Genomic DNA, 72,089 nt, shown 5'->3' on the forward strand with positions numbered 1-72,089 from the left:
AACTAATTTTAATTAATTGTGTGAATGTTGTTATTTAAGGGATTCTAACTTTGAAATCTGATTTTATTCTTTTTAATATTTTTTTAAAAGAATTACTTGAATAAGAAAATAAATGACTATAACAAAAATTATTAGCGTCTCACCATTAATTATAACTGCTAATAGTTAAGATACAAACATATTATAACTTTGTGTCGTGTGCAAGTCAGCCGGGTTGGCTCAAGTGGTAAAAGCGAATTGTGACTTTGGTGACCCCAAGGTCACGAGTTCAATTCCCCCCTAAGAGTTTATTCTAGTGAATTATCAAGGGTGCGTCAATGGGCAGGTGGCTCTCACCCCTTTGGGTTTGGTGTCTGTTGGCTTTTTGAGTTCAATCCTTATTTTGATGCTGACAAACCACTAGTATCTTATGTGTGCATTTAGTGTGTGAACATGTTTTCATTTCAGTAAAAGAAGAAGACATTTTTTTATTTTAGTTGTAATGCATTTAATTTTCATATATCTAGTTTGTAATAATGCATGCATCTACATGATATGGATAAAATGCTCAAAATGACCATAGACAGACTCTAAGGACCAACACACTTCACAGAAAACCTTTTCCTGAAAGACTAAAATCATACAAAAGGTTTAGAAATAATTTTGGGTCAAATTTGGGGCAAAAATAGACTTCAGTCGACCAACGTTGGTTTTTTGGGCTTAATTTAAAAGTCTAATTGACCAAATCCTTGGCAGTATAAATGTCTCGGTCGACTTAACAAGTCAGAAATCAACATGTTGACTTCGCTTGGTCAACCGAACCCTTAACCTCTGACACCCCAACGACTTGGTCGACCAAACCTTGTAGTTCAAACTGGCCACGGTCGACTGAACCATATGAGCGGTTAATCAAACCTTAACCATGGTCGACAGAACCTACGAAGGGTTCAAAATCGCCCTGAAACGGTTGACAAAATTCGTAGTTCAAAATTGACACGGTTGATTGAACCTAGTAATATGGTCAAGCGAACCTTGTATATGGTCAACCGAACCTCTCAGGTTGACAAAAATTTTACCACAGGTAAACAAGGTCAATTTTAATTAAATATCATTAATTTTTTTTCTAAAATGACCACTATATCCCCAACGATCATATTTTCTTGAAACTCTATATATACCCCTTCATTTGCTTAGATTAGCAACTTTGATTAACTCAAAATTTCTCTCTAATCATTTGTTAATCAAAATTCCCTCAAACCAATTTTTATTGCTAAAATCATTCTTTTGGAACAAATTTTTTATAAGCAAAAGTCTCTAACTCTCTTCCATTCTTTCATTTCAAAATTATTCTTAAAGAGAATATATTTATTTTTGGGCATTTATTTTTATATTCACATGCACTTACTCTCACTTAGGTTTTATCTTGAAATTCATTTTTGAGAGTAGCTTTAAGATTTCTTCCGGTTATTTTTTCTTGATAAACATTTTTGGAAGAAATCCTTTGCTGCACAAATATTTTTTCTTGAACTTAAACTTCAAATTCTCCAAACATTTTTATTAACAAAAATTTTTGTTGGAGAACATAATAATCATCTTATATTTTCATATATATATATATATATATATATATATTATTTATGCAAAAATTATTTGAAGAACAAAACCCTATGTTCTTTTATATTTTTATTGAAATATATTTTTGGAAAAAATTTCTTATTAGGGTTTAAATATATTTAAACACCCTTTCTTTCCTAAGCAAAATTTCATATCATATTAGAGTGCATATATTTGAGTTTTAAATGTATACATCATTGCTTGTATTAAGAAGCGTTTTAATATGTACAAAAATGATTTTTCATGTATCGGTTGGGGTTAACCCGTAAGTTGAATTGGGGAGCCTCAACCCCGTAAGTGAGATCGGTTCGGTTCAACTCAGTAAATTGAACTAAGGAGTCTCCACTCCGTAAGGGAGACAAGTTGGGCTCAACCTTGTAATTGAGCTGGGGTTTACCTTGCCCCGTAAGAAGAGGTTGTAACGGCTTTTGGTCTGCCCGTTTAAGTGAGTAGGGATAGTGGAATCCTTAGGGGGTATGCCCAAGGCGGGGACGTAGGCTAGTTTAGTCAAACCTCAATAACAAATATTGTGGGTCTCTCTCTCTCTCTCTCTCTCTCTCTCTCTCTCTCTCTCTCTCTCTCTCTCTCTCTCTCATTTAATTATTGTACTTTAATTTCCATATGTGTATGCTTGCTTATTCACTGTTTTAATTATTTGCATGCACACATTTAATTTAAATAAGACATGCTGCACATGTGTATAGACCCACTGATAGCTTAATCATTTTACATAAACGTTTTTAATATTGAATGAGATATAAACTGTGATGAATCAAAATGTTCTAATTAGCTAAAAAGTTTTAAAACTCAATTTACCCCCTCTCTTAGGATCACACCAAGGTCAACAGTGTCGCACCATAGTATCCAAAGTGACATGATGATGGTTAGAGTCACCGGATTATCAAAAAAAAAAAAAGACTTTGTGTCGTGTGCATCTACTATTTATTAAGTATTTCTACACATCTTTTAAGTTGAGAAAAGACTTGTAAAAAAATACTCCATATAATATTTCCAACACATCAATCACAAGATAGCATGTTAGTACGTGGATTTGTATAAGTAAGAGATATAATTAGGTGTGAATTCTAATAGTATCAGTCCCGCTTCACTTCAGTGGGTCCATATATTAATATAACATCTTATAATTGGTAGGTTCAATTCTTAGGTGAAAGAACAATTCCTTAGGAGCCTTTCTTATTAAGATTAATTTTTATTACAAATTTTAAATTTAAACTAAATTAGTATACTTGATTATATTCGTATAAATAGTTTATTATATATTAAAACTAAATGTTAGAGATATAAATATTTTAGTGAAATTATAAAATACATAAAAAATTTTGAATATCCAATTAATGTTATAAAAATTCAAATGAGAATATATTAGCACACATAATAATCACTCATTATGAATTAGATAATTCAAATAAAATTGTATCTATACAAACTTTTGCACATCATTTTAATTTACCAATCTTCACTCATATAGTGCTATTTTTTTTAAGAACATCCCAATAGCTAGAGATTGCGATTTTCGTGTTGGAGGTTTTAGGTTCAAACTTTACGAGTAGAGATAGAAGGTATATAAGATGAGGAATACAATAGCTTGATCCCATTGTGTAGTATAAGCCTAATATGACCTCCGATTGGGCCAAAGTTTTTTTAAAAGAAACACCTCACAAATCTTATTCATATAGAAAATTGTTTTGTGATCTTATTATTATCATTATCATTTTCTAAAAACATAGAAAATTTTAAAAATCAAAATTTTAATTTTAATGTAGAACATCTGAACTTAATTTAGAAAAAAATTAAATTATTTTAAAATTAAAAATTATGATTTATTATTATTATTATTATTATTATTATTATTATTATTATTACCTACATATATCAACTAAAGTCAACTTTTATTCTTTACTTAATTACATTACAAGTTAGCACGAATCTTATTTTGCGCATATGAAAAATTTTATTACAATCTTATTATCATCATCATTATTATTATTTATTTATTTTGATAACATATATCCTAAAGTCAACTTTCTCAATATAGCTTCATACAGTTACATGTAAACGTGAATCATATTTTGTGTATGTGGATATTTTAATTGCAATCTTATTATTATTATTATTGATAATATATATCAAACAAAGTCAACTTTCCTAATATAACAACTGGATTTTTATTTACTAGAAAATATGAATCTAATTAATTAATTAATCGATATGTATTTACTTATCTTATTATATTATTATTATTATTATTACTTATTTTGATAGCATCCACCAAAAAAAAAAATTCTCAATATAACACTTGACTTACGTAACTACGTGTAAGCACAAATTGCATTTTGTGTGTGTGGATATTTTAACTGCATTATTATTATTATTAGAGCAATATATATCAAAGAAAATCAACTTACCAAACATAACATTGGATCCTTTATTTAATAAAAAATCTAAATCTAATTGATCAATTAATATGCGCTTACTTATCTTATTATTAATTGTTATTATTTATAAATTGGCATTGTCGCTCTTAGTTTAAAATTAATTTATAACTTATAGTTAGTTTACATTTTAAATTACTTTTATTTTTTACATAATGATTATTGAATAATTTACAATAGGTAAAATTTTAAAATGAAAATATATGTTCATAATTTTGGCATATGAGAGCAAACCTGCTATTCTACTATTTCAACTATTTCCGAACACCTCGTACTATTTTGGAGCATCCGAGGATTGGATCATTTATGTATGATTTGATTTCTCGTACACTATCCTTCACACCATGTTTCAAAGATAAATTTTTTCTTTTCATTGATTCATAAATTAACTTAAGTAAATGCACAAACTCAATTTGATTATTCCTTACCATTCTTATTCTTAATAACTTTTTGAACTATGAATCCTTTTATGACTCATCAATTAGATAGATGAATTCCTTAATTTATAATTTTTATTTCATTATTTTTAATTAATATTAATGTTTAAAGGCATAATTTAACTAAGAATAAATTAATGTAATTTTTTTTTATTGACAGCTAGAATTGTCTTATGCTCACATCATCATCTGTGTAATTTGAAATGATTAATTTATCTTATTGCATTTTCATATAAATTCCTTTGAGACTTTTTGTTTTCCAAAATAGCTAAAAACATGCATGCCCCCTAATTGTTTTCTTTTTTTTTTTTTTTGGTAATTTTAGAATTTTAAAATAATTTAAAAATAAGTAGCCCAATACTAAAGGTTTATATTATATTTTGGTTTAATAAAAATAGTGTTTGAAATATAAGAAAAATGTCACTAAAGTGTTGAGATTTATGTCTAATTATATGGTTAAATTTGTAATTCAACATAGAAAATTGAAACCTAACACAGATTTTTACTAACATATATATATATATATATATATATATATATATATATATATATATGCGCGCGCGCACACATATACATCTCTATTATTAGAAGAGGGATTTCCCTTTTTTGATCTAAGTTTTAATACTGATTATTTTTATTACTTTTTTTTGTACATTTAGGAGAATATAGTGTCTGGCTTTTAATAATGATGGTGATATTTTTTATTCTCCAAACATGGGAGCATCATAAAGGCACTCCAATCTCAAATCTTCAAATGTAATCTTATAGGAAAAAATAAAAACCTTAGACTTTCATATAATCATAATTTCAAATTAAAAAAAGTATTTGCAATATCTTGGCAATTTTTTTTTTTTTCTAAATTTAAAGATAGTCTACATTTAAAAAAATATATTAGAATTTTCTTTAATTAATTAGACAGACAGATAGTGCGAAAAATCTTATTATAAGGACATAAAATACATCAAGTGGCTACAAAATATAGTCATTAAATAAAATTTTTTGATGAAAATTTAAAATTACTAAATTGGGGCATAAATTAGTTCTTCTTTTATAATTCTACAAACCCTTTTTAATTGAGGGGGCAGGAGAGAATTGGCCCCTCAACCACTCGAAGGATACATAGTTATTGTATGTTAACGAAAGGCCAATCACTATGAGCTAGATTGGGAGGATCCAAATTCATGGACTTGAAAATTTTGATGGTAACCTTTTCATATTCAAAGTGTCAATTCCATATCCTAATAAATTTGAAATTTGAAATTTGAAATGGTCTTCATCTTTTCTCTAACATGCTTGATATTTTTATTTTTATTTTTTAATTTTAAATTAAATTTAATAGAATATCATCTGTAATAAAAGTTTGAAGTCAAAGTCTTTAATTTCATAAATGCTGCTTTTGTAAGCATAGATTTCGAATTTTAATTTAAATTTGAGTTAATTTAAAAAAATTTTAATACAATTTTATATTATATTTATTCAAAGTCAATGCAAGTCCAAATCCAAAACTTCTGTCATGGGTTTATATAAATGGTGAATAACGTTTTATATAAAATTGAGCTGAATTTTGTCCAAATAATTTATACTCTCAAACACAACCTTACCTGGTGTTTGGAACTTTAAAATATAAACACTAAATTAAGATTGATATGAATTTCAATAAGGGGTTGTATAGAGATTTTATTAAACTTGAAATTCATGTTACTAAACACAATATCGACAAATTTCAAGTGAAATGATTTAGTCCTTAAATTTGAGTTAAAAAAAAAAAAACTTGATACAAAATTTTGTAGGAGAATGAATTCCACGATTTGAACTTGAATTTTGGACAATTCAAATTCATTTAAATATGATATAAAAGCATAATCTTAAACATTATTTAAATAAATTTAATTTTGAATTAAAAAATCAAAGGTCCCAAATAAATAAATAAAAGATGGGAAAAGCAATGCTAAATTTTGTTTATTTTATGAATAATTAATTTGGCCGAATTATACAGAAAGGCCACCTGATTCCCACAAGAAGCATCATGGCCGCCAATATAGAAACAAATGGTCAAACTTTCAGACTCAAAACTGAGGTAAAGTCAGAAGGCACCCACCCGACAACCTCCCTTAACAAATCCCATAAACCCTTTCATTAAAAATGCACCCTCCCAATTGCCTCACTTCTTGTTTTGTCTTTTTTAAGCTGACGCAGTATGTGAGGTTGCAAACTATCACAGCCAACCCCGGCCGACAGCGTAGGTGGTGCCTTCACTTTCTATAAGTAAATTTTGGTAATACAAAAATTATAATGATTGACAAAACAAAAACAATAGTTTTAGTGGCAAAAGCCAATGATGTGCGCCCTCAACTTCCACTGTCGGCCATCACTATATGCTTAAAAAAAATTGCCCATTTAATTTGAGTGTAAGCAAACTCAATATTCATTTGCTTCTTGTGATTGGGTTGTTTATCTTCTTGATTGTGATGAAATGTTTATCCAAGTCTTTCATTGCTCTACGCATAAAGTCATAGATAAAGTTTGCAATTCGATCTATTATGGCCTAAATGAAAAATAAGAATTGATCTATATGATAACAAGATTAAAAGAGGCGTGAACAACGAAAAATGAAACTGAATATGATTCATATAGGAATTTGAAAAGAAAAACTAAAGTGCTATACAATAAACCTATAATTTTTGGTGCGAGAATGTTTGCAGACTAGAAATAGTATTTAAAATTATCAAATAGTTAGTCCAAATTTTGTTTGTGCAACAAAGAAATTTTTGCAAGTCTAAGCAAAATGGTCTCATATACCCATGTATGCGTGGTTAGGGCAATTTTTCCCGTAAATTGTTCGCACAAATGTGAAAAATATGATACTGAATTTTGGGTTAGTTTTAGAAAATAACTTTTTTTTTTAAAGTGTAAAGTTTGATTTTATGTTTCTATTGATTATGTATTTTATAATAAGTTCAATGGTTTTGTTTTAATTATGTGATTTATTTTACAAACTTTTACGACTGTAAATTGTATTTATTTTTTATTTTATGATTGATTAACATATATTTTATTTATTAATTTGAATAATTTTAATATAGTAGTTGTTACTCTCACAACACCTACATAAATGTTTTTTAGCTGTGAAAAATATAGAGATAATATTAGTTTTCTTATTTAATTTCGTTATTCTAATTAAAATTGAGTTTAGTTCATAAGCTTAGTATACAGTTTGCAAGAAATTACAAGTTATTCAATCCTAAAAATTGGACGTTGAGTATAAATTGTACCAAAGCGACGATAAATTATATTATACTTTAATCTACAAATTTTACTAGTCGAAATTATATTATCTAATTTTTATTTACAATTTTATTTTATTTATGATTATACTTGTACTTTAATGTGCTCAAATAAAAATATTTCCCCTATAAAATCTTCCGAACATAATCCCATCAATCGAATTGGAGCCTATGTGGAATCATAGAACATTATTAACATATCTGATATGTCCATAATAAATCACGCTAATAAGGGCAGGTCAACGCCTGTCTCATACTTTCTCCAAGTCTGACTTTCTGACGAGTGATTAGCTCCGACCCAATAAAGAGAAGGAGAGATTCACGCCGACGCCCTTAAAAACAGAGTAACAGGCGCACGCACTTATGGCTGAAGAGCGATTCACGCCCCCACGCAATAAATCTGAGCCAACCAATGGTCAACTCAAGCCCCTATAAGTAGGGGCTGGGGATGCAAGCAAAGGTAAGTGATAAAACACAATTATACTGTTGCATTCAGCCTTTCTAAAAGTATTTCCTTTACTTAGGCATCAGAGTGGCTCCCCGGAGTACACCCCGGGTCCTCCAAGCCTTTACTTTCTTCTTTCAGGTCAACGAGAGTCGAAGGAGCACCCCAACCATATTTTTACCCCGCAACAGTTGGCGCCGTCTGTGGGAAGTCACTTTTAGGAAGCAATATTATCTTGCTCTTGACTTTCAAACATTCAAGCAATGCCGACCTCACGCAATTCCACCTCCTTCCCTGATAACAAAGAACCATCCGAATCCATCCAATGGACCTCTGATTCATCTGGTGTCAGTAGGGAGGAGTTCCTTGCCTTCCAGAAGGAAATGAAGGACATGCTCAACCAACTCTTACAACAGAAGAGTCAAGAGGGGCACGTCCTTCCCCAACCGCAAAAGAAACCCAGCGCAGATCAACAAGCTGACGAACTAAGGGAGAAAGAAGAGAAAACTCAACCCAGCAAGAAGGTAGAAGATGCAAACAGCGTGGACGTCAACCAACAAAGATCCACCGAGCTCGAGAAAAGAATAAAGAAGATAGATTACATAGAGAAGATGATGAAAGAGGGCAGAACCAGGCCCTACCATGGGGAAACATCCCTAAAATGCGCGGAATCTCCGTTCAGCAAAGAGATCATGGAAGCTCCATTGCCCAGCAGATTCAAGATGCCCACCTTTGAAAGATACGAAGGTTTGTCTGACCCCATTGATCACCTGGAAAATTTCAAAATGTTAATGCAGCTGCAAGGGGCTCCGGACGCCATCATGTGCCGAGCGTTTGCTACCACCCTTAAGGGTACCGCCAGAGACTGGTATCGAACTCTTCGACCAGGATCTGTTGGTTCCTTCCAAGGGATGGAGCAAATGTTCATCGGCCACTTCCTTAGTAGCCGGAGAGTTGCCAAAACAACAGGCCATCTAATGAGTATGGTGCAAGGGGACCGGGAGACTTTAAAGAACTTTATGCACCGTTTCAACACAGCGACCTTAGAAATCCGCAACTTGGACATGGGGGTAGCCTTGGCCGCCCTGACAACGGCTCTCCAACCCGGAAGTTTCTTATACTCCCTTGGGAAAAAACCTCCTGTGGACATGGGGGAGCTAATGATTCGAGCAGAGAAATACATTAACCTGGAGGAGATGATGGATACGAGAGGAAATCGTCTGGAGCGGAAAAGGAGAAACAATGGCAGAGAATCCGGAGACGCGTATAGACCTACAAAAAGGCATGAAACTAGTGCGCTGCAAACAGGTCAAAAGAGTAGAGGACAACATAACAAGTTCTCCACCTACACACCTCTAAATGTACCGCGCTCAGAGTTGCTGATGCAGATCAAAAAGAAGGACTACGTCTCATGGCCTGAACCTATGCGAACGCCTCTACATAAGCGGAACATGTCCAAGTTCTGCGCATTCCATAGGGATCACGGCCATGACACAGAAGAATGCATTCAGCTGAAGAAAGAAATCGAAGTCCTAATAAGAAGGGGACATCTATCAAGATTTGTCAAGAAAGAAAATTCACAAAGAGAACCAATCGAGCAGAGGAGGCACGGCGCAAAAGAGAAGGAAGAGCAAGCTATTGGGGAAATTGCGGTGATCTTCGGAGGATCCGCCAGTGGAGGAGATAGTGGAAGTGCACGCAAAAGATATGCTAAACAGGTGCTAACTATAGAAAAGGGGGAAACCAGTAGCAAACGAAATAAAAAAGGTGACGCCATAACCTTTGACAGCGGAGATGAAGAGGGAGTACAGCAACCGCATGATGACGCACTAGTGCTCTCCCTACTCGTAGCCAATTACCTGGTGAGACGTATACTGGTAGACAACGGGAGCTCGGCCAACATCATGTTCTGGTCGGTCTTGGTAGGGATGAAGATTGGCAAGGAGCGATTAAAGCCCGTCTCGACCCCTTTGGTAGGATTTGGGGGAGACACTGTTCACCCCTTGGGAACCATCACTTTACCAGTGACAATAGGAACGACCCCGCAGCAGGTAACAACGTTGACAGAGTTCCTGGTGGTTGACCGACCTTCGGTATACAATGTCATCTTGGGTCGTCCATTCCTTAACACAGTTCGAGCAGTAACATCAACATACCACCTCAAAGTTAAGTTCCCTACACCACAAGGAATAGGATATGCCAAAGGAGATCAGGCCGCTGCTCGGAGTTGCTACGTAATGGCCTTAAAAGGGAAGATGGAGGCCAAAGAAGCTCTTACGGTGGAAGACCTGGAGGTCAGAGGAGAGTATCCCCAGATCAGTACATTACACGAAGATATCAAACACATACCACTGCAAGGCCACCACGAAAGAAGTGTACAGATAGGGAATCACTTGCCCGATACTTTGAAAGCAGAGTTGACTGAACTCTTAAACGAATTCTCTGATTTGTTCGCATGGTCGGCAGCAGATATGCCCGACATCGACCCTGCTGTGATAGAGCACAGGTTGCAGGTCAACCCTAACCACCGACCTGTAAAACAGAAAAAAAGGAGCTTCGCGATGGAACGGATCAAAATAATTGACGAAGAGGTGACGAAACTGTTGCAGGCCAACTTCGTTCGAGAAGTGGACTACCCCGAATGGCTGAGCAATGTGGTCCTGGTCAGAAAGCCCAATGGAAAATGGCGCACCTGCATAGACTTCACGGACTTGAATAAAGCGTGCCCAAAGGACAGTTTTCCTCTCCCTCGAATTGATCAGCTAGTAGATTCGACCTCGGGTCACGAGCTCCTCAGCTTCATGGACGCTTACTCAGGGTACAACCAAATCCCTATGAGTCCCGCCGATGAGGAAAAAACTTCTTTCGTCACCGAAAGGGGTTTATATTGTTACCGGGTGATGCCCTTCGGCCTAAAAAATGCGGGGGCTACATACCAAAGGCTAGTGAACAAGATTTTTAAAGAACAGCTCGGAAAAACAATGGAAGCTTATGTGGACGATATGTTGGTGAAGAGCATGGAAGCAGGGCAACATTGTAAAAACCTGAGGGAAACGTTCGAGCTCCTCCGTCGATACCACATGAGGTTGAATCCCTCGAAGTGCGTGTTCGGCGTTTCTGCAGGTAAATTCCTGGGCTTTATGGTAACTCACAGAGGTATAGAAGCAAATCCAGATAAAATACAGGCGCTGCTGGAGATGGAAGCTCCAAGGACTAAAAAGGAGATACAAGTTCTGACCGGAAGGATAGCCTCCCTCAGTAGATTTATCTCCTGCTCAGGAGATAAAGGCTTACCTTTCTTTAGAGCACTGCGGAAGAAGGGAGGATTCGAATGGGGGGAAGATCAGGAGGTAGCCTTCGAGCAACTCAAGCAATACCTCGGATCCCCTCCTCTCCTGACAAAAGCAAAGAATGGAGAAGACCTCTATCTGTATATAGCTTCCACAGAGAATGCCGTCAGCTCGGTCTTGGTTCGGCAAGAGGGTAGAAAGCACCAGCCTATATACTACACAAGTAAGGTGTTAAGTGGCGCCGAAAAGAACTATTGTATGGTGGAAAAAGCCGCCTTCTCCATCATCTGTGCGGTGCGCAAGTTAAGACCCTATTTTCAAGCCCATAGGGTTGTCGTGTTAACAAACCTGCCCATGAGACAAATTCTACAGCGACCGGAGAGTTCGGGGAGAATGACGAGGTGGTCGGTAGAATTAAGTGAATTCGACATACAGTATCAAACGAGGCCCGCGGTCAAGGCTCAGGTACTCGCGGATTTTACAGCAGAAAGGCTCCACGAGTCATCCACAAAGTCGAAGGAGTGGACACTGCACGTTGATGGGTCCTCTAATGCTGCTGGGGGAGGAGCTGGTTTCATCCTTTCTGACTTGGAGGGCAACGAAACTCTCTTTGCCCTAAAATTGGAATTCACAGCAACCAACAACGAAGCGGAGTACGAAGCCCTGTTAGCCGGCATGCGATTGGTGGAGGCATTAGGGGTGGCACAGATCAAAGTATTGAGTGATTCCCAGCTGGTGGTAGAGCAACTCAAAGGAGAATTCGAAGCTAGGGATCCAAGAATGAAGAAGTATCTCTCCAAGGCAAGAGAATACATAGAGGCATTCGTCCAGTTCGACATAGAACACGTACCGAGAGTAGAGAATAAAAAGGCGGACGCACTAGCGAAATTAGCCTCAGCAACCGGTTCGGAATGGAAAGACACTATCTATCTTGAACGCATAGGAAAACCCTCATACGAGGAGGACAGAATTAACTCAGTGGCGTCCGAATTCAGCAAGGACGATTGGAGGGCATCCTTATTCCTGTACCTCCAGGACGGATCCTTACCAAGAGATAATAAGGAGGCTTAAAAGGTGAGGAGGAAAGCGGCAAGATATACGTTGATGGGCCGGGAGCTCTACAGGAGATCCCTGACACTGCCCTACCTCCGATGTCTAGGCAAAGACGAAGGGGAATACATACTACGAGAAATCCACGAAGGAGTATGCGGAAACCATCTTGCCAGCAGGGCTCTAGCTCACAAAGCTATGCGACAGGGATTTTACTGGCCCACAATGAAGAAGGACGCGGTCGAGCTCGTAAAAAAATGTGACAGATGTCAAAGGTGCGCAATTGTGCCACGCGCCCCCTCAAGTCTACTCTCTCCTCTAACCAGTCCCTGCCCTTTTGCTCAGTGGGGGATAGATATCCTTGGACCTCTTCCACAGACGATTGGCCAGAAAAAATTCTTGTTGGTAGCAATAGATTATTTCACTAAGTGGGTAGAGGCCGAACCCCTAGCCACCATAACAGAGCGGAATATTACACGCTTCGTGTGGACCTCATTAGTTTGCCGCTATGGTATTCCCTTAGCGATAGTTACAGACCACGGGAAGCAGTTCGACAACGAGCGCTTCAAAAAGTTCTGTTCGGACCTGTCTATTAAGCTTCTCTTCGCGTCAGTGGCACACCCACAGAGCAATGGACAAGTAGAGAACATGAATCGGACGATTCTGCACGGACTGAGGACCCGACTCGAATCCATGCAAGGTAGATGGGCAGAGGAACTCCCTTCCGTTATATGGGCGTACCACACCACTAAGAGAGCAGCAACAGGGGAAACCCCGTTCATGCTTGTCTTCGGCGCAGAAGCAGTCATCCCGGCAGAGGTGGGCATACCCTCTTGGCGTAGGAAATACTTTAACGAGCAGACCAACAGCGAGGAGCTCAGATCAGAAATAGACCTACTGGAAGAGAGACAGGATCAGGCGAGTTTAAAAGTTGCAGCGTACCAGCAGAGGGTAGCCAAGTACTACAACAATCGCGTCAAAATAAGGAATTTCCATTCAGGAGACTTAGTCCAGAGGAAGAGGCGAAACAACCCGTCCGAGCAGGGGTCGCACAAGTTAAAGCCTAATTGGGAGGGCCCATACAGAGTCACAGAAGAAATAAAACCCGGGACATACAAGTTGGAAGATGTAGGGGGGAAAGAAATTAAGAACACGTGGAATTCCGAAATGTTAAAGAAATACTATTATTAAAAAAAAAAAAAAAAAAACGCTTCTTGCAGCGCTGTAATAAAAGTGCCGCTTACAAAAGTTGCACTACATCAATAAAGGATGAAAAATTCAAAATACATATTCTGTTCCTACAAACTAATTTGCTTTGCTCCCATCTCCAGCCTCCTCCTCCTCCTCCCCTTCTTCATCCTCTTCCAGATCCTCCGCAGACTCGGGGCTCTCCTCGCCATAGCCATGAGAGCTCACACCATCAAGAGGGATCTCGGGATGTTTAGTCCTCACTTGATCACGACACCTCCTGAATCCAACTCGGTAAGCTTTAGAGGTGTCGATAACAAATTGATTGGAGTCCTTGTATTTCTTCACTGCAGTTCGGGAAGCAGAAGCAGCAGTAGTAGCTTCTCGGGCAGGAATTTCCTCCCTACGAAGGCGATCGATCTCTGCCTTCAGAGCTTGCTCGCGGAGCTCGGTCTCGTGCAGTTGGTTCTGAGCGAGGACATATTTTTCCCTTGCGTCCAGTGTCTGGCGATACATTTCCGCAACTTTCTCCTCCTGGGCCAGAGCCATCGTCGCCAGCTGGGAAAAGGTCCAAGGCATGGAACAGTTAGAGAGAGCAGGCATAAGTAAAAAAAAAATTATAAAGCAAGTAAAGTAGACACCTGGTACGAAGTATGGCGGATTTTCGCCGCGAGAGCGTCAGGAAGGGTACACTGGGCCTGCACAAAGTCCTCGGCGTGAACAGCCCGGCGGAGAGCAGACGCAGAACGGGTTGGCTCGTGAAAAATGGCTTCCACCTGAGCCTGCGAGTGCGTAGGAGGAGCTGCAGGGACCTCGTCAGTAAGGGCGCCGGAGTCACCTACTGCAGGGACTTCCCTTTGAGAGGATTCTCCCTCGACCTCTCTTCTCTTCTTCCTACTCCGACTCACCCTTTGCTTTCTAGCTTCTCCCATGAGCGATTCATACCTGGTGAAGTCCATATCTGCGAGTACAAAAGAGAAATAGAGTAAGAACACCCACAGTAAAGGTAACACCTGAACGTACACATACACAAAGTCAGGGGAGAGAATGACTTGAGGAAACGGGGCTGATTCCCCACTGCACAAGGACACGCTCCTGGAGCAGCTCCTCATGAGGGATAATACCCCGTTCACCAAGTGTGCGAAGTTCTTTCAGGGTGGCCTGCTCTTCGGGGGAAAGTCTGGGAAGGAGATGGCGCACCCGAACTACAAAGGAAAAAAAAAAGGGTGAAAAGAGGAAAATGGGTTAGACGGATAACCTACTTGTAAGCCCTGAAAAAGAGGCTGGGGAAAGATAGCAACGTTACCATCAAGAGGAGAAGACCAGACAAAGGATCCGTTGTAGTTCAACTCTCCCGAGACAAAGAAGTAACGGGTCTTCCAATTATGGATGGAAGAACTGCCTGGTGAGAAGAGTTTATAGCCTGGTAGAGAGTTGAAATAATATAGCTCCTTCTCTGCGGAATGAGACCGCATTTGGAAGCAACTTCTAAAAAGGGGGACGGTAGGCTGATGGCCCAAGCGGAGCAGGAGTACAGCAAAACAAGTGAGCGAAAGATAAGAGTTCGGAACGAGTTGTGATGGTGCTATGCGATAAAAACGTAGTACGCTAGAAACAAAAGGGGAAAAGGGGAGCCTGAGACCCAAGTCTAGATAATCGGTATAGAGGCAGAGCTCCTCGGATTTTTGGTCAAGAGCTGACTCGGTAGCAGAAGGTAACCTAACAGTGATATTCGATGGTACAGCAAAGAAATAACGGGCATTCTGCAGGTCAGACGAGGAGAGCTCACAACGAGCGCTCCACACTGTTGTAGGTATCCTAAAGGGCTGTGAGGAGGTCTCCATAGGAAAAAACAACCTTGAAGGAAATACTAAAGGTCAAGCGGAGCAAGCAAACAGCAAAGATCAAGAAGAAGGGAAGCCAACACAGATCAAGACAGTAATTTCACACAAACAACAAGGCAATCTTACAAGAAAAGATCAAACATACAAAGCTAGCGCAAGAACAATGAAGAACAAGAAGAACAACAAGACAAAAATACTATAGAAAGGAAAGCATACCTAGCAACGAATAAGGGACTCGTGGAGTGGAGAGGAGTAGAGAAGGAAGCAGTCCTCTTGGAATGAAGACGAGTGCGGAAAGAAGGAGTCCACCGGCCTTTATATAGAGAGGAGGACACGAATCCCTGGGGCGGGAATCTCAAAAATTTTCATTGACGAGAAGGATTGCGTCTCGAGGGAGGCATAGGAAACAGAAAATCTCTGACAAATGCACAGACGAGGCTTCCCGAGGACAAACGCCACCTCGGAAACAACAAGTTGCCTCGGACACAGCAACAGACGGATGGCCATCAATAACGCTGTCCTCCAACCCACTTCCCAAGGTAGGACGCATTTAATACCTGCTTTTAGATATCTCTCGCAGGACAGAAGTGTGCAGGTGCCTCGGGAAAGCGCGAAGGACGACCCAATAAATGAGCACGACTCATTGGCGCAGGGCCCAAAATGACAAGCACGACTCGTGAGGTGACAAACCAACAGATGAGCACGACTCATACGGAGGACGGCCCAAACTGACGAGCGCGACTCGTGAGGCCAGAACAACCCAACAAAATGAGCACGACTCATTTTACACAGAAATCCCAAACTGACGAGCACGACTCGTGAGGCCAGAACAACCCAACAAAATGAGCACGACTCATTTTACACGGAAAGCCCAAACTGACGAGCATGACTCGCGAGGTTAGAACAACCCAACAAAATGAGCACGACTCATTACACGGAAAGCCCAAACTGACGAGCACGACTTGTGAGGCCAGAACAACCCAACAGACGAGCACGACTCATTAGGCGGAAAGCCAAGCAACGAGCATTATGTGTAACGTCGCACAGCCGAATAGGTTGGCCAGCTCGGCCTGACGGTACAAAAAGCTCGGCAAAAAACAGCTCGGCACGAGTCCTGCTTCAAAGAGCTCGGACAAAAGAGCTCGACACGAGTTCTTCCTCGAGGAGCTCGGCCCGAACAGCTCGGACAAAATAGCTCGGCACAAATGCTTCCTCGAAGAGCTCGGTACGAATAGCTCGGCAGAAAACAGCTCGGCACGAATGCTTCCTCGAAGAGCTCGGTACGAACAGCTCGGCAGAAAACAGCTCGGCACGAGTCCTGCTTCAGAGAGCTCGGACAAAAGAGCTCGACACGAGTGCTTCCCCGAGTAGCTCGGCCCGAACGGCTCGGACAAAAGAGCTCGGCACGGGTCCTGCTCCGAAGAGCTCGGTGAAAAGAGCTCGGCCCCAAACAGCTTGGCAGAAACAGCTCCACACAAAACAGCTCGGCGCAAACGGTCGGCATGAGCTACTCAAGTATCCTAGCCAAAAAAAAAAGAAGGAGAGAGAGGGAGGGAAGACGATGAAGTATTAAAATCGAAAGACGCAAACACAAATAATGATTCAAAATTCTATCTAGAAATTTGAAACTAAGGGGGGGACAACTGATATGTCCATAATAAATCACGCTAATAAGGGCAGGTCAACGCCTGTCTCATACTTTCTCCAAGTCTGACTTTCTGACGAGTGATTAGCTCCGACCTAATAAAGAGAAGGAGAGATTCACGCCGACGCCCTTAAAAACAGAGTAACAGGCGCACGCACTTATGGCTGAAGAGCAATTCACGCCCCCACGCAATAAATCTGAGCCAACCAATGGTCAACTCAAGCCCCTATAAGTAGGGGCTGGGGATGCAAGCAAAGGTAAGTGATAAAACACAATTATACTGTTGCATTCAGCCTTTCTAAAAGTATTTCCCTTACTTAGGCATCGGAGTGGCTCCCCGGAGTACACCCCGGGTCCTCCAAGCCTTTACTTTCTTCTTTCAGGTCAACGAGAGTTGAAGGAGCACCCCAACCATATTTTTACCCCGCAACAATATCAAACACTGTAGTAAAGAATACTATTCCATAATTAAAATATGGATATACCATTCCAAGTTACTTTCAACCCTTTCATCGACTTAATACAATTCCGTTTTTGATGAAAATACAAACACAAATGTTCAAGAAGTTGTGAAATACACTGTCTTACGTATATATCAATAAGCATGCTTTCCAAACAAAGACAAGCATTGACCGTAGCACTTGATTAGTTCAAACTACAGAAATTAGTGACTAGCTAAGCTGTCTTCAAATATGTCATTTTATTTGCTAAGTTAAAAGTAGAAAGAAAAATTTTAAATCCAAAATCTATAACATTGCATTAATAAAGTATAATTGAGGCAAATTTGTACACATTTACACTTATTTTTTTCTAAATAAACTTTAAAACCGAGCTCGAAAGTTTTAACTAGTTGTGCTTAAGCTTGGATTGTTTATGTTCACATATGACTCGTTTAATAAATGAGTCTAAAACTAGACAAATATAATTTATTTTCAAATTTAATTACCTTATTTGTTAGGTGAGCATTAAAACAAAGTTTTGAAATCAATAAATTAATGTAAGTAAACAGGTTTAGATGAGCTCAAGCCTCTTTCTAAAAAATGACTCAATTCACTTACAAGTTTAGAAGAGGACAAAAAGAAAAGAAAGAATTTTTTTTTTCAAAAAGAAAAAGGATAATTACATGATGTACGGTGCACAAACAACTTTTAATGAGTTTGTTCAATCTTAAATTACTTACTAAAAACTTTTGTAATTAGATTTTAGAATCTTCATTTAAATTCATTAACACACTCAATCAAGCCATTTAATAATTTTCTGCCCCCAAGTGGTAGGCATAAGTATGTTTCCCTTTAATGGTCTTGCTTGCATTGTTGCACATGTAAGGAATATGATGCCATGAAAATTGTGAATGCAAGCTAGCATTTTCAACTGTAAAATATTTTAATTATATATACGTATTTTTATATTTACTTTGTCAATTTATTTTGATTTTTAATTTTCAATACCTAATTGCAGTATTTAAGTTCTCAAAACATAATTTCATATTTGTTTTCAATTGTAAAATATTTGAATTATATATACATATTTTTATATTTACTTTGTCAATTTATTTTGATTTTTAATTTTCAATACCTAACCGTAGTATTTAAGTTCTCAAAACATAATTACATATTTATGGAGAGTCTGTTTTAGATATTTCACTGTAAATGATAGAATTCACACCAAATGAATATCGATGGCTTCGGCTTGTGATTGTTGCATTCAGAGAAGTCATGAAAACATTAATCATATTCTTTCTTTAGGTGAGGTGACTTCAGAGGTTTGACGTCGAGTTAGTGTGGCGTTGGGGATTCCTTTCCAATGATCCCTTCCCTGGAAAAACAAAATTGCAAATTGGTTCCACTATTCTAAAAAATCGTCTATTAAAAGTATTTTAATCGGGTTGATTCCGTATTTGATTACGTGGTGCCTGTGGAATTGAAGATGTAAAACGAGAATGAAAGGAGTTTATCAAAGTGCAGATCAGATGTGGAGAAATGTTCGATTTTAGGTTAGTTTTATTGCTGAGAGCAACAATTCTTTTCAAAAATTGAAGAAGTCTGACATTAAAATTTTGAATGAATTTCAAATTAAGCATCAGGGAGTTTGCGACAGGCTTGGAAAAATTGTTTCATGTGTTAAACTTCTAGTAGGGTGGATAAAACTTAATTGTGATGGGAGTTGTAGGGGCAATCCAGGTACTTTAGAAGGTGGAGGAATCATTCAAGATTGCCATGATATGGTAAAAACGACTTTTTCCAGTTATTTTGGTAATGTTACGAATAAGAGTGTAAAATTAAAAGCAATCAGGAAATAAATTCGTTTGTGTAAAAGTTTGCATTATTTTAATGTGATTATTGAAAGTGATTCGCAAAATGTAGTTGATTGGTTTTAGAAATGTAGATATATTTTGTGGTATCTTTGGGAATTTTAGGAGAAGCTCGTGGTGGAGTTAGAATGAGTGAACGTCATGGTGATGCATCAATATAGGGAAAACAATAGTGCAGCTAATTTTCTTGCTAAAGAAGGAGAAATAAGAAACAATATAATCTACGAAAAACAATACCTTCTACCACGTTATCTAAAAGGTATTCTTTGAATAGATATATGGGGTCTCGTATCCGTTCGTTGTTAGTTCATTTCTAGAGTTTCGCTTTGTGTTTTTTTGTTTTGTTTTTGATTTTGGTTGTATTTATATTTATATTTTCTTTATTAGTTATGTTTTAGTTTTGTTATCCTAATTTGATTGACTGCTGGTGTTAGTTTTTTTTGGGAGGATTTTTTTGTACTCTCCTTTTGATTTATCTTGTAACCATGATATTCCTCCACCAAAAGTGAGGGTATATTAATGAATAAATGGAGGTGCCGCCATCTTTTATTTAAAAAAAAAAATGCATGTGGTAATTTGTCAAAAATAATAAAGCAAAAATTTTATTATTTTGGAAATTCAATACTAACAATTCAATATAAAAAAGTGGTTATTTTCACATCCAAAAATAACTTGTTTCTATTATTTTACTTATAAAATAATAACAAAACAATATAAAAAATTTAGGTCAAACTTAACTACTTTGGACTCTGCTCATGAGTCTGAGGCTCCCTCCCTCCTCTATTTTAAATGATAGAATGAGATTATAAATGTTTTGTCCGTAGATTTGCTCCATTGGCAACTGGCAAAAGGTATAAAACAGAGGGCACTGGGATTCGGCGGGGAGGGACTGGAGAGAGAGAGAGACTCTCGGTTCTCGGGCCGCCACTTCTCTCACTCCTCTCGAGATTATTTTTATTCTTTTTACTTTTATCCCCGAATTCTGATGGTTTACTTTCTTACGGCGATAAGGTAGAGAGAGACGGAGGGTTGCACGGCTGGAAATTCCCATGGGTGAATACGAGGGTTCCTTGGTTTTGACGGAGTTTTAATAAAAGCCCAGGTTAGCAAACCCTACCAGGAATGGCTTTTTGTTTGTTTCCTTTTCTTTATATTTAATTTATATGAACAAAAGAGTTCGACTTTTTAAAAAAAAAAAATAGAAAAGAGATTGTTCATAAGTTGCCGCTGATTGTTTGATTTGCTTCGTTATTTCTCGTTTATTCACATATTTATTCTGGTTTTTATATGATTCTGTCATGTGCTATGTTCTCCCCAGCTCTGGTTTGTGGGGAAGTAGTTTCGGAATAAGGGTTTGGTTAAAAAATTAAATCCTTTTTCAATAAAAGTTACATTATTTGGTTCAATGGGTTATAATTGGGATCTGTGCTTTTGTGGAGTCAAGTTCATGTTTTCGATAATGGGCTAATCACGTTTTTTTTTTTTTTTTTTCTTTTTTTGATTTGTTCCTATACTGTGGCTGTATTTTATATATGCTGTGTTCATAAGCAGAGTGAATTTCGGATAATGCCCAGGGTTTTTGAAGTATGGAACTTTTGGGCTTTGATGCAGTGATCTAATGTGTCGAATGTTGAGTGAGTGATGGGCAGTTGCAGTGAAGAACAGGATCAGTTTTTTGACACCTGTGAGGACATTGCGTCTGTGTCCGACTGTGGTTCGGATGGCCCAGAGAATTTTGATTGTAATTCAAAGGTTTCTGCTGCTGTGACAGGTAGTTGTGGGTATGAGGTCTGGATTAAGAACCCAGGAAGCATTTCTGAGCGCCGTAATAAATTTCTAAAATGGATGGGTTTAAGTTCAGATCAACCTGTGAGGGAAGATTGTGAACTAGTTTCTTGTTATGAATTGGATGTGGAAACTGATAGAATAATGGAAAGCAGTGGGACAGTTTTGAGAACCTCAGGTTCTGATGATGGGATTTCATCAAGTCAGTCGTCAAGGTCTTGCTGGTCTAGTGATGGTCGAGAATTGTTAGAAAGCGCGTTAGAGGAGAATCTAATGTGTAGGATTAAAAATTTGGATTATGGAAGTGAGTTCATTGTGGATGAACTAGGGCAAGATGGCCCACTGCAGAGGCTTCGTAAAGTAGGTTCAAACCAGTTGGTTACCATTGAAGAATTTGAGAAGACTTTTGGGCTGTCCCCTCTGGTTCAACGAGTCATGAGAAAAGGACTCGAAGATGTGCGCAATTTTCAGGAAAGAGCCAAGCGGGTGAGGAAGGGATGGTTGAAGCGATTAGGTTCTGTGGCTTGCGTTGTAGATAGGCAAGGCTTGGGAATTAATGATTCCTGCACAGTTGCAAGGGCTAGGACTCAAATTGTTAAGGTTCGCTCTTACAGGAAGCAGTTGAAAGAATTCACAGCTCTTTATATGGGACAAGATATTTTGGCACATGATGGTTCGATCTTGACAATGAAGTTTAGTCCTGATGGACAGCACCTGGCAAGTGCTGGAGAAGATGGAATTGTGCGTGTATGGCAGGTGATGGAATCAGAGAGATCAAATGAATTTGACATTCCTGATACCGATACTTCATACATGTGCTTTGCGGTAAATGATATTTCTGAAATAGTGCCCCTCAATTCCAATAAAGAGAAAAAGGGTAGATTGAAGAGTTTGAGGAAATCATCGGATGCAGCTCGTGTTGTTTTCCCTCAGAAAGTGTTTCAGATACTGGAGAAACCAGTGCATGAGTTCCATGGGCATGAGGGTGAAGTCTTAGATCTTTCATGGTCAAAGAATAAGGTCAGTGATTGCATGCAAGCAACTAATTATTCTCATTTTATGGGAGTTAGTTGAATTTCTTTTCTTACAACAACTTTACATTCTGCAGTGTCTTCTGTCATCCTCTGTTGATAAAACAGTTCGCCTTTGGCGAGTGGGATGTGACCAATGCCTCCAAGTATTTTCCCACAATAATTATGGTGCGCACTTGGCTGCTTGCTTGTTTTTCTTTCTTTTTGTGGTTGGCCATAAACATAATTTGTTGATTGGTCTCTTGTATGTTATAAATTATTTTTCTCATTCTTTATGTTTCTGCTATTGTTTGATACAGTTACGTGCGTTCAGTTTAATCCTGTGGATGATAATTACTTCATTAGTGGCTCTATAGATGGAAAAGTGCGTGTCTGGGTAATTTCTGGTTGTCAAGTTGTTGACTGGACTGATATCACAGAAATTGTCACAGCTGTGTGTTACCGACCTGATGGGAAGGTTTGGTAAATTTCTCGCTTCATTTTGTTGAAATGATAACATAATGGCAGATTAAAAGTGAATTTTGGTGCGCAATCTCTTATCTATGCAGGGTGGAATTGTCGGATCGATGAATGGCAATTGCCGGTTTTATGATGCATCAGGTATGTGTTTTTTTCCCAACACATTCAAGTTTCAATATTAATGTACAGCGCATGAGAGAATCTGTTTAGTAAATCTTGAAATCTCTTGGGTACAAATAAACCTATGCACTGACTCTGTTTTAATAGTTAGGCTAGTAATTATTTATGGAGCCTTTGTTTCTGTTGGGTACTTGTTGACTTTTTTTGTCCATGAATTGGCCCTCCAGCATCCAACATTGGCTGATAGGGAAGAATGGTAGAAAAAGATTTATATAGCCAATCCCATGTGGTGGTACTTAAGGTTTTATCATTGGTAGGGATTTATATAACTAATCCCATGTGCTATTGAATTTAATTTCTGACACCCTTGTTTTATCACTGCTTTGTTGTAAATGGTGTCATTTAGTCCGACGTCTTTAGTTGTCAGTGAGCTGAGAAAAAGAAATATTGTTTTTTGTTTTCTAGTACTTTTGAGTTCTTCATAGAACAAAGAACATATCGAAGTCCGTGAAAACCTGTTTAGCACTTTTTTGTTAAGATATTATCAGCTATTCTGCTCTATTTTGATGAGTTTTATTTAAGGGTCTTTGTTTCAATATATCATTATTCTTTTAAGAAAATTAAAATTTTCATTTTAATAGGTCTTTGACAACCAGCATAAGTAGTGCATTTCACACACTCAGGCTGCAAAGTCTTTTTTCTCCCTTTGTGATTATTTTAATTTCTAAAAATTTTGCTTACTTTGTTTACTGGCTCTGGGGGCAAGTATTTTATAAATATTTGTCACACACTCTTGCACTCTCTAATAGAAAAAAACACTCTTGATTGGGTGAATTGGTAGAAAAGGATTTATGTAGCTGACCTCACCTAGTGGGACTTACGGCTTGGTGTTGTTGTTGTTGTATGCACTCTTACTCTCTCTGTACGTGCATGTGCAGTCATCAAATGTGTAATTTCTCTGTGGTGATCTGTAGTAAATATGGGGTTCAACATAATGGTTGGGATGTTAAGTTAGCTGTTGATGCCACCCATGTGTGTCCATAGAAATTTATTTCTCAGATTTACATCTTTTTCCTCCTTTGGTGAGATTTTGCATTTGCACTTGGGTGTTTGTTTTTTGGGAGGAGCAATAGATTGAGGATGATCCATTCTATATTGCTTATCCTGATATCCTCATCTCTCTCATATTTTAAGTTGTGATAATGTTCCCATTTTTTGATTCTTGTCTTCCGATAGGGCTGCAAATGAACCAAAACGGGTTTGAGCAGCTTGCAGGCTTGGCTAGGTAAGGATTCATTCAACCTCGTTTAATTTTGAGTGATTTCTGAGCCTATTTTTGAGGCTTGTTTAATAAACAAGCTGTGCCTGAACCCTGCCTGCAAAAGCTCCATTTGTGGGCTCTGGGCTTGCATGTATGCTTATATTAGACCCCTTCGAAAATTCGCTGGTTGATTTTTTAAAGTCCTAAATAGGAGCATCAATAAATTTGTTAATTTATGACCAACTTAATTTGACTATCTTTTGGTTTTCATCTTTCACTCTTTTGCCATTTCCTAAATCCCTGATTGGTTTGTAGAATTTGAGTTGGAACAGGATTGAAATTTTGACCTGATTCTCATTTCCTTGTTTGTTTTGCACAAGTGAGAGTGAAATTTCTTTCTTTAGCATGCTAACCCCCCAATTTAGTGGAATGGTGATTCTTACAAATGGGAATTACAATTTTTGATTGAAAACTATTAACTGTTTTTTTTGATAGAGAAATCCACACAGCAGCAAAGCTGCTGTGTTTTTTTTCTCTTGCGGCGCACTGCCCTCACAGCTCCCACACGCCACCTTCTCCTCTTCTTCCAAAACCCTACACTCCCTACTAAAGCCAAAAAACCCCCCAAAAACAACCCTAGCCCCTTTTGCTTTTTTTTTTTTTCCTTATTTACTCTTTAGCTAAAAGAAGCCCCCCAATCACGTGCACTGCCAGCTTGCCAAGAAACCCTATTCCTCCTAGCCTTTTCTCCCCTTTCTTTCTTTTGCTTTTTGCTTTTCCTTTACTACCCTCCCTCTCCCAGTGCACCAGGGCCTCACTTTGGTCAACACACACACACAAGCCCCTTGTTTTTTTGAATTGCATGGCCGGGTCACATCAATGGACCTGGCCCACATCTTTTTATTTCTTCAATTTCTTGTTTTGTTTGCTCCATTTTAAGTTTCTGTCCCCCAGTGAATAAGTCCGATTTTGACTATACTAAAGTCTGTATCTCTCAAAACTTAAAACACGAAAGTTGTAGATCTCTTTCTCAGCTTTCCCCAGAATTTTGAATCGTCTCGATCGGAGCTCGGATGAGAAAGCTACGCCCAGATTATGGAGTAATGCCGAAACAGTCCATAAAACAGCATATGGTAACTTCACGTCTGATTTCGACTTTGATGCAGCTAGTATTTCTCAAAACGCAAAACATGAAAATTGTAAAGCGTTTTCTTATCTTTTTACAGCATCTTGAATCATCGGAATTGGAGGTCGGATGAGAGAGTTACACATAGATTACGAAGTACCGTCGGTTTTTAGCTTTCAATAATCGCCCTTCAATAAAATACCAAAAATTCATAATTTACTCAATAAAACCCAAATGTTATAAACAAGACACAATGTTAATTTATTGAGATTAATTAGGCATTTAATTAAAAATATAATTCGTAATGTATGAATTAAAAAACCTAATTATACAATTTAAGCGCGTGATCATCTTCCAAATTTGAGTCCAAGGGAAATTAATGTTGTTTGACTCCAAAGGGAAGAGCTTCCTATAGAAGGATCTAGCAGTGAAGGCCACCTTCTCATGTAAGGCCCAAAGAGCGAGATTAGCGTTATTATGGTGTTTGAAGCTATAAAGAAAGCTCTAGAAGTTTGTGAGTTGATTGAGTTCCCAATCATTCACATTTCTAAGGAAGGGGATGTTCCAAAAGAGCCCCTGATATGAGTTTGAAGGTGTTGACTGATGCAGACATCTTTATCACATGCCAAGTTATAGATGGCTGGAAATAAGACACTAAGGGCTTTTTGATCACACCACGAGTCATGCCAAAAATAAATGTTGCCCTCCCCCCTCCCCCCAACTTGAAATCTGATACAAGACGCAAAATTATTCCAACCTTTCATGAAGAAATTCCACACCCCTACACTGTGTGGTCCTCTGTTAGCCTGGGAGATCCAATCATTATGTTCAAGCCCATATTTCACTGCGATGATTGTCGACCAAAGGTGGTCCTTCTCAATCACGAATCTCCATAACTATTTCTATAATAATAGGGCTTTATTGAAAATGTGGAGGGATTTCAAACCCAAGCCTCCTTTTAATAAATCTTATTTGAAGTCCTTCAAGTCTCTTGGCAATTGAAGTTGGTACGGGAAGGAGAGACATGAAGTAAACAAGGAGATTTGTCAAGGTGCTTTTGACGAGAGTGAGTGTGTCACCTTTTGATAAGAAATTCCTATTCTATCCAGCCAACCTTTTTTCAACATTTTCAATGATGGGATCCTGTACTCCTTTATGTTTGAATTTGGCACCGAGAGGTAGCCCAAGGTAGTTAATAGGGGAAGTACCCATTTTGCAGCCCAGAAAACCAATAAGGAGAGGCCCATATACATTTTCCCCAATTGGGAATGATTTAACTTTTCCCAAGGTTTAACATTCAAACTTGAAATCGCCTCAAACCTTGCCAAGATGCATCTTAGACTCATAATGTTGAGATGGTCATCCTCACATAAAATGATAGCGTCATTAGCGAACGGGAGATGTGTGACCTCCAAGGACCTGTTGTACCTACTAACTCTAAGGCCTTTGAGCAGCCCTTTCCCTATAGCTTTTATCAACATGAGGCTTAATAGTCAACACCTCCATCACCATGATGAACAAAAAAGGGGATAAAGGGTCTCCTTGTCTCATACCTTTGGAGGTGCAGAAGAAATTACTGGGGTGCTTGTTGATTAACAGTGAGAAGCTTGGTGTGTTGATGCACCGAGTACCAACTACACAAATGCTCCCCAAGACCCATTTTCCTAAGAATATAGAGAAGGAAGTTCCAGTTAATGTGATTGAAGGCTTTCCCCATGTCAATTTTGCAAACTTTTCCTTATTTTTTGTAAAAAGCAAGTCTTTTGAGGGGTGTAAGTGTCACAAAAGCAAATATCAGGGGAGGTTTGTGGCATTTTTGAAATCTCAGGGAAGGAGGTCCATGAGATTTTTGAAACCTTAGGGAATGTCCCTATCTTTTTGCGAAACCTTAGGGAAGGTCAATTTATTTTGCCCTAATAAGTACAATAATAAATTTAAAATTTAATAATAATAATAATAAATACGTGCCTACTAATGATACTCATAATTATAAGAATAATAGTTATTATTATAAACATAATAAAAAATCATTATTATAATACAACATTAACAACAAATAATTAGATAATGATACAACAACAACAACAATAAGCATTACCGTCCCACTAGGTGGGGTCGGCTACATGAATCCTTTTCTGCCAATTCACTTGATCCAGAGCATTTTCTTCTATTAGATTAAAGGCTATTAAATCCTTCCTCACTACCTCATTTTATGTTATTTTAGGCCTACCCCTACCTCTTTTCATGCTCCCCTACCTCTTTTCATGCTAGAAATAATAACTAATTCACTCCTCCTCACAGGTGCTCTACTAGTCTTGTGTTCAAAAGCTTAAACCATCTAAGCCGCGCCTCCTTTTTATTGTTTTCAATCGGTGCTATGCTTAAATTATTGCATATATGCTCATTTCTTACTTTATTTTTTAATTTTAAACTACTTATGCACCTTAGCATGTGCATCTTAGCAACTTTCATTTTTTGTACATGTTGTTTCTTAGTTGCCCAGCATTTTGCACCATAAAGCATAGTTGGCCTTATGTATTATATAACTTTCCTTTTAATTTTAATAGTATTCTATGATCACACAACACACCTGACACACTCCATTTTATCCGACCTGTCTTAAATCTATGTACTACATCTTCTTCAATTTCCCTTTTAACTTGCATAATAGATCCAAGATATCTAAATCTATCAGTGCTATTAATCTCTGGATTATTCAGTTTAATCTTCTTTTTGTTGCTACTCCTTACATTACTAAAATTACATTTCATATATATATATATATTCTTTCTTATTCCTACTTATCTTACACCCTTTAGACTCTAATGTGGATCTCCAAAGTTCTAGCTTAGATTCCAATTATCATCAATCAACACGATATCATCTGTAAACAACATACACCAAGGGATCCCATTTTGGATATTTTTAGTTAGTTCATCAATTACTAAAGTAAAAAGACAAGGGCTCAAATTAGAACCTTGATGTACACATATTGTGATTGGAAATTCTTTAGAATCTCCTCCTATAGCCCTAACGCTAGCCACTACTCTATCATACATATTCTCGATGACCTCCATATATCTACTGCAAACTTCCTTATTTTCTAATACCCACCAAAGAACTTCCCTAGGTTATCATAAAATTTTTTTAGGTCAATAAAAACCATATGCAAGTTCTTCTTTTCGCTAAACTTTTCCATTAAACTTCTTAGAAGATAAATAGCTTTTTGTATGAAGGTACTAACGTATTTTTCCTTTGTTCTTCTAGCATTTTCTTGATTTTTATAATAGTGTTGAATAGATTAGTTAACTAAATAATTCCTTTGTCCCCTAAACATTTCTAGACATCAATTGGTATCTTATTTGGTCCTATACATTTCCCACTTTTCATCTTTTTTAATGCCATCTTAACTTCAAGGACTCTAATTTTGTGAATAAATCTGCTATTTTTAGTCTTTTCCTTATTTGTCACTTCCAAGTTCAATCTTTCATTTTGGTTTTCATTAAACAACTTATCAAAGTATCTCCGCCACCTCTTTTTTATGTCTTCTTCTCTAATTAAGACATTATTATTCTCGTCCTTTTTGTATTTTATATCACCTACATCTTTGCATTTTCTTTCTCTAACTCTAGTAAGTTTATAAATATCTTTTTCTCCTTCTTTTGTATCTAGTTTAGTACATAAAACATCATAAACTCTATGTATAGCTTCATTGATAGTCTTTTTTTTTTGCATTTTTTCTCTCTTCTTTAACTTTTTCAAGATTTTCTATATTTCTACAATTTTGCCATATTTTATTGTGTAGTCAAACTTTCACCTGGAATAACTTTACAATCCTTACAAGATAGATGATTCTCGTTCTTAGTTAGAAGAAAAATATTGGATTTTTACTATACCTACTTTTGAAAGTTATTAAGTGTTCTTTTTTATAAAATAAGTATCCAATATAACCAAATCGTAAGACATGACAAAATCTAAGATTCTATCACCGGCATCATTTTTATCTCCATATCCATGACCTCCATGTATTTTCTCATATCTTATATTATCCTTGCCAATGTGACCATTCAAATCGGCTCCTATGAATGTCTTTTCAGACATTAATATCACTTGTAAAATTCTATCCACGTCTTCCCAAAATTGTCTTTTAAGATTTTCTGCTAAGCCTTTTTGGGGGGCAAATGCACAAATGACGTTCACTATCTCCAGGCCTAAAACTATCTTGATTTTAATAATCCTATCCCTGATTCTTTTAACATTTATTGCATTGTCTTTTAGGTCTTTATCTACAATAATACCACCTCATTTTTATCTTTCTCTTTACCAGTGTACCAAAGTCTAAATCCTGATTTTTTAGTTTCTCTAGCTTTCCCACCTATCCATTTTGTCTCTTGAAGGCATATTAAGTTAATTTTCCATTTAAACATTATTTTCACTATTTCCATACTTTTCCCCATAAGAGTCCCTATATTCCAAGTTACTAATGTTATCTTAGTTTCTTGTGCTAATTTATTAGCCCCTTCCCTTTTATACTGAACCGGTTTATTCTCTTGACCAAGGTGAATTTGGTATGAATTCACGACAATAAGATCTAACAAAGTTTTGTGCTGGCTATCAGCTACCTAACACAACCCTATTGCTTTATCTGGGCTTGGGACTTGTTGGGTGTACAAAGAATTTGTGTTACATAGGCGAAGTACGTGTTTGTGTTTTTTGTTTTTGGAAAACTTATTTCACATAGACAATTTTCTAAGTCACACCCTACAACTAGTAGAAACCCCACACACTACAATTACATAATAATAAAAATAGAAATTGAAAAATAATAATTATTAAAAAACAATAATAATATCAACAACAAAAACAAAACAACGTTTAATTGAAGTCATATATTTGAAAGATAAAAAATTAAATAATTTTAGGACCTCTAAGGGTCTTAGACAAGGGGGGGGGGGGGGATCCACTCTCTCCTTTCCTATTCACCCTAGATGTAGACACTCTTAGTAAGATGTTTCTGCACGCTCAAAGGGGGGAGGGGGTGGGGGTTCAAAGGTCTCAATGTGTCGAGGGAAGAAGTGGAGATCTCACAATTTTAGTCTTCTGATGAAACCTTCCTTCTTGTGGGCATAAAAAAATTCTATAAAGTCATATTGTTGCTCAAAATCTTTGAGCAGATTTCGGGCTTAAAAATCAATTTGTCCAAGAGTGGCATTGCTAGCATCAACACGGGGGAGTGGGTTCTTTAGAATTTCAAGTTGTTTGCGTGCTATGACTCCCTTTAGTGGCCCCTATCACCCAACTTCCCTTTTGGAGTTAACCCAAACGCCAAGGCTTTTTGGGATCAAGGGTTGGAAGAGGTGGCTAGGAGACTGTAGAGTTGGAAAAGGGCTTACTTCTCACTTGGGGGCTGTTCCACTCTTTGACTCGCTCTTTAACATCCCTATTTATCACCTCACCTTTTTTAGAATTCTCTCGAGTAGCCTAGAGAGGTTGATGTGTGATTCTTTTGGTTGGGTCTAGTGGAGGGTAGGAGAAACCATCTAGTTAGCTGGGAAGTGGTTAATAGACCTAAGTCAGAGGGGGCCTTTGCATCGAATGTGGTATCTGGAAACATCTTCCTTATAGGCAAGTTGTTTTGGAGGTTCCCTTTGGCAGTTGATTCCCTATGGCATAAGGTGATTAAGAGCAAGTACATGATCAAAAGGAATGAGGCGAAGGCAAGAGGCAGTGGCATCATCTCTCATGTGTGTCCTTGGAAATTCGTGTCCCAGCTAGCTAGTCAGTTCTTTCCTCTCAACCAGTTCAAAGTGGCAACAACAAAAAAATCATTTTTGGGAGGATGTGTGGGCGGGGGAGTACTTGTTGGAGTTGAAGGCTCCTCATTTATTTAAGTTTTCATTGCTTCATAGTATGCTTCCATCAGCTCCTTCATTTCTTCTAATGGGTTTCTTCTTAGGATTTCCATTCTTTTAAGGTTTTTATTCTTTGTTTATTTAAACTCTCTTCTCAATGAAAGGGAGGTCGATAAGCACACTATCCTTGTTTATTTGTTGGGCTAAGGTCTTCCTTCCATTAGTTAGGATGAGAGAATGTGGGAGGATGATTCGTTGGGTATGTTCACTTCTAAATCTTTTCTCTCACGCCTTTTGAATTCTCTCTTCCCTTACCTTTTTCCTTGAAACCACATTTTATGGAGGGCTAAGGTGCTCAGGAAGATTCAGACCTTTGCTTAGACCGTGATATTCAAAAAACGAACTCACATGATTTGCTTCAGAGGAGAAGGCCTTATAAGGCTTTGAGTCCTAACATGTACATCATGTGTTGTTAAAGCAACAAAGTGAGTGTCCTTTTTGGGCATTGTATTGTGGCATCGCAGCATTGGAACGCCCTTTTTGCATTTGCGGGGGATGAGCGGGGTGGCTATGAGAAAGGTGAGAGAGTTGTTATTGGTTAACTTCAAGGGTTTTGGAAAGAATAGAAATGGTAGAGCTCTTTGGAATGCAGCTGTTTTCTCCATCATTTGGGCCTTGTGGATCAAGAGGAGCACTAGGAGTTTTAAAGGTCACTCAAACTGTTCACTACTATTATGGGATAGAACAACTTTCCTCGCTTCCTTTTGGGTGCACTCTTTTGGATTTTTTGGGGATTATCGCTGTCTGACCTCGTAATAGATTGGAAGGCTTGTACTATTTAGAATCTTCAATGGGCTGGTGATGTCTTTTGACTTGGTTTTGAGTTGAGTTTGCATAGGGCAGCTTCCTTATATTGGCTTTTTTTCTTTTTTCTTTTTTTCTACTTATTTTAGGAAGATACATTGTCCTCCAATTCTTGCTATCTCTATTTCTCTCTTAATAGTATTTCTTTTAGCTATAATTTTTTTTTCCTTGCCTTCAAGTCAGGCATCTTCAATACACTTCTTCAGGTTCTATTTTCTTATCAGTTATCAACAAGTTTAGAGTTTCTTTTCTTTATTTTTTTGTTTAGTCTTAATATTACATGAAACTTTAAATTGCCTGAAGTTTTACCAGCTTATCCAATTTTCTTCACCCCTGCAAGCATCTTCAATACTTGAAACAGGACTTAGCTTTATTTTCTTGTTGGTAAAGGTTTATTTTTAGACTGATGGTTGTATTAACTGAAATATTAACAGAAATCTATGTACTTGTCAGTTGTCACAACTTTCTTTTCTCATGATCTTTTTATTTTTCACTCTTGCTTAGCATGACTACCTAAAAAGAGCTTATGTAGAATGAAATAATTTAGTCTATATGATGCTGTGTAAGATATTCCAAGGAGAATTTTTAACAGATTTCCAAGCTTTTGTTCGTGCCAGTGCCAGTTTACGGGCATGTCTTTGTTTTGTGTGTGGTTTTATAATTTTAATGTTAGCAGTTTGTCCATTCATAGTTATACGTACTGGTGCTCTGTTCTTTTGTATTGTGTGGAAGAATTCTTTTAGATCCATATCTAGGAAGCACTGACACCGACATGAGTCACGGATGCAATACGATAATAACATGGTGATACAACGATTTTGAAAAATTGAGGATATGACAGGGCAGAAATACACTAATTAATTTTTACACATGCACGCACGTGCACATTTAGGCATGTTTTTCCTTTTAGATACAAAAGATATTTGGCAATTTTGATTTGAAATGAAATATAAGCACCATTCACGCAAAATTTTTGGTACACATTTTACAAATTACACTTGTGCTATCATCGACTACATTCATATTATAGAATATTGGTCGAACAAAAAAAAATAAAAAATAAAGGGCATGATTGTAAGGCTGTGTAGTGTGTACTATAGACCCATTGTGGTCCGCCACTTCCCCAGACCCCGCATATGTGGGAGCTTTGTGCACCAGGCTGTCCTTTATTTTTTTTCTTGTAACTCAAGTGCATTGTTGATGGTGGGCAATGGGCATTGCTCATCAAGAAATTTAAAATTAAAAAATTGTGGCAAAATGACGATGACTTTACAGAGAAGGGGAATTTAGGGGGCTGGGGGTTACAGTGTTCTACAAGACTGGTGCAATGGCGCTAGGTCTCTGAAGCACACAACTCCAATGTTAAAGACCTGACTTAATCTCTTGACCTATCCTTAATGAAGGGGGTTTCTCTAATAGAATTAAAGGGGCAACAAAAATGCAGCACTTTGATTTGGCACAACTCCAGAGGTGTCCTTTCCATTCCCGGAAGTATCTCATCCATGTACAAAAAATAAATAATTAATTAATTTCCAATACACGTTGGATACGTGTTGGTATCCAACACATGGACACAAACTCCTCGGGCTTCCAGAATTGTCCGTGTTTCCTAGGTCCATATATTAGAGAATTTATTATGTTAGGACAAAAGAATGTGTCAGCTAACAGTATTTTTTCTGTGCTCATCAGATAACCATCTACAGCTGTATGCTCAAATATGTTTACAGGGTAAGAGTAAGTCGCCGTTCAAGAGAATAACTGGCTTCCAGGTATCTTTGATTCTTGTGATACTCCACTGTTTTTAAGTTTGTCTTCATTGTGCTTGGAAAAAGTTTGTAAGTTATATTTTCTGCTTTTCAGTTTTCACCAATTGACCCAAGTAAATTAATAGTCACTTCTGCTGATGCTCAAGTCCGGATCCTTCATGGGATTGATGTAATCTGTAAATTCCGAGGTTTGTAATTGTTCTGTTCATATAATATTAGAAGCTTCCCTTTTGTGGTGCATAAGCTTTTACATTCGATGTCATGAGGATTTGCCTGCTGCAGAAAATATCAAAACAGATATTGTTTATGGAAACACAGCTCAAACATTGCATTGTTGAGTTCTAATGTTTTTTCAAGTTTTTCAGGTCATTAATTTGTTCGTCAATGTCTTATTCTTATGTTTCTAGGTGGTTTGGTTACCACCTAGAAACTTGATTTGAAATGAACCTGTGTGACCTGCTCAACCACCCTGAACCAGATTGGATCAAGGTCCCACCCTCTGCATAAAAATGTAAATGTTGTGCAGGCATATTGTTTCTGGTAGAGTTCAAATGAAGGACCTCAATGCACCTGTATAAATGATTGCCACTCAACCAGTTGCAATTGCTTATTTACCATGTAAATAATAGACATGTGTGACGTGTATATGTCCCTGGATATCAACTTAAATAAATTTTTAATTGAATTGGACTTTTCCCTCTTCTTTTTTCAATATTTGTTTGACTATAGGCAATAATAATAAGTTTCAAGAATATTTTTAGGAAAACAGGAAATAAATTTTATCTAATTGTGACTAGTAATTGTTTTTTGTTATAATTGGGTAATTTGTGATACGCACACTTATCATGTTATGACCCTTGGTTTGCCCATTTATTTGTTGACTGACCCCGTGACTTCATTGAGTTGGTCACCAGTTTGGGTTTTAAAATCATGCTTAATCTACATTCTGTTTGGACCCAACGTTGTTACTTATATCTTTATTTTCCTTTTTGTTTCTATATTCAGGCCTTCGTAGTGCAGGAAGCCAGATACCTGCATCTTTCACCTCAGATGGATTTCACATTGTCTCAGCAAGTGAGGATTCTAATGTTTATGTCTGGAACTACATCAGCCAGGAGGGGCCTGTTTCAGGCCAAGTGAGGAAAAATTGGTCTTGTGAGCACTTCTTCTCAAACAATGCATTGATTGCCATACCTTGGTGTGGGATGACATCTGGAAACTCCATTTTCTCTAGCATATCAGGAGCATATTCTTCCTCTAGTAGTGTTGATTCTGCTGAAAATATCTCATGCCAAGAGGGTGAAAGTTCATGCAACCCAATTTCAGTTTTGCCACCCGATCATTTTTCTCGGAGCCATAGATTTTTTTCAGATTCTTCATCCAAGGGCTCTGCAACCTGGCCAGAGGAGAAGCTTCCCACTCCAACCTCACTGGTCGTGTCATCCACATTCTGTAAATCCAAGTACAAGCTTCTGAAGAAATCTTGCCAGAGTATGTTTGGTTCACCTCATGCATGGGGTTTGGTGATTGTCACAGCTGGATGGGATGGACGGATCAGATCATTCCAAAATTATGGGCTGCCAATTTATCTTTAAAGTCATATGTCCTTTGGGTTAATAAGCGAACTTTCAAGAAATCATTATTGTTGAAGGTGGCAGTGTTGCTGGTTTTGACAAGAGTTATGCAATTTGACCAGATACAGGGCCAAAATGATTCAATTTTTGGTCAGATTTAGTGGAACAAAAATTTGGATTTCATCGGTATCTGCCTTAGTAGGACCAGTCCAAATATTATATAGGCACACACGTGCATCTTGACATGTCAATGTAGATTTTGAGGTACACCGATCTGGCTGCAACAGTGGCATTTTCCGTGTGTGATGGGTTGGCCAAAGTAACAACAAATGGCTGGTTAGCATTAAAGGGGATTGGATATGACTAACTATTCCATTCTTTAATTTGTTTCCTTTGAAAGTTCTGTGGCTGCCCTCTCTGAAGAGATTAAAAGGAGGGTCTCTTCGAGGAGTCTAATTCAAGGTTGTGTATTGGTGTATAATTCAAGTGTATTTAGGTTCTTATGATGATTCATTTTCGGGAGGTGGTGTGGATAAGGGGAGTTTGGTGTTTGTTACCCATGAAAATTTTGGTGGGGATGATGTATTGGTTAGCTGAATAAGTATCTTGCTTATCTGCCAAGTAGTGGATTGTCGTCTTCTGGTCTGTTCTGTTGGGCTGCTTACTATCCAAATCAGAACAGTGATTGTTCCTAATCAAACTGTAATGAAGCTATGGTCAGAAATTTTGTGGGCCATTTAACCATTTTATGCTTCTTGTTTGTTGTGCTTTGGGAGGATTTCTTCGCGGCTTTATGGACAAAATCTTTACATCAATCACCTGATGGCTGCCTGAAATGCTGGTAGTTTCTAATTTATCACACTAATTGGATGTGTATTCTGTCCCCTTTTTTTGGTTAGTTTAGATGATTTTGGGTTGGGCAGGTTTTCACCTTAAAGGTATATGTGTTATTTTCAGTTGTAATATTCCTCGGAATGGAAAATCTTCATCGTTAAGTGTTTGGTTGATTTTTGAAGAAAGTTTTGAATATACCGTATGCATGAGATGAAACTTATCCTTTGGGGGTGCTAAAGTAAGGGTATGACTGCGTTAAATATATGCTCAATTAATTTTACATTAATTATGATTAGATATATAAAGAGGGAAATTTATTTTTAATATGTTTAAAATTCAAGTAACAGCCATATGAACACGGGAAGACGTAGGTTTCTTGTATAATTTTCTTCTGACCAGAATAGAATCACTGAAAATGTATTGTCAACTTCTAAAAGACGTGATAGAAAAGGTCATTTAGGTGTGTTAGATGGTCCCGTGGAGTGGATTGGAAGATGGATATTTGCATTAATAGTGTCGTGGCTGGGACATGGCTTTGTCGAGTGAACTGAAGAACGGAATTCTCAAGGACTTGTTTACTTACCAAAAATAGTTTTTATTTTTGTTTATATATATATATATATATTAAAAAAGTTAAAGTTGTATTTTGTCAACAATTGTGTGAAACAAATTACCAATAATTGTGTTTTTTGCTAATTTACAAAAATAGTTTTATTTTTTATTTAAAAAATTTTAAATATCAATAAAAATGTCACCTTGTTTTTTAAATTTTTAAATTTACTAAGAAACTTTTAAAAAAAAAATATTTTTTATTTTTAGATTAATAATTCTTACTTTGTGTATGGAAGTGTAGGAATTCAAATGTTGGAGTTTAATTTGTGTGGATTATATGTTGAATTTCTTTTAAACTCATACAAATTTAAAATAAAATTCTAAGTAAAAATGATTTGATAGCAAGAATGATCGGATATAGTTAAATAAAAAATGATACGATTTTAAATAGTTAAGTTTGATTAGTCAGAATTGATTCCACTTTGTGGCTATCTCATATGTTCGATTTGGATGCCTCAGTGCTTAAATCAATTAGGTTTGTTAGGTCAGCTTATAAGCGCATAATTTTCAAACGGGAAAGAGTTTTTGGGTACCGTCAACTCTGGCACATCAAGCACAATGTCACCAACGTGTCGGGACTAATCTCACTCGGTTTGGACCTCGTATGCCCGAGGACACCTGAGTGGTTAAATCACTAAGTTTGCTAAGTTTGTTTGTATTCTAACTTTACTTCCAAGTGCGTAAAATGCTTACGGGGAGAATTTTTTGGGCATTGTCAGTTCTGACATGTCCAGCTCAATGTCATGGACATGTCGGGACTGATACCACTTGGTTTGGACCTCATATGCTTGACTTGGACACTTGAGTGCTTAAAATCAACTAAGTTTACCAAGTTTGTCTCTAAGTGCATAAAATTTTCAATGAGGGAGGAGTTTTTGGGTACCGTTATCTCTGACACATCTAGCTCACTATCAAAGACGTGTCAAGATTGACCCCACTCGGCTTAGACCTTGTATACCTGAGTTGGACACCTGAGTGCTTAAATCCACTAAATTTGTTAAGTTTGTTTGTATTCTAACTTTACTTCTAGGTGCGCAAAAAGCTATCGAGGAGGAGTTTTTGGGCACTGTCAGGTCCGACACGTCCAGTTTAATGTAATGGATCTGTTGGGACTGACCCCATTCAGTTTAGACCTCGTATGCCCGACTTGGACACCTCAGTGCTTAAAATCAACTAAGTTTACTAAGTTCACCTTTAAACGTATAATTTTCAACTAGGGAGAAGTTTTTGGGTACCGTCAGCTCTGACATGTCTAGATCAATGTCATGGATATGTTGGGACTTACCCCACTCAGTTTGGATCTCGTATGCCAATTTGGACACTTGAGTGCTCCACTAAGTTTGCTAAGTTTGTATTCTAACTTTACTTCTAAGTGCGTAAAAAACTCTCGGGGACGAGTTTTTGGGCGCCATCAGTTCTGAAAGGTCCAAATCAATGTAACAGACGTGTTGGGATTTTGATGCCACTTATTTTGAACCTCGTATGCCTGACTTGGACACCTAAGTGCTTAAATACACTAAGTTTGCTAAGTTTGTTTGTATTCTAACTTTGCTTATAAGTGCATAAAAAGCTCTCGGGGATGAGTTTTTGGGCACCGTTAGCTCCAGCACGTCTAATTCAATGTCATGGACGTGTCGGGACTAACCCCACTTGATTTGGATCTCATATGTCTGACTTGGACACCTAAATGCTTAAAATCAACTAAGTTTACTAAGTTCGTCTCTAAGCGCATAATTTTCAACTAGGGATGAGTTTTTGGGTACCATAAGCTCCGACACGTCTAACTCAATGTCACGGATGTGTCGGGATTGACCCCACTCGGTTTGTATCTCGTATGCCTGACTTGGACACCTAAGTGCTTAAATACACTAAGTTTGTTAAGTTTGTTTGTATTCTAACTTTGATTCTACGTGTGTAAAAAGCTCCCTGTGAGGTGTTTTTTGGGCATCATTAGTTCCGGCACGTCTAGTTCAATGTAATGGACGTGTTGGGACTGACCCCACTTAGTTTGGACGTCGTGTGCCTGACTTGGACACCTGAGTGCTTAAGTCCACTTAGTTTGCTAAGGTTGTTTTTATTCTAACTTTGGCTCTAAGTGCATAAAAAGCTCCTAGAGAGGAGTTTTGGGCACCCTCACCTTTGGCATGTCCATATCAATATCACGGATGTGTCAGGACTGATTCCACTTGGTTTGGAACTCTTATGCTTGACTTAGACACTCGAGCGCTTCTAGCATATAATTTTATACTTATAGATTTACAGAAAAACTGCTTAAATCATGCGTAATTCAAAAGGAAGTGAATGAAATTGTAAGAGGTTAGGGTGCAATCACAATTACCGCAAGTCGCACTTTGCCTTATTATTTCTCTCTATTTTTACATTTCTGCGCATTTTTCTTATATGGTAGTAGGAGTGGGCTTAGGGGATCGAGTGGGGAGAGCTTTAGGGGAAGTGGGTCTAAGAAATGGGGGTGTTAGAAGTTGGTTGAGTCAAAGTCTGTGGCTGCGTGTGATGTTGGTAGTGAGGAAGAGGAGGTTGTGGAGATTGATGAGCGTGAGTGTGATAGAGAAGGTGTTGGTTTTGTGGATTCTGCTGGGTTGAAGAGTTTAAGATTGAAGAATGCATCAAAATCGAGGTATTCTTCAATCCCAAACTCTTCGACCTAGTAGAATCCATAACACCAACACCTTCTTTACCACAGTCGCACTCGTCAATCTCCACAACCTTCTCTTCCTCGCTACCAACATCACACGTAGCCACGACCTCTGAGTCAACCAATTTCTCACACCCCTATTTCTTAGACCCATTTCCCTTAAAGCTCTCTGCACTCGATCCCCCCAAGTCCACTCCCACTATGAGAGGAATCCCTATTGCCCCCCTCTTCTTCTTCTTCTTCTTCCTCCTCCTCCTCTATTTTCTTCTTCTTCCTTCTCCTATCATACATTTCTTTAAAAATTAGGGTTTCTCTTAGCCTTGTTCTCTTCGCTATTGGCAAGCTATAATCCATCCCCAAGACCCAACCTTCCCCTACAAGATCCACATAAGTTTGAATAAAAGAATTTAGATAAGAAAAACACACAGAAATGTAAAAACAGAGAGAAACAACGAGGTAGAGTGTCGCCGCGCAATAATTGTGATCGAACCCTACTCTCTTACAATTTCATTCACTTCTATTTTATTTCTTATGTGAATAAATGTAGGAATCATTGGCTCGTTTAAAGTAGGGTTAGTTTCCCCTCCAAACACACACACACACACACACACACACAAGTATAAAAATGAGTATTCATATTTATACCAACCCAAGTACATACATACATATAAGTCTCCACACATGCTAGCAAGACATGGATACCCATTAACAGACAAACAACGCACTCACTTGCACAATTATATATATTCATACACAACCTCCATGATGAAATTTAGAAATAAACATTACTTATCTATTCCTTATTATGAACTCATAAAATATTCATTATGCGTATTCTCGGACATATCCAAGGCCTTGCATTGGCTCAAAAGTAAAATTAATAAAAAGGAAGTATTTAATTTATCAGAATATTCATTCATAATGTGTTGTTTAATAATATATAACATAGAAGCACAAATTTGACCACAACATAGTAAGAAAAACAAAGAAGACACCGATTATTCACAACATGCATGCATGCTAACCATGTATAAGTCCCCACGCATGCTAGCAAGGCATGCATACCCATTAATAGACAAACAACACACTCATTTACATAGTTATACATATTGATACACATACACACACTTACATGCACACTAATAAGAGGAGGAGCCACCCGCAACATCTCCATGATGTTGTCGTCACATTTCTTCTATCTGCGCTTTCCAGCACATAATTTCTTGCATCTGCATTTCCAATACCTTATTCCTCGTATTAAATGTTTGCAGCTTTTTCACCATGGAGGACACTCGAGCCTCGACATCTGGAAGCGCTTGCTCCATCTCAGCATGATATGCTGCATTATGACTTGATGATGCTGCTCGAGCTATGTATCCACCTCCAAGACCTTTCATGTAACCCCTCGGTCGATGCCCAAGCACCTGATCGCAGATCTCATTATCTATGGATGGCTGACTACCCTTAGGAATGTCTACATCCCTCACCTGGACAATCCTCTTATATTTTCAGTCATAAAAAAATTAGAAAGTGATTAAATAACAATGCAATTATGGCCTTTTGAATTCAGTAATTAACTAAATACTATAATTGAATAACATGTTTGCTTTGAGCATGTAGAGACCTTGAAAATTAAATTAATAAAAGTAATAAAGAAAGAGAGAGAGAAGAATAAGAAAAGGAAGGAAAATTTAAAAAGGGAGAGTAGTAGGGCTTTGTCGACGAACCCAAGGTTTTCGTCGACGAATGTCCCATAGATTTTGGTGACGAGGTACACGTGCCCCGTCGATGAGAAGATACCAAGAGTTTTGGGAGTTTTAGGGAAATTTTAGGTTCGTCGATGAAATAGCCTCCGTGTCGAAGAAGTGCCTTCATGGGTTCGTTGACGAATTACTTGAACTCGTTGACAAACGCTGGCCTATATATTTACAAACCCTCATTTTCAGCAGCATTTTCTCTCTCCTCTCTCTCTCTAGAAACTCGAAACCCTTACCTTCTCTCTTCATTTTCGGCTTTGGTACAACCCGATTTGACGATTGGGAATCACCACGAGGTTCCTAGGAAGATTCTCTTCAACATAGGCTACCCCAAACCCGCGGATGGGTCCCAAGTGTGAATATAGTAACCTAACCCGTCTCTATATCAATTAAAACATACATGATACTACAATGAATGAGGGTTCGACCCTGTGGGGTACACATACACCCTATACACATTCACATACAAATCCATACTCATCAAATACGCAGTGAAAATGTTCTTTCTATACATACATCATACAATACCAGAGTCTATACACAACAAAATCTATGTTCCCAAAATACAATACGTACTCTAGGTGTCTACAAAACCTAGTTACAAAACCCGTACTTACACAAGTACTAAATGCAGCTAACCGACAACCACGCTCCTGAACGCTAGGATGCTAGTTTCGGCTACTCGAAGGACCTGAAAAATATTTGTATATTTGGGGTGAGACACCTCTAAGTAAGGAAGAAAGTAGGTTATATCAGTGTGTGGCATACAAGTGTTATTTTGACATAAAACATAACATGATACAGTAACAGTATTTTCACAATCCAATTCCAGTACATACAATACCAAACATACAGTCAGTGTCATCACACTCAAGCACACGATACCCTACAATAACCGAAGCTTCACAGCAATATCGTTGCTAGTATGATGTCCACTCACACCCATCGGTGACAAGCCAGAATAAACAGGCGATATTTCACACCCTCGGATATAGAGCCAGACACTCTCGCCCATGGTAATTAGCCGAGACATGGCGTCAGTGTATGGTAATTAGCCGCCCCTAACTGTTTCACAAAACTTGGAGCAATTTTGGAACTCATGTTCCTATACTCATTAGCGTACGATAATTAGCCGCCCCTAGCTGTTTTACAAAACCTAGAACATTTTACATACAACAGTTCATTCCACACTTATTTGAGCATACACAAATCATATCGTTTTCATTTCTAGAAATACAATTTAATATAAACACAAGTACAATCATCCCATTATTACCATTTTATACAACATATGATTTTCCAACCGAAATAGAGATGATACCCGAAACCCCAAATTTTTCCAAAAACTATAACTCGAAAATCCTGCATTTTTACCTAATAGATTTTCCCAAATAAGTAGCCAAACCATACTTACGATCGTAAAATACAGGTTTACCGATCTCGATTTAAAAAAAAACTGATATAAACAGAATCCCCTTACCTTTTCCCGAAAACCAAAACATGAACTCTACGACTCCAAAACTACGAACTGAGTTCCCAAAAACTAAATATCCAAGAACTATACTTCACTATAATTCTTACTACTACATATACCGAAACAAAAATGAAATCAGGCCCTTACCTTGATTTTGGGTCAAAACCCAAAAATCCTCGAAATGAATTTCTAATCCATTATAAACGTAGAGATTCCCCTCCTGATCCACGTGGTAACGCTGGATTGTTGATTCCGACAATTGATGACCTGAAATCCTAGAGAGAGAGAGAGAGGTTTTTGGTTTCTTAACCATTAAGTAAGTGAAAAATATATTTGTAAACAAGTTGATCCGGTTAGACTCATTGACGAGACGACGTCCTCATCGATGAGCCACAGAAAGAAGTTCATTGACGACAAGGTGGCCTCATCGACGAGCCTGAGATTTTACGATTTCCAAAAATCTCTTGGCATCTCCTCGTCGATGAGCTACTAAATCTTGTCGCCGAGCTACTAAATCTCGTCGCCGAGCTAAACCAGAGGCTTTGTCGATGAGCAAATAAGCCTCGTCGACGAGCCCTACATATTTTTTCCTTTTAAACTTTCCTTCTCTTTTTCTCATTTATTTAATACACTTATCTCGGGTCGAGTTCTTACATACGCGGAGTAAATTTTTAGTTTGGAGTTCTGGGGCATCATCCCAAAATCAAGGTGTAACATCCTCAAAACTTTCACCATAATAATAATAATAATAATAATAATAATAATAATAATAATAATAATAATAATAATAATAATAATAATAAAAATTACTCCAACACCTGCATGTAATGGGCACTCCTATGCAGCGGAAAAACATAAATCACAAAACCACTTATACCTACATATACAATACCAGAATTCAGTATTTTCAACCATAGCTACATAATACATCTCTCTCTCCAGTGTCAACTATCCAAAAATACAAAACCCTACACAAAATTTACCCTATAACTAGGGTGACCAAGTGATCTCTATCCACGAGCCTGATCTGCTCGCCTAACTGGCTCACATGAAAAATGTTAAAGTAATGGGGTGAGTCGACGCTTAGTAAGTGGAAATATGCTATTACTAGTGTGTGGCGACCGAGTCAAAAAATTATAATAATAATGTTTAAAATTGCATGATCTGGAAAATCTATAAAACACATGTATACAAGCTTAAAACATTTGTATTATCTAAGTTTTCTATCATTCATACTGCTATAGCATACTACATACAATAAAAACTATAAATCTGTTACACACACACACACACACACACACACACACACACACACACACACACACACACACACACACACACACATATATATATATATATATATATATATATATATAACTGTGTTCTTTTCCTGAGACTCTGTATATCATGATTTGACCCCTCATGACAGGGTTGTCCGGCCCGTAGGCAGGCCTTAACCTGGTCGGGCCTCCAGGTAAGTCATCATACTCTACACTACCTCAGCCCGGCCAAACTACATCCACTCCTAAGCACAGGACTGGTTGCTACCTAGTGTAACCGGCCCCCTCTACCCAGCGTACTGGGGAGCTGCATCCACTCTGAGCACGGTTAGACGGTACCCACACACTATCTGAGATATGTGGTTGCACTCTATCTGTATATAGCAACGGTCTCGTGCTCTGTAAACTGTATCTGTTTGTACATCTCCACAGGGATCTGATACTATATAAGTATATATATATATATATATATATATATATATATATACCTTTTCTGTTTTCATTATGTTTCTAAAATAACCATAACGCTATAATTTTGTACTGTAAATACTTGTAAAATCTGAGTAACTGTAGCATCTCGATGCTATAACTGTATAATTTGTCTTTATAAACTATGTGTTATGATATTTAGGAAAACATAGCATTATGTAAAAATTATGATATACTGAACTGAATAAAATTTATATAAATCTGTCTGTTAATCATCTGTGAATAACTATATATACATGCTGTATAACATGATATACTGAAGTACTGTATAAATTTTACATCAGGTAAATATCTACTCAGGCCACACAATATCAAAACATTCGTTCTGTAAATACTGCATAATAACTGGTATATATGTATCTATGAAAACTCTGTTAATACTCTTAAAACCCTAGCATAGCATATTTCCCTTACATGGTTTTTGCTAAAATCCCCTTTTTGTAATGGGTCCTACACCCCTAGGGTTCTCCACTAAACACCTTGAAAACCACATTTTTCAAAACAAAATATCAATATTTCTTGGCCTACATCATTTCATACAATTGTCATAAGGTCAAAAAACTGAATAAAAGACCTTACCCTGGATTTGGGATGAATTCCAACTTCGTTTCACCAATGATCCGCTCTGGCAGACTTGCTGAGAACTTTTCTAGGAGCTCGTGGTGGCCTCAGATCATCGATTCGGTGACTAACAGGGCCGAAATCGAAGAAAGAAGGAGGAGGAACCGTAGAGGAGAGAGAGAGAGAGAGAGAGGGTTTCGGCTGAAATTTCTGCGTAAAAATCAGAGTTAAACACTATTTATACTGTGGCCTTCATTGATGAGCCACGTCATCTCGTCGATGAGTCCTTAAGTAATTTTGTCGACGAATCTTACTTCCTCGTCGACAAATTTCAGATGGCCTAAAACCCCTCTTGGTATTTTCTCGTTGACGAAGCTCGCCCTCGTTGACGAGGTCTTGTTGTACCCTCGTCAATGAATCCCCTGTATTCGTCGACAAGGCCCTGATAAATTTATTGGGGTATTACGTGGAGCGTTCGTCGACGAAGTCGACAACCTCCTTCTGTTACTGTTTCCATTTCTCTCTCTCTTTATTATTTAAATACCATTATTCTTTGGGTCGTTAGACAAGGTAAGTAAGAGATTTTAGGGTTTAATGGGTTGTTTGAAGTATTTGAAATCTGGGAAGTATTATACGGAAATTGTTGTGGGAAATGAGTTGACTGATTTGGTAAAAAAAATGTGATTTTTAGGCTTTTGAGTTGTGAATGCCGAGGAGCGTCAGATTTAGGGTGTTAGTGGACCTCTCAGTAAGCCAGGTAAGAGGAATAAATTATTACAGTCGATTTGAGAAATACTGATTGAGTTGTTATGTGAAAATGGTATTATGATATTTTACCTAAAATTTATTATGATATAAATATCAGATGAAATTTGTGTGGCGTATGATTTATATTGAGATATGTTTAAAACTAGGTCAAATGATTTACCTTGAGAATTATAAGATTATGAAATGCGTATTGAAATACGAGGTTGAAATGTGGAAAATGATGAAAGTAATTTGTATTGAAAATATATCTTTTGAGAAATGATGAATTGTGAAATATGGAAATGTGTTTTTGAGAAATATTGAATAATGTGCAATGAGATATGTACATGGTAATATGAGATGAAATGAGTTGTGAATACTAAATTGTGAAAACTTAGTTGAGAATACTGATTGTGTGAATATTTCAATGTTAATAATGCAATGCAAACTTTGAAATGTGAAAAAGTGAAATGAAAATATTACAACGTAAATACTGCAATATGAATGTGATATGACTATACTAAAAAAGTGAACATTGCAATGATAATGCTGCAATGAGAATAACGATATGTGAATACTGGTATGTAGATATGAACATGAGAATATGAGAATGAGAAATAGTGCAATGTAAAATTCTGCAATATGAATATTGAATTGTGAGAATTGAAATGTGAAATTCTAAAATATGAATACAGAAATGTGAATGATGAAATGTCAATATCGTATAATGATTGTGGGTATATGGTAGTGATAACCCTAATAAATGGATATAGAAACCCTAAAGATGGGTTGTGATATTGAGCACGGTACCGTTGCTAGTGGAGTATAAGCACATGGACTCATGGAGCGTGTGGTGTGACAGTAGATTGGGCTATATAGTAGAGTTGTTGTGCCCCTTGAGTCTGGATCAGGGTTATAGGCCGGCAAGTTGTATTACAGACATGGGATATATGATATGATATTTTGATCTGACTAGGTTGGCCAATCGCGGTTAGATCTAGCTTTCAGGTTGCACAACCCTATTCATGGGGGGAAGCATGACTTAGAGGGATATCCTCAGGGCAGCCATGAGTTACAAACATGGATGTATCGGTTATGAGGACACTCATGAGCTAGATGTGAAATAGAAATGAAAATGCGAATGGAAATGGAAATGGAAATGAAATGAAATGAAATAACGTGAGTTAATACTATAAATAATTAAAGCAAAGTAAAACACTTTGTTTGAGGGCTTACTGAGTAAAGTGAGTGCTCTGATAAGTATCAGTTGTTGCTGAACCCGAGTTATTCAGGTAAGAATACAAACGATTTCAGGGCAGAGGGAAGTTGCTTGTATGAGTGGATAAGCTTCCTTATTCTCAAGAACTTTGCAGGTAAACATGGGTTGTGTATGAACAAATTTGGAAATAAATTAAAAGCTTATGAAAGCTTGTATCGTATATCTATATGATTGTAAACGTGGAAATGGTATATTTTATTTAAAGATACTATCATAGCTATGTTTATATGTTATGATATGATGAAACTCATACTGCCACACATTGTAGAAAATCTATTCCGTCTTACTGAGATGTGTCTCATCCAATCATCTATATATTTCAAGAAACTGAGGTAGACTTGGTGATAGAGCTCCGAGATAGAGGGGAGTTGATACCCTAAGTAGACAGGGTGAGTATTATTGAGCTAGGGATGGGGGATTTCCCTAAGGTATTTTTGTGTTTCTTTTGAAAATGTGTTAGTCATGTATATATGGATGGTTAGTACTCTGGTATGTGTATTCACTGTGGTATGTATATATATGAAATGACTTCTATTGCTTGATTTGTGAATATAATGATGACTATGTACTTGATACCCTATTCAGGTCGGGTTATGTATTATGGTTTCAAGGGTTGACGTGGCTAATATGTGATTATATGTATTATTTATATGAAAAAAAATGGTATGAAAAATCGGGGCATTACAGTTTGGTATTAGAGCCTAGGCTTGCTAGGTTTTGGAGACTTTAGTAAACAGTGGAATACAATACCAGAGTATAGGAATGTATATAGATGAGATATGAATCAGTTGTTGTTAGAGGATGAGATTAGAATTTAGGGTTTTGTTTTGCGACCTGGAAGCAGGAGTTTTGTGGTTGTTTCTGTATTTTTCCTGGGGTGACGACTTCTAGAAAACCATAGATACTATTGTCGGATCGTATTTCTGAGTGGTAGGATTGAATCTTAAATGGGGATTAAGAGTGTTAGAGAAATGTTTATAGTTGAATATTTTGTGAGTTTTAGTATGTTGGGTGTGTTAGTGAGTTATGATGATAGAGTTCTAGAACGATTTTTATACCCTTTGCAAGATGGATCCAGGGAGTAGTAGTGCATAGACTGGAGGGGATGATGCTGGGCCTTCCAGTATGGATGGAGGAGATCTTGATGTTGTACTATGTTCAGGGGAGTGGAGCTGCACAATTGAGAAGTTCTTGCATATGAGACCCCCGTCATTCTCTAGAGAAGCTAACCCACTTGTGGCTGAGAATTGGGTCCAGGACATAAAAGATATGTTGACAATTATTTTGTGTACAAATGAGTAGAAAGTACTATATGCGACATTTAAACTGACGTGGGAGGCAAAGTGTTGGTGGAGATCAGCGAGACTATTGGAGGAGCAGAGACTTGGCCTTGTAGCGGTGATGTGGAGCCAATTCAGGGAGATCTTTTTCGAGAGATAGCTATAGTTAGGAGTGTGAAGGCAGCAGAGTTTCTCCATTTGACGCAAGGACTGATGACAGTACAACAGTATGCAGCTAGATTCATTGAGCTGTCTCGGTTTGCTCCGTATTTGGTACCAGATGAAGAGAGGAAAGCGAGGAAGTTCGAGGAGGGTTTGAGATAGAGTTTTTTTGAGCAGGTTATAGGCTTCCGGGCTTAGAAATTTCCATAGGTAGTGGATAGAGCTGTAGTGATTGAGGGTGGCCTTCAGAGAGGTGCTGCAGTATAGAGTTAGGGGAAGAGGTTCGCGCTTCCAAATATTTAGGCAGGGTCCAGTCGAGAGCCTTGGAGAAGGCATGATAGTAGGGGAGTACGAAGATAGGTAGTGAGAGATCGGATCATACATGGTAGTCTGCTGCTCCCTTCTTGTCCCATATGCTACAGGAGATACCCGGGAGAATGTCGGGTAGGGAGGTGATACATTATTGGTGCTATCAGCATGGGCATATGGCGAGAGACTGCCGAGCACCGCCAATTATTGTACCTTCTTGTAGACCATACCAAGGAAGCCATCAGGCACCTTGAGGCGGATAGCAGAGGAATGTTTCCCCAGCTTGAGTCTACACGCTGACACCTGGGGATGCTGAGGTGGCAGGAGATGTTGTGATAGGTACAATTTTAATTTTGTCATTTACAACTACTACTTCATTTGATTCAGGGGTGACTCATTCTTTTGTGGCCCGAGAGTTTGTTAAATTTTGTGAGTTTGAAATACAGCTGTTGGGTGTCAATTTGTCAGTGGATACGCCGAAAAAGGCTGTGGGGATATGTGATAAGGTACTTAGTAATTGTCCGGTATGCATTCAGGAGAGGATTTTATTAGTTGATTTGGTGGTCTTGGATAAGCATGGGTTTGAGGTGATACTGGGGATGGATTGGCTAGCGGCTCACTATGTTAGTATAGATTGTAATCAGAGAGTGGTAGTGTTCAGACCTCCAGGAGGACAGGAGTATAGATTCGTGGGGTCTGGTATGTACACCCCACCACAGTTGTTATCTGCCATTCAGGCGAGGCGATTGCTGCTAGAGGGTTGTCAGGGTTATGTGGCTTGTGTAAAGGAGACATCAAAAGGGGAGTTGAGATTAGAAGATATCTCGTTAGTGAGGAATTTTTTTGATGTTTTTCCTGAGGATTTTTTGGGACTACCTCTTGATCGTGAGGTGGAGTTTACTATCAATCTAGTTCCGGGCACAGCGCTGATTTCAAAAGTGCCGTATAGAATAGCACCAAAAAAATTAAAAAAATTAAAGGAACAGTTGCAGGAACTGTTAGATAAGGGATTTATTTGGCCCAGAGTGTCACCCTGGGGAGCGCCAGTATTGTTTGTGAAAAATAAAGATTGGTCGATGAGAATGTGCATCGACTACTGAGAAATTAATGAAATGACTATTAAGAATAAATACTTGCTTCCTCGCATCAATGATTTGTTTGATCAGACGACATTCAAGACTTGGTATGGCCACTACAAATATTTTGGTTATGCCGTTCAGACTAACAAATGCTCCTGTAGTGTTTATAGATTTGATGAATAGGGTCTTTCACCAGTATTTGGACCATTTCATGGTGGTATTCATTGATGATATACTGGTATATTCAAAGAACCCAAAGGAGCATGAGAAGCATCTGAAGATAGTACTGTAGGTACTGAGAGAAAGAAGATTGTATGCGAAACTTAAGAAGTGCGAGTTCTAGTTAGAGCAGGTTACCTTCCTTGGACACGTGATATCCAGGGGTGGTATTTCAGTAGATTCGATCAAGATCGAGGTAGTAGTAGATTGGGTATGACTTAAGAATGTGTAGGAAATCAGAAGTTTCCTAGGATTGACTGGGTACTACCGCAGGTTAGTTGATGGTTTTTTTAGATTGTTGGGTCCTAGAAATTGGCTAGGAAAGGAGTGAAGTTTGAGTGGACTGATGAATGTGAGCAGAGTTTCTAGGAGTTGAAGCAGCGGCTCATCACTGCACCGGTGTTGATGATTCTTTGAGGTGAAGAGGGTTTCGTGATTTACAGTGATGCATCGCATAAATAACTTGGTTTTGTTTTGATGCATCAGGGAAGAGTGATAGCATATGGTTCTCGACAATTGAAAGAGTATGAGAAAAGTTACCCTACCCATGATTTGGAGCTAGCAGTGATGGTCTGCGCGCTGAAAGTTTGGAGACATTATCTTTATGGGGGTAAATGTGAAATTTTTACTGATTATAGGAGCCTAAAATACCTTTTCACACAGAAAGAATTGAATATGAGGCCGAGGAGGTGAGTGGAGCTGATAAAAGACTGCACCATTAGTTACCATTGGGGAAAGGCTAATGTGGTGGCTGATGCTTTGAGTTGAAAATCAGTGGGTGCATCAATATCTGTAGTGGAGAACCAGCATCCGGTTTCGATAGATCTGGAGAGACTTGGGATAGAACTTGTAGAGGGCGATCACCAGAAATTTATTGCCAATGTAGTGTTGCAGCCGACTCTACAAGAAAGAATTAAAGCGGCTCAAAGGAGTGGTGCAGAGTTGGTAGAGCTTATAGAGAAAGTACAAGAGGGTTAAGAGACGGATTTCGATATCTTAGATGATGGAACCTTGAGGTTCCGTACTAGGCTGTGGTACCTACTGATCCTAAGATTAAGAAAGTGACTCTAGAGGAAGTGCAATGATCCTTGTATACAGTGCATCCTGGTAGCTTTAACATGTATAGGGATCTTTGAGAGTCTTTTTGGTGGAGTGCAATGAAAAAAGAGATTGCTGAGTTTGTGGCACAGTATTTGACATGCCAGCAGGTGAAAGTTGAGCATCAGAGACCGGTTGGGTCATTGTAGTCATTGTATATTCTTGAGTGGAAGTGGGAGCATATAGCGATGGATTTTGTCACTGGGTTTTTGCCGGCACTACATGGACAAGATGCCATTTGGATAGTTGTGGATCGATTGATGAAGACTGCCCATTTCATGCCTATCAGAGTTAATTACTCCTTAAACAGATTGGCAGAATTATACATTCAGGAGATAGTGAGAATGCATGGCGTCCTAGTGTCCATAGTTTTATACCAAGACCCATGGTTTACATCCCATTTCTAGAAGAATTTGCAAGAAGCTATAAGTTCTTAGTTGTCATTCAGCACAACATTTCATCCTTAGACAGATGGACAGATGGAGAGGATGATACAGATATTGGAAGATATGTTACGTGCTGGACTTTGGAGGCAGTTGGTTACGGTCTATACCATTAGTCAAGCTTGCATATAATAACAGCTATCAGGCTAGCATTGAGATGACACCATTTGAGGCATTATATGATAGGAGGTGCTGATCCCTGTTATACTAGGATGACATTGGGGAGAAATAGATATTGGGGCTAGAGCTAATACAGCAGATTTAGGATAAAGTCAGACTCATCAGAGATAAGATCAGAATAGCATAGAGTTAGCAGAAGAGTTATGCAGATACTTGCCAATGAGAGTTAGAGTTTGACGTTGTAGATCACATATTTTTGAGGGTGGCACCGTTAAAAGGAATTACAAGATTTGGGAGGAAGCAGAAACTGAGCCCTAGGTATATTGGACCATTCCAGATTCTTGAAAGAGTGGGTATAGTTGCCTACATGTTGGCGTTACCGCTAGTTTTGACTAGAATTCACAACATATTTCACGTTTCCATATTGAGGAAATACGTCCCAGATCCCTCCCATCTGATCAGATATGAGACACTGGAGCTTAATGATGCCTTATCTTATGAGGAAGTTCCAGTGCAGATTCTGGATTGGAAAGAACAGGAGTTACGCACGAAAAACATACCATTGGTAAAAGTTCTGTGGTGCAACCATGCAGTAGAGGAAGCTTTTTAGGAATCAAAAGAACAGATGCACCAGAGATACCCACACTTGTTCAATGGGAACTAGAGTTAAGTTATATATGTATTTTGATTGGTATAATATAGGATAGGTAGTAATTTGATGGTTTTGGGGAGAATTTTTTTCTTTCAATAATTGTAATCTCCTGGAACCTCCTATGTAACCACGATATTCCTTCTCCATAAGTGAGGGTAATTAATAAAATGGTGGTGTTTTTCTTTAAGATTGGAAATGTGATGAATGAAAAATTTCGAGAACGAAATTTTATAAGGAGGGGAGAATGAAGAGACCGATAAAATTAAATTAATTAAAAGTAATAAAGAAATAAAGAGAGAGGGAAGAATAAGAAAAGGAAGGAGAACTTAAAAAGGGAGAGTAGCAAGGCTTCGTCGACAAATCTAGGGTCTTCATCGATGAATGTCCCGTAGATTTGAGTGATGAGGTACACCTGTCCCGTCAACAAGAAGATATCAAGAGTTTTGGGAGTTTTAGGGAAATTTCAGATTTGTCGACGAAATAGCCTCCTCGTCGACGAAGTGCCTTCATGGGTTCATCGACAAATTACTTGAACTTGTCGATGAACGCCGGTATATATATTTACAAACCCTCATTTTTAGTGGCATTTTCTCTCTCCACTCACTCTCTTTCTTTGGAAACTCGAAACCCTCATCTATTCTTTTTGTTTTTGGCTTCATTTTAGCCCGATTTGATGATCGGGAATCGCTACGAGGTTCCTGAGAGGATTCTCTACAACATAGGCAGAGTAAATTTTCAGTTTGGAGTTTCGGGGCATCATCCCAAAATTAGGGTAAGTAAGAGATTTTAGGGTTTAATGGGTTGTTTGAAGTATTTGAAATCTGGGAGGTATTATACATAAATTGTTTTGGAAAATGAGTTGACTGATTTGGTAAAAAAAAATGTGATTTTTAGACTTTTGAGCTGTGAACGCCGAGGAGCGTCAGATTTAGCGTGTTTGTGAACCTCTCAGTAAGCCAGGTAAGGGGAATAAATTATTACAGTTGATTTGAGAAATATTGATTGAGTTATTATGTGAAAATGGTATTATGATATTTTACCCGAAATTTATTATGATATAAACATGAGATGAAATTGATGTGGCATATGATTTATATTGAGATATGTTTAAAACTGGGTTAAATGATTTACCTTGAGAATTATGAGATTATGAAATGCGTATTGAAATAAGGGGTTGAAATGTGGAAAATGATGAAAGTAATTTGTACTGAAAATATATCTTCTGAGAAATGATGAAATGTGAAATATGGAAATGTGTTTTTGAGAAATATTGAATAATATGCAATGAGATATGTATATGGTAATATGAGATGAAATGAGTTGTGAATACTAAATTGCGAAAACTTAGTTGAGAATATTGATTATGTGAATATTTCAATGTTAATACTGCAATGCAGACTTTGAAATGTGAAAAAGTGAAATGAAAATATTGCAATGTAAATACTGCAATATGAATGTGATATGAGTATACTGAAAATATGAACACTGCAATGATAATGCTGCAATGAGAATAACGATGTGAATACTAGTACGTAACTATGAACATGAGAATATGAGAATGAGAAATATTGCAATGTAAAATTCTGCAGTATGAATATTGAATTGTGAGAATTGAAATGTGGAATTCTGAAATATGAATATAGAAATGTGAATGATGAAATGCCAATACTGCATAATGATTGTGGGTATGTGGTAGTAATAACCCTGATGGATGGATATGGAAAGCCTAATGATGGGTTGTGATATTGAGCATGGTACTGTTGCTAGTGGAGACAGTGCAACCACACGGACTTGTGGAGCGTGTAGCATGACAGTAAACTGAGCTGTATAGTAAAGTTGTTGTGCCCCCTGAGTTTGGATCAGGGTTATAGGCTGGCCAGTCATACTACAGACACAGGATATATGATATGATATTTTGATCTAATCGGGTTGGCCAACCGCAGTTAGATCTAGCCTTCGGGTCACACAACCCTATTAATGGGAAGAAGCATAACGTAGAGGGATATGCTTAGGGAAGCCATGAGTTACAGACATATATGTATCGGTTATGAGGACACTCATAAGCTAGATGTGAAATGAAAATGAAAATGGGAATGAAAATGGAAATGGAAATGGAAATGGAAATGGAAATGAAATGAAATAGTGTAAGTTAACAATATAAATAATTAAAGTGAAGTAAAACACTTTTCCTGAGGGCTTACTGAGTAAGGTGAGTGCTCTGATAAGTATCAATTGTTGCTGAACCAGAGTTATTCGAGTAAGAATACAAACGATATCAGGGCAGAGGGAAGTTGCTTGTATAGGCATTTAAGCTTCCCTATTCTTAGGAACTTCGCAGGTAAACATGGGTTGTGCATGAACAGATTTGGAAATGAATTAAAAGCTTATGAAAGCTTGTGTTGTATATCTATATGATTTTAAATGTGGAAATGGTATATTTTCTTAGAAGATACTATCACAGCTATGTTTATATGTTATGATATAATGAAACTCATACTGTCACACATTGTAGATAATCTATTCCGTCTTACTGAGATGTGTCTCACCCAATCATCTAAATATTTCAGGAAACTGAGGTAGACCTGGTGATACAACTCCGAGATAAAGGGGAGTTGATACCCTGAGAAGACAGGGTGAGTATTACTGAGCTAGGGATGGAGGTTCCCTAGAGTATTTTTGTGTTTCTTTTGGGAATGTGTTAGTCATGTTTATATGGATGGTTAGTACTCTGGTATGTGTATTTGCTATGGTATGTATATATATAAAATGACTTCCGTTGTTAGGTTTGTGAATATGATGATAACTGTGTACCTGGTACCCTATTCGGGTCGGGTTATGTATTTTGGTATTAGTGGTTGATGTGACCAATATGTGATTATATGTGTTATTTATATGAAAAATCAGTGTGTTACAGAGCACCCTGGCACCACTCCCCCAATGACATTTGATGTGTTTCTAATAAAGGGAAGACCTGCTCTCCGGTTGTCCGGTGACGGGATCACACTACGTTATCATATAAAATCTTATATTAACAACTTTGGAAGTGTAAACATATATTACACTTGTAATGTAATACTAAGCTAGTTTTATAGAAATTACCCCTTGATGATGCACAAATAACCTTGATCCACCACAATTCATCATATCTAATTTGTTTTGATTCTCAACATTTATTCGACAAATATCTTACAGAAAAGATTTAATGAGATAATAATCCATATCGATACCAAAAAGTAGTTCTAATCTAAACACGTCATCTGGTAGTGAGGGTCACAGAAATGTCGAAACACCAGCTCTCAATCTTCATGGGACATCTTATCGTACTAGTGTCGTTCAACTTCATCTCCCATCGCCTTAAAATGTTGGTGCATTTTGCGGCGATAAGTCTTAAACCGAGCGCCCAAGTTCTTGTTCACCACCTTTTTGACATGAAGGTCAATGAAAATGTCAATATAAAAGTCCACCTTCATATGAAATACATATAGAATGTTAGACAGTAAATAATAAAATATATTAAGAGTAATAGAACTAGTTGGAAAACTTACCAATATGCGCTCTTAGAGAACTAAGCACTGCTCCTTAGTCACCTGTGGCCAGCTGTAGTAGGTAACTGGAGCAAATTGTCAGAATATAATGCTGACCACCCGTACCTAGGGCTGGTACCAATTATCCATCGGTGCTGTGTGGCTTGTAGGAATTTCTATCTGAATACACTACTACGTCATCTGCAAGTGCCTCCAGTGTGTGGTGTTCTTCGCTGCACCATGCCACCTTGTTTATGATGATGAGGTCAATACTGAAAAAAGAGTTCAATGATTCATAATAATAACAATATACACATATCTAATACAATCAATTTATTTAAACAATCGTAATCTTACCGACGCTGCTCATGTGGGTAAGCAACTCACCGAGGGTCTCCTTAGTTGATGGCTGCATATTGGGCTGGGTTACTGATGGCTCAGCCGACTGTATCAGGTCCGATGCATGTCCTGACTGAAAGTGTTGGTCAGCCTACACCTCAGCCCTCGAAGACCTCCTAGTGCCATGTCTACAATATTATATACAATATTGAATAAGATAATTGCATATAAAATGTATGCATAGTAAATATATTTTCAATTATTTATATAGATAAAATACATGGTGATGACATAACATGCTTATCCCCTGTGAAATGCATTAAAATTACAAATCCTCAATATCAAGATAATCATCACGTTCTATGATCTTTTCCTCCTTAGTACAGTAATCCACCATTGTTCCATCTTCGATATCAGTTTCATCATTGTTGATGAAGTTAACATGTACATCATCAATTCCTATGTCAGCAGTCCCTATGTGTTCTGTCGTGACATTAACCTTATTCAATGGTATAAGATCAGCTCCTTCCTCAGTAACATAATTTTCATCACGCGATGCCATATTGAAATCATATTGAGTTTGTGCACTGACAAATGGTTCAGCTTGTTGGAAAGCATCCTCGATGATATTCTTCTCCTTTTCTGGGACTTATGTAATATCATACAAATTTCTAGGCTAAATTTTTTGTGCCACATGCCATTCATCCTTCAATTTTGTGTCCTTAGGGTAGAACACTCGTTCTACCTGCGTTGCTAACACAGAAAGATCATTTTGATATCATGTCCTACTAAACCTGACACTGATAAAGTAGGCATCCATGTTTATTCCACTATTTTTATTACTAATGTCCCACCAGTCACACTTGAACAAGTAGACAAGTCTATTGGCTCCAAAGTTCAGCTCAATAATGTCATTCAAGATACCAAAGTAGTCAATATCCTCATCTCTTTATGTGCCTAGCATGACAACCCCACAATTTTGGGTTCTTCTATGTAGTTCAAGGGACTTTGTATGAAATCTTAAGCCATTGACAATGCGACCATTGTAGTGGTTAACTCATTGATTGGGGCCACATGTCAATACGTACAAATATTTACTTGCCATTAGTTCTTTATTATAATACATGACTTTGATCTAGTAAAAAATAATTTTAGATGAGTTAACCATCAATATTGAAACTTTACATTGCTTCAAACTCACAGAAAAGTTATTAATTACACGGCTCCCAAACTAATTGACAAATTCTTTTTTATGTCTTTCATCAACATTCTTTTCATTTTCCTTTAGAAGTTTAACCTTATGTTTACTATATGCAACAATAGTACATGTTAATTTCAATATATATATATATACAGTGCAAAGTATGGATTAAGAAACCACGTACTCGATATATGGAACAACTTCATCACAATTATTGAGGACGTAAAAATGCACCTTTGTTAAATCCTCCATATCAATGAAATCATATACCTATCCACCGAATGGCCGAATATTTGCTCATAATACAGAGCTGATGGATTCATCATCTTCAGAATTACCATGAATGTCTGCATTTCGCTTATCATGAGTGAACCTTGTGTCAATATCATATAGATACATTGAGCAAAATGTAAGACATTCACTATTAATGTATACTTAATGATTGAACTTTTCGGCCATGCCTTGTTACGTGCATAACCCTTCAAAGTTGACAAGAACCTATACATTTTACATAGCATTAGTGACATCTACAAATAAAGCAAGGAAATCAAGTGAACATTGTTGCATCATAAAAATTACCTCTCAATAGGATACATCCAACGATATTACACTAGTCCTACATTGTCCTTTGTCTTCCCATTTATATCCAACAATGTACCAATCATATCTCACAAATGTTCTTCTTAATGTGCACAACATCCAAGTTATGGGATAGTGGAAGATCTTTCTAGTATGACAACTCGAAAAAGATTCTTCTCTTTGTCCAATTTAACTCATTCTCAGCACGTTTCCTTTTTCTATTGCTCGGTACTTTCCAAAATTTCACATTTCTTATCAACTTCAACTGGTTTAATATCTCTTCCCCATTTAGTCGATTTGGCTGCAACCTTCATTCAAAATTTTCATTAAAGCTTCTATTATAACAAGTCCTCCAAGGATGTCTAGGTGGTAGAAAACAATGATGACACATAAAGCTTAGCTTTCGTCCATGCTTCAAGAATAAGGACCCAACATCCTTATTACACACTGAGCATGCTAAGTATCCTTTTGCTTTTGTGCTCCACCCTGATAGATTGTCATAAGCGGGGAAATCATTAATTGTTCACAACAGTGCAAAATGCAACTGAAATATTTTCCAGTTTCCACATCAAATGTCTCCACTCCTTTTTCCCATAGTTCTTTCAACTCATCAATTAATGGCCTCAGGTAAACATTAATATCATTACTAGGTGCCCTCAGTTCAAGAATAAGCAAATACATGTAAATGAACGGTTCTTTCATACATCACCATGGCGTATGACATCATAATAATTGGCCACATGCTATACTAGTTGTTCATGTTACTAAAAGGATTGAAACAGTCTAAAGGAAGGTCAAGCCTGATGTTTTGAGGATCACTAGTAAACCACGGATGCATTTTATCAAACTTGGTCCAAGTTTCTGAGTTTGTTAAATGGTTAAGGGTGTTTTCCTTTTGAAGACGTTTCTTTTTATGCCATCTCATATTTGTAGCAGTCTTTTTGGACATATATAATCCTAGGTATTAATAGAAAATATTGCAAAATTTTTGGGGGGATCTTTTTACCCTTCTTCTGATTAGTTTTATACCTCAGTTCACCACATTTTGGACACTCGTTTGCATTTTCGAATTCACCATAAAAAAGTGCGCAATCATACCTACATGCATGTATTGGAGCGTTACTTAGACTCAAATCACGCATGTATGTCTTTGCCTTATAAAAAGACTTTGGATTCATTTGAATGCACTCTGAGTTTGATGATGCATTACCCTTGCATGAAGCAACTTTATCAAAAACTTCAATTTTGAGAACTGTTTACAGTTTGGATATAGGGGTACTCGTGCATCCCTTATCAGATTAGAAAATGGTTTATCTAGTTGATTTAACTGACTAGGATCATAAGGTATGCTACCTACTAAAGTAGATTCAAGACCAGCACATGTCACATTGTCATCCTTTTTGTTCACTGCATTCCCCCTTCGCAAGTCACCTAACATTTCGATTAACCCATACAAACGTGTATCACCACCTCCTATAATGCCCCCCTCATTTTCATCATCATCGTTTATAATTGTGTAATCTTCACCGTGAAACACCCATATAGTGTAGCTATTGTACATTCCATAGCCTAATAAATGTTTGTCAGCATGAGGATGCATGAACTATATGAAATCATGTACCCCTTTGACGTATTCTAGAAGAAACCTACCCTGAGCCTTCATCTAACTCTTATCCATATTCATTAATTAGCTTATAATATGTTCAAGTAAATGATGTTGATTATATTCTCATAATGTTTATAAGGCATACATCGTGAATCCTAAAATCAACCACCTTTTCTCTAAAGGGTACGAATCCTATCCTATTCAGGAATGGTGCATTTATATTGTAGTCAATCACTCAAATTCTTTTATCATAGTCATTCTAAATTTCAGCAGCATCTCCCCATAGTTCTCCAAGTACACGAGATGGGGGAAGTAAACATATTGCTAGGTTTTCATTACTAACAAATTATCACGACACCCTACTATGCACCCAGAGAACATAAGTAGAGACGCTCTTGAAATATGTAATGACAATGAACAAGCATGAACAATGACAAAAATATAAATATAACTTCCTAAACTATCCACACATTGGAAAATTCAAGAATGGTTGAAATACAAACATCACTAATCGTAAATAAAATAAATAATTAACATGTTCCATTGATTTTTAATCTACATAGTATGACTCAATTGAATATTAATTGATTTGTCTCATATTTATGATAAGACATGAATGTATAGTAAAGATTCTTAAATAGGTCTAAATTTCAATAAACACATGCATATAATGAATGACTAAATAAGGTTTCCTTCAAGTCTCATATGAAACATTCATTTGTAACATGTGTTAACAATGCATCTAAAACCATATTATATATAGAACATTGTTATAAAGAATAAGAAAGCATAAGTATGAGGAGTTAAACATAACCAAAGCTAAGAAAAATATTAACCTATTTCAAGTGCAACCACCCAATATTTAGCCTTATGCAACTCCTTCTCCCTCAAACTGATGGCTACAGGTTGTTGCTTTTCTCATCCAAACTTAACACCATGGCCTACACAAATCATGCCTACACAATAGCCAATGCATATTCTACAACCTACCAATACTCGCGAAAACCTAGCAAAACGACTAACTCAAGCAGCCCTTATAGTTATTGCCGCTACTTTCATGCAAACACAGCAAAGGAGACCAACCTAACTACCCTAGCAATGGCTGTTGACACCCCAAATTATCTTGGGGCCTTATATTACGAAAAACTAAAAAAAAAATTTCTTCATACGTAAAATAAAAAAAATACAAATACAAGAAAAATAAAAACAAAAATACAGAAATATAGAAAAAAAAAAGAAAAAAAAATACATTTTACATTGGATGGAAAAATACAAAATTAAGACAAAATAAAAAAAGAAAAAGAAAAATTGAAGAGAAGGAGCCTCGGTTCTTCATGTTGGCACTTGCACACACACGCAATTCAAATTCAATTAGAAAAAAATCATAATTTAAAGCTGATTAGCTACTTAATATTGATTGAGTAAATTTAAATTTGGTTAATCAAATTTAAATTAGCAAATTAGTTTTAATTCTGATTTGTTGATTTGAAATCAATTAGTTAATTAGATTATTTCTTAAGTCCTATAAATAGGAGCCTTAGACAAGTAACATGGACAAACACAAGATTCATATAGTGAGAGAAAAAAATTCGTATACATGGAGTTGTACAAAAAGATTCTAAGAGTAAAGCAGAGAAAAGTATTCAGAGAGTGATCAATTCTTTCTTATAGAGCTTGCACATACACATAGGGAGTTAATATTGAGTGGGTCATTAGAGTTTGCACATACACATAGGGAGTTAATATTGAGTGGGTCATTCAAGTAGTTTTCAATCAGAGCAAAATTCTAATTGGAGGACTTGGAGAAAATTTGAAGGAGTGGAAAAAATTGGGGAACTCAAAGTTTTCAAAAAAATCAGATTGCGGGGGTTTCAAAATTGCAGAAGAGATCAAGGGGACTCAAAGATTGGTGGAGTTGAAGACTAGAGGTACATGTTAATTTTAATTCATTTAATTCTTGTTTGATTTTTCATATTTAATTAGAAATATATTGAAAAAATTGGTAGATTCGACCCATTTGCTAATTTGGTAACTCGAAGCCCAGAACCCATTCAACCCAAACAATGGGCTAAGCCTAAAAATTCAATCACCCAGCCATTGAGACTCAGTGAGTTGATTCATTGGATCACCCCAAGTTAACCCAGTGAATTAACTCACCCTAAATTTGATTGAGTCCAAAGTCCAAATATAGGATCTTCCAAATTTTAAATGCAAGATCTAAAAAAGAAAGGAAAAAAGCGATACTTATCTTAGCTTTTGAAGCAGATCCGAAGGTTGTTTGTGGGATCTGATTCCTTGTGTAGTTCAGATCTACAATAGGAATAGGAAAATTGGTGAGAAAATGAAAGGTAATCTAAGAAAAGGAAAAAATACAGATTGAGAAAAGCCAAGAGAAGAAAAGGAAGAAAAAGAAAATAAAAAAATAGTAGATCCATGAGAAAATGAAAAAATTGAAAGAAAATCGAAAATCCGAGAGTGTGCGGAGAGAGAAAAAGCGGGGAGAGAAAGAGAGAGAGAGAGAGAGAGAGAGAGAGAGAGAGAGAGAGAGAGAGAGAGAGAGAGAGAGAAGGAGAAGAAAAGAAGGGAGAAGAAGAGAAATGAGAAGGAAAAGAAAAAGAAGCAGAGAGGGAGGGAAAATCCAAGAGAGAGAGAGTGAGCAGAGAGAGAGAGAGAGAGAAAGGAGAAGGAGAAGAAAATAGGAGAGAAGAAGAGAAAGGAGAAGTAAAAGAAGAAGAAACAGGAGGGAAATATGAGGAAGAGGGAGAGTGAGTGCGGAGAGAGAGAGAGAGAAGATGTTTTTATTTCTTTATTATTATTTATTTATTTATGTTATTTATTTATTATTTTACTTGATGTTTTAATTTGTTTTTAATCTGAAGAAGACTACTCATTTCATCCCTATTAAAGTCGGCTATTCCATGGACAGACTGGCAGAAATATACATTCAAGAAATAGTTCGTGTCCATGGTGTACCGGTATCCATAGTTTTAGACCGAGATCCTCGGTTTACCTCATGATTTTGGAAAAGCTTTCAAGAGGCTATGGGTACACAGTTAACATTCAACACTGCTTTTCACCCTTAGACAGATGGTCAGACTGAGAGGGCAATCCAGACATTAGAAGATATGCTTCGGGCGTGCATGCTAGATTTTGGAGGCAACTGGACCCAATTTACGCCGCTAGTTGCGTTTGCATATAATAACAGCTATCAGGCTAGGATCAATATGACACCTTACGAGGCACTGTATGGTAGAAGGTGTCATTCTCCTCTTTTCTGGGATGAAGTAGGTGAGAGGCGAGTTTTGGGTCTAGAGAGGGTACAATAGGCGTATGATAAGGTTTGATTAATTAAATAAAGAATCAGTATAGCTTAGAGTCGGCAAAAAAACTTCGCAGACACTCACTGTCGGGAATTAGAATTTGATGTGGGGGATCAGGTATTCTTAAAGGTAGCTCCTCTAAGAGGAATTATGAGATTTGGGAAGAAGGGTAAGCTGAGCCCTAGGTTTGTTGGCCCTTTTGAGATACTAAAGAGAGTGGGGTCAGTTGCCTACAGGCTAGCTCTGCCACCAGCTTTGTCCAAGATACACGACGTATTCCATGTTTCCATGTTGAGGAAATACGTCCCAGACCCATCCCACATAATCAATTATGCAGAAATAGAGCTTAAAGATTCATTAGCCTATAAGGAAGCATCAGTACTGATCTTAGACAGAAAGACACAAACATTACTTACCAAATAAATTCAACTGATGAAGGTTTTGTGGAGAAATCATACTATAGAGGAAGCTTCTTGGGAGCTCGAGGAACAGATAAGACAGAAATACCTGCAATTGTTCTAAGAGATTTAGTTATAACCACGTAAAATGTATGTAGTTAGGTAATGTTTCTTTTGCAGGTACATGTATTAGTTTAGTTAGTAAGTAGTCTTTTAGTTTTATAATTTTAATCTCCCAGAACTTAGATTGTAACCACGGTATTCCTCCGCCATAAGTGAGGGTAAGTAATAAAATAAGTAGACCATTTTTTTTTAGAGAATAATGAAGGGTACAAATAGTAAATTTCGAGAACGAAATTTTATATGTAGGGGAGAATGTAGAGACTCAGATAATTTTCAAAATTTAATAATAAGAGAAGGAGAGAAAAGAAATTAAAAATTGAAAAATTAAATGGGGTTTCGTCGACGAACACAAGGGATTCGTCGACGAGAACACATGAGGGGCTCTTCGATGGGGACGTGTCTCGTTGACGAGAAGATACCGAGAGGCTATTTTCCAAGTTCTGATATTCGTCGATGAGGAGTAGGCATTCATCAACGAACATTCTTCTTGACCTCATTGACGAAGTGACGTGGCTCGTCGACAAAGGTTAGTGTATAGATAGGCTAAACTTGATTTTTCAATTGCATATCACGCAAAGAATCCTCTTTTTCTCTCTCTTTCATTCCCTTCCTCCTCTCTCTAACTTTTCGGGTTGGATTCTCATTGGTTCGACGATCCGAGGCCACCACGATGTTCTTGAGAAAGTTCTCTACAAGTCTGCTAGAGCGGATTGTTGGTGGGGCTGGTTTGAAATTATTCCCAATCTCAAGGTAGGGCATTTTATTTAGTATTTGCCTTTCCCACAATTATAAGAAATGTAGTACACAGAGAAATACTAATGTTTTTTTTTGGGGGATGTTGTTTTCAGGGTGTTGAGTGGGGAACCCTACAGGTGTAGTGCCAGAATATAGTAGGGGCTTTTCAGAAATTAGGTAAGGGAAATATGCTATGTTAGGGATTTTAGAATGTATGTCAGAAGAGTACGTTTTTGTATATATATAAATCAACTTATTGATCAATTTTTCTAGAATATTATTGTTATTACTATTACAGTAGAATTATAGAAATTGAGCATGAGATTTTGATTACTCAAATGTGTGGCATGGGAATATTACAGTATAGTATGATGATTAAACAATTTTAAAGATATTCAATTATACAGTATATTAGTAGAAAGTATGATTTATAGTATTTTTGAGAATGACATGATTTCTAAAACCATAACACTTAGACAGATATTACAAATATTTTAGACAAATTTTACAGATATTTCAGAAAGATATTACAGAAGTCTCAAACAGATATTACAGATATTTTAGATAGATACTATAGATATTTTAGTTAGATATTTCAGTTCAGATAGTGTTATGGTTATTTTGAAATCATGTAAAAAGCAGCAAGATATATATATATATACTAGTATTACACAGTATCAGATCCTTGAGGAAATTCCAGGCAGAATCAGATAGCAAAACACGGTACCAATGCTATTTCAGATAGAGTGCAACAACATAACTCAAATAGTGTGTGGATTCTGTCTAACTGTGCCAGAAGAGATTGCAGACTCCCCAGCAACCTGGGTTGAGGTGGCCGGTTAGACGAGATAGATTTGGAGATTTCCCGGAGAGATTGCAGTGGGCTAGATTGGCGGATGACAGAGATATAGATTGACTTGCCTGGTAGGCCAACCAGAGTAAGTCCAACCTACGGGCCACACAACCTTGTTATAAGGGGTTAAATCATGACATATAGATCCTAGGGTATTATCTTAGAAGTTCCTATGTACAGATATATCACACAGCAGCTGTTATATTATAATATTAGAAGTATGTATGAATAGAAAACTCAGATACACAGTTGTATTTTAAATTATATTACGAGAATGTTGTACAGTATACCAACATATTTGTTTTACAGTATCAGTACTATATCCGTATATTAAATGTGTAACTCAGCTGCCACACACTAGTAATAGCATATTTTCTTTTAGTGAGCATTTTCTCATCCCAGTGACTTACTATTTTTAGGAGGTCTAGTTAGACGAGCGGATCAGGCTCACAGGTAAAGGACTGTTGACGTTGCCTTTACTAGAAGGGTAGGTGTTTCTATGTTGCCAGTGGTTTGGGGTAGATCCCAGGTTTTTGATAATGTCACTGGGTATTTTGTGATACATGTGTATATACTTTGGGACTTATAGCTTTCTGGTATTGTATATAGATGTTTACAGTTTCTTGTGTACCACTGCTTAGAAATGTATAGTGTACAAAGTTTCCTCAGTGCTTTTTGGGTCTGAGATGTTTCAGTAGTATTGCCGACAAATTAGTTATACGTTATATATACATTAAAAAAAATTATATAAGCAGCAGGTCGTTACATGAAATCCTCTCCTTGACCATTATGTACTCTGACTATTACCTCTGCTAGTTCTGCGTCATCTCCCTTAGCGGCTTTAATTTTTTTATATAGCTTGGGCTGCCCAACTAGGCTGGCAATAAATTCCTGAGGATTATTCTCTACCAACTCTACAGCAAGTCTCTCCAGACCCATTAAGATCAGATGCTGGACCTCCATAGCTGCCAGTGTTGGTCGCATTGATTACCTGCTTAGAGCATCTGCTAGCACATTCGCTTTCCCTGAGTGGTAACTAATAGTGCAGTCATAATCTTTAATGAGTTCAAACCACCTTTTTGCCTCATATTCAGATCTTTCTAGGTAAAGAAATACTTTAAGATCTTGTGGTCCGTGAAGATTTCGCATTTCCCACCATATAGATAATGCCTTTAGATCTTTAAAGCATAAACCACTACAGCTAATTCTAAATCATGCACAGGATAGATCTTCTCATATTCTTTAAGCTATCTAGATGCGTAGGCAATGACTTTTCCATGCTGCATTAATACACATCCGGGACCCTTCAAAGATGCATAATTGTATATCACAAATCCATCTTCCCTTGATGGAAAAGCTAGTACCAGTGCTAAAACTAACTACCACTTTAACTCTTGGAAGCTCTGCTCACAATCATCGGTCCAATCAAACTTCATATTTTTCCTCGTGAGTCATGTTAGTGGACCTGATAATCTAGAGAAACCATCTACGAAGCGTCGGTAGTAGCCAGCCAAACCCAGATAACTGCTGACCTCCTGAGCATTTCCTGGCCTTACCCAACTTACCATTGTCTCTATCTTACTTAGGTCAACCGATATACCATCCTCGGAGATCACATGCCGAGGAAAGTAACCTGCCTTAACCAGAATTCACATTTCTTGAATTTTGCTATAGCTTTCTTTCTCCCAATGTCTACAACACCAACGTCAAATAATGCTCGTGCTCTTCAAAACTTCTCGAGTAGACCAATATATCATCAATGAAAATCACAACAAACTGGTCCAGGTACTGATGGAACACCCGATTCATTAAATCCAAAAATACTACTGGTGCATTAGTCAACCCAAATGGCCTCACCAAAAATTCGTAATGCCTATATCTGGTTTGGAAGGCTGTTTTCAAATTATCCTCTACTCTAACTTTCACGTTATGATAACCCAACCGTAGGTCAATTTTCGAGTAGACCTGGGTCCCGTGGATTTGATCAAATAAGTCATCAATCCTGGGAAGAGGATATCTAGTCTTCACTGTCAATTTATTTATCTCCCTATAATCTATGCACAACCTCATGGTCCCATCTTTCTTTTTCACGAATAGGACTGGGGCCCCCTACGGCGACACATTAGACCTAATAAATCGTTTATTCAACAACAACTACAAATGATCTTTCAATTCCTTCCATTCATTTGGAGCCATACGCCATGGTGCTTTAGATACCGGCGCCGACCTTGGTAGTAGATCCACGGTAAATTCAATCGCTCGGTTTGGTGGTAAGCCAAGAAATTATTTTGGAAAAACATCTGGAGATTCTCTAACTACTAAAATATCAGCCTGTTTTAATTCTTATTTTGAAAATTCCTTTATGTAGGCAAAATACCCTTGGAAACCACCCTATAGTAGTCTCCTCACCTGAATAGCTAACACTAGCTGTGGCGAGGTAGGCACACGTGAACCCATAAATCTGTATTCTTGCTCACTCGGGTGTCTGAAAATCACCTCTTTTTTATAGCAATCTATGTTGGCGTGATTAGTTGCCAGCCAATCCATACCTAGGATTACATCAAACCTTTGCATATCTAGTACCACGAGATCATCTGGTAGTACTTTCTCCTGAATGCTTACTGGAAAGTTTCGAAGCACCTTCCTACACCTTACCATAGATCTCGTCAGCATGACTACAGATAGCTTAACATCTAATAAATGTGCCTCTACCCCAATTACTTTAACATACCCCACTGATATAAAGGAACGGGTGGCACTTGTGTCAAATAAAACAATAACTTTATATGATAATACAATAAGTGTACCTGTGACAATGTCTCCAGCAATCTCGGTGTCTCCTGGTATCAATGCATATATTTTTGTCAGCGTCGTATTCCTCTGCTGGCCTCCATGGGGCGCCTGATGACCACCCTAGTTTGGTCTGAGAGCTGGTGCATAAATCGGTAGTCCCTGACATGATTGAGCCATATGGTCGGGCCTCTCACAATGATAACAGACATTCTCCCCCAGCCGACACTCACCTGGATGTCTCCGTCCACATCTGGGGCAGGTGGGATAAGACTGTCCACCCTAATACCCACTGTGTCCTGTCGTCTATCTCTATCCCTTACCAGCTCTGCATCCTCTCCATGGACCCCCGACTAGGCTCAATCTGAAAACTCAAAGGCGTGGCCCTCTTCCTCTAGCTCGGTATTCCCATATTTGCCTGTTCACTCACCTCTGCTAACATGGCCCTATCTACTAACTTCGAGAAGTCATGTATCTTTGATACTGCCACCTGTATATAAATATTATGTTTCAAAATCCTATCGAACATCCTAGCCTTCTTAACTTCATCTGGAACAATATAAGGGCAGAAATCCGACAACTAGATGAATTTTGTCACGTACTGTTGAACTGTCATCGATCCCTGGGACAAGTTCAGAAACTCTTATGCTTTAGCCTCTCTAATCGAGGCAGGATAGTATCTGTCAAAAAATATGTCCCTAAATCGAGCCTAGGTCATTGGCACTAGAATTGATCTCTGCTTCTCTAGTAATCTAGTGGTCGTCCGCCATCTCTTAGCCCTATTAGCTTATACGTGGCATAGAGTACCCTCTACTCATCGGTGCAGTGAAACATTGTCAAAGTTTTCTCTATCTCTTGTATCCAGTTCTCTGCAACTACAAGATTAGTTGCTCCTGAAAATGTTGGTAGGTTCATCTTCGTAAATTTTTCTATCGTACATCCCTGTGCTATAGATGGACCTCCCTAGTCCCTAAAGCTTCGGGCAATCTCAGCCATGACCTGCTGAACAACACTGCGTAACATAACATCTGAATCCCTGCCTCCTACACCAGAAGGCCCTACGTCATCGTCACAACTAGCATGAGTGCTACTATCTCCTGGGTCCATCTTGCAATATTACCAAATTATTCTTAGAATTTGAACCTTTAATACTTATACTAACTAAAATACAGTTTACTTCTTATCACTAATTTAAGGTCTAGCTCTACCATACAAAAATAGAAATCGTTGATAGTATACTATGTTTTTCTTGAAATCTTCACCCTAGGAAAAACATAGAAACCACCCCAAAACCCTATCTCTAAATTGCTGAACAGAACCCTAAGTTCTCATCTTAATTCCCCAACATTAACTCACTGTTATCCTGTTCCACTCTTCTTAAGATTGCATTCCTATATTCTGGTATTGTTTTCCGCTGTACTCTAGAGTCTGCAGAACCTAGCAACCTAGGCTCTGATACAAACTGTAACGACCCAAAAATTACACCATTTCTTTCCATATAAAATATAATTTACTCTGATACCCCTGTAATACCTACTATAATCATCTCAGGGCCTAGATGGCTCTGAGGTATCCCTATACATAAACTGACACACCTACGCAACGGAAAACATAAAGTCATACATCCATATTTACAATACTAGAATTTAGTATTTCCAAACCATACATACTTATTTACACATCATCCCAATATCAGCTACTCAAAAATGCAATCCCCTAAAAACACTTACCCTATAACATGGCTATACAAAAGATCTTTCTATCTACAAGCCTGACCTGCTCGCCTAACTGGATCACCTGAAAAATGTTAAATCGCTGGGATGAGACAATGCTCAGTAAGTGGAAATATGCTATTACTAGTGTGTGGCTACTGAGTTGCATAAATATTATAATGACAATATCTGAAACTGTATAATCTAGTAAATCAATATACGGTATAACTCACATTTATCATAATTTAAAGTATAGCTATAATATCTGAGTTTTCTACTCTTTCATACTTATAGTATCATACTATATCGCTAAAATTTTGTAAATCTGTATACATATACATAACTGAGATTTTACCTTGGAAAACTATATGTCATGATTTAACTCCTCGTGACAGGGTTGTGCGGCCCGTAGACGGGACTTAATCTTGGTTGGCCTACCAGGTAAGTCACTATACTCTTCTAATCCTCAGTCCGACCAAACTGCAACCTCTCATAAGCTCAAAACTGGTAACTACCTCATCGAATTGGCCTCCTCAACCTAGAATACTGGGAATATTGCAACCTCTCCATAGGCCTGGTTGACGGAATCAACATACTATCTAAGATATGTGGTTGCACTCTAACCTGAAAATAGCAACGGTACCGTGCTCTGCTATCTTAACATAAATTGATTCATTAGGGTCTGATACTGTATATACTATTTCTATAGATATCCTATTATTTTCATCATGATGCCAAAGTAACCATAACACTACAAATTTGATCTGAAAATACTATATTATCTAACTAGAATAACTGTGATATCTGATTGTAATAGCTGTAATATTTGACTGTAATAACTGTAATATTTGAGTGTTATGGTTTTAGAAAGCATGGCATACTATAACTACTATAAAATACTGGTCCATAAAATATCTGTCTAGTAAATGTATCTGTGTGTATATATATATATATATATATATATATATATATATATATATATATATACACTGCGAATCATGATATTCTGAAAAACTATATAAATTCTGTATTGATCAAATATCTACTCAGACCACACAATTAATATAGCTTATATTCTGAAATTTGTAAAACTATATAATTTTATACTCTGTACCTTAATAAACAAACGTCATAATTTTTCTAATAATATTTTTGAATTTCCTAGCATAGCATATTTCTTTTACCTAACTATCTGGGAGGCTCGCCTCCAACTTAATCCTCACACTCACAGCATACTATCCACAGAATCCTAAAATAACACATATATGCATATTTTTAATAAATTTAACTATATTTCCCCGAACCTACATACACGTAAATTTTTGAATTATAATTTACCCAAGCTCCTGAATATATTCACTGGGGTCCCCAACCCATGTTTGCAGGGTCCCAAAAACACCCTATTCTTGAAAATATAATATCCTAATTTATTTTACTAAACCCCAGTATATTCTCATATAATATAGAATCTGTAGTACGATTGTAAATAAACAAACATATATTCATAAAGAACTTCCCCCATAGGGTTTTCTTGGATAAAGTCATGCTTTCTCCCATGATAGGGTTGTGTGGCCTGAAAGATAGACTTAACCGAGGCTGGCCACCATTAGGCTAAGTCAACTTAAATATATCTCTGTAGTACGATTGGCTTACCACAACTGGTCCGGATCCAGGGCGGTCAACATCCCTCCGCAGGCCCAATCGACTATTAATCACCAATACTACCATACCAGATCAGTGTGGTTGCACTCACTCCTTTAATTCTATAGCTACGATACCGTGCTCTATACATCAATAGTCCACCAGGGTTCTTAATTCATATATATATATATATATATATATTGCAATTTACGTAGTATTATATAATATTAAAATGTTATATTAGTATATATATAACAAACAATGTAACAAACTCCTCATTACCTGCCAACGTTATATTGTAAATTCATAACCAGCAGTATAACATATTCCTCATATTATGCCAACGTTATATTGCGGTTTCCATGAAATTAATAAAATCAGATTATATAACGAACTTCTCATATCTTGCCAACGTTATATTTCCAAATTTTATATCGAACAATATAACGAACTCCTCATATCATGCCAAACGTTATATTGTGGTTTTCATAACAAAAGTATCAAAATCTCATTTTCATAAATCCGTAAACAGCAATCAAATCACATCTCGTAAAAGACCATCATTCTCAGGTTCAGTATAAATCAACAACCAGTTAAAACATATCTCGGTATAAAACCATCATTTTCAATTCTAGTGTAAATCAGTATATCATACTCAGTATTATAGCCATCATATCTTCACTGGTAAATTAATCATATACAACCAACAAAACAACAACAACAACAACAAAACCAAGCCTTAGTCCCACTAAGTGGGGTCGGTTATATGAATTCTTTTCCACCAATTTACGTGATCATGGACCATTTCTTTTGATATATTCAAGGATATTAAATCCTTACTC

General features: G+C 37.3%; 1 protein-coding gene across 3 annotated transcripts; it reads left to right on the forward strand.

Moving 5' to 3' along the window:
• Positions 1–20,351: 20,351 nt before the first annotated feature.
• LOC131166444 (uncharacterized) lies at positions 20,352–36,407 on the forward strand. Of its 3 annotated transcripts, none has more exons than XM_058125020.1 (8): positions 20,352–20,642; positions 21,152–22,345; positions 22,434–22,524; positions 22,656–22,813; positions 22,905–22,956; positions 33,728–33,807; positions 33,899–33,992; positions 34,810–36,407. In XM_058125020.1, exons 2-8 carry the CDS (start codon positions 21,182–21,184, stop codon positions 35,397–35,399), a joined length of 2,229 nt encoding a protein of 742 aa, XP_057981003.1. In that variant the 5' UTR covers positions 20,352–20,642; positions 21,152–21,181; the 3' UTR covers positions 35,400–36,407. The 3 variants fall into 3 exon arrangements, with proteins under 3 accessions (XP_057981003.1, XP_057981002.1, XP_057981004.1); XM_058125019.1 differs by having other exon boundaries at positions 20,400–20,642; positions 21,092–22,345; XM_058125021.1 differs by having other exon boundaries at positions 20,400–20,642; positions 21,115–22,345.
• Positions 36,408–72,089: the final 35,682 nt, after the last annotated feature.

Source organism: Malania oleifera, chromosome 10 (assembly GCF_029873635.1).
Source record: "Malania oleifera isolate guangnan ecotype guangnan chromosome 10, ASM2987363v1, whole genome shotgun sequence".
Classification (NCBI taxonomy): domain Eukaryota; kingdom Viridiplantae; phylum Streptophyta; class Magnoliopsida; order Santalales; family Ximeniaceae; genus Malania; species Malania oleifera.

What these genes read in the sequence shown, in the direction of transcription:
- LOC131166444 (XM_058125020.1), top strand. Translation starts at nt 21,182, where the DNA reads ATGGGCAGTTGCAGTGAAGAACAGGATCAGTTTTTTGACACCTGTGAG. An exon ending in GTTACCGACCTGATGGGAAG is followed by an intron (nt 22,814 to 22,904) that starts GTTTGGTAAATT and finishes TTATCTATGCAG; the next exon opens with GGTGGAATTGTCGGATCGAT. An exon ending in AGAGAATAACTGGCTTCCAG is followed by an intron (nt 33,808 to 33,898) that starts GTATCTTTGATT and finishes TCTGCTTTTCAG; the next exon opens with TTTTCACCAATTGACCCAAG.